The sequence below is a fragment of the Ahaetulla prasina genome, chromosome 4, assembly GCF_028640845.1.
Source record: "Ahaetulla prasina isolate Xishuangbanna chromosome 4, ASM2864084v1, whole genome shotgun sequence".
Classification (NCBI taxonomy): Eukaryota; Metazoa; Chordata; class Lepidosauria; order Squamata; family Colubridae; genus Ahaetulla; species Ahaetulla prasina.
The window spans coordinates 49,513,689-49,585,777 of NC_080542.1; the positions used below are offsets into that span (position 1 = coordinate 49,513,689).

A 72,089-nucleotide genomic window follows, 5' to 3' on the forward strand; every position below is an offset into this window, starting at 1 on the left:
CTTTTCAAAGCTATAACTCTTTAATAATAACCTAAGACCTGGAAGGCAAGTGCAAGGGACAATATTAGGGGAGAAACTTCATTCCTGAATTACAATTACTGTTAGGGAAAGAAATAAAGTAACTATAGCTGTCTTAGCAGTCTGGCCTCTCCCTTCACACACATATCAGAATAGAGTGAATAGATACAATATGCTAATCTTAACCTTTATACATGGAAGCAGTGAACATTATTCAATATGGAAAGGACATATGTTTGCCTGCACAAGAAGCAGCAGCCTTCAAAGTGAACAATGCAGTCTTAGTCACTGCTGTGTGGGTGGGATGGAGAAGACTAAAGTTGGATTGCCTGCTTTAGAGTCTAGACTCTATTCGAAACGTTTGAGCTGCTTAAAAATACAGCAATTTCAAACATTTTGTGGTGGTGAATAAAAAATTGGTGGGGGAAGAGGCAGAAAGAGCTGTATGAAAGTTGGGAATAATGTGGAGCAATGTGAATAAGGATAAAATATTTTTAAGATCTTGGCTAGTCTGTGTAGTCCTTCGGATTACAAAAAAATCAGATAGTCTGTAGCTGAAATAAGTGAGATAAGAGAAAATCTAGGTCTTGGCTATCAATTAGTATTTGACTGGATTTGTATAACTTAAAGCTTTAGCTATTATTTGATTCATAACAAGAGGTATTTCTGTTCTGATCCACAGGTTTAACTGCTTTAAAATGTTAGAATGTGAGCAAATATTCGATTTACGACCACAATTGAGCCCAAAATTTCTGTTACTAAGCAAGACATTTGTTAAGTGAATTTTGCCCCATTTTATGACATTTCTTGCCATAGTTGTTAAGTGAATCAATGCAGTTGTTAAGTTAGTGACACAGTTGTTAAGTTAATCAGGCTTTTTCATTGACTTTCTTGTCAGGTCGCAAAAGGTGATCACTGACCTTTGGGATGCTGCAACAGTCGTTAAGTGTGAAATACGATCATAACTCACTTTTTTCAGTGCTGTTGTAATTTTGAATGGTCACTAAATGAACTGTTGTAAGACAAAGACTATCTGTACATTGTGGCTATCATCTTTATGGAATAAAACCACAGAGCCATAAAAGCCATTCTGGCACATAAGGCCCCTAATTGCATTATCGTATTTTGATGCCATCAGTGTTTGAATTGTCCAGAGGCTTTTGATTAGCCTACAGTAGGGATGTCAAACTCACATTGTCACGGTGGCATCATGTAATGTACTGGGACTTTCTCCCCCTTAGCTAAAATGGGCATGGCCAGCGCATGACACATCCAGCCTTTGGGCCAGGAGCTTGCCAGCCCTGGCCTAGAGTATAAATTTCAGTAATAGAATAGGAACCAAAATTAACTGAGAAGTATAGTGTGTGGAAAAACTGAGACTTACAGAAGTACAGTATGTATTTAAAAATACTAAAAAGGATATACAGACTCTCCTCCCCCACATCCAGCATGTCTGTAGATAAAAGAAAGAGATTCCCTCAGTGTGACTTCTGGTGATTTTAAGGCAGCTGTTTATACAGTTCTCAGACCTGTAAAGCAGAATAGAAGAATGGATAAGGAAAGGCTGCTGGCCCATAGATCAATAAAATTAGAATGTATTTCAAGGTTCACTATTTCTTCTATCTGTTGCTGTTTATAGAGAATAAATCTTTAGAATGGCAATACAGAAAATAATTAGGTTTTTAAATAAAACCTGTCTTATAAAAGTAGCTTCATATTATTGGGCTAGTTCATAATTGAGTTGCTGTTATTCTTTTAACGTTCCAGTCTTCTCCCTTTTGCATTTGATGATGATAGAAACCTATAAGTGATGGCTTTTAAAGTTTACTGAATATTGAAGCAGGAAAAGGAACAAAGTAATGTGCATTGTATGTCAATGATGTCCCACAGTGTGCAGATAAGTAAGTCTCTTTCAGATCAGATATTGTTCCAGTAATGCCAGGAGCTTGTCAGCCATACGTGGCTTCCCCAATGCCTTTTAAAAACATTTTTGGGGTTTTTTTAATCCATAGCCCTAATACCCCTTAAAGATCTCCCAATTATGTTATTAAAACTGGTTTCTCACTGTATGGCCCTTTGAGGATGCTGCAAAAGCAGTGCAGTGGTATTGTTCTCAAGTTGGGAATAGACGATAATAATCTGATGCTTGAAAATACTCCCCAAGCCTATTGTCCTCTCAATAAATGTAGGTAAGCATTCTAATAATTTGCATGACAAACTTGGAAAATGGAGACCAGCAAATTCCTTCACTAGTTGATATGGTTAACTTTCTCTAAACTTTTACAGATGTTTTACAAATGTGTGAACTACTGGCTGAGGATGTGGAAACAGTGATTCAACACATCCCCAAAATATAAAATTAAGGAACATTATGATATATCATCTCACACTTTTGGTAACACAACCAGTGCAAAGTCTCCCTTTTATTTAAAAAAGAAAATCCTCCTTAATGCATTCGCTATGATTAATTTCCAGAAATAAATGTATTCTTGGAAGGTATTGCTGAAGATCATCTTTGGGGGACATAATCGCCATTCTTAGTCCAATTCATTACAATGCACCTGTCAAAGCATCCTTTTTAAAATTTATCAGCAGGGGGTAAGGCCATGTCATTTTAGTATAATAGCAAAAATAAACGATTTTATTCTATAAAAAAAGAGAATCGCTTGTAATTTTACTCGTGTATTTCTGTCCTAATACTCCGGCAACAATTTATACCTCACTAACGAGTTACCGTTGCCTTTCCCTGACAAAGAATCTCTGCTCTTCGTCAGCCAAGGCGGATCCTTTCCTTCCCTTTTGCTGGCACTGAATGTCGGTGCGCGACTCCACTGGGGGACCAGCCACAAATCCCATTGGCTCGTTTAAATCGCGAGTCGTTTCCACCTTCTGCCCTGTCCTCCGACAGCCCCGCCCCCTCAGCTTCCTGACAGGCAGCAAAGCTTCCTGTCAAGCCAGAGACTGAAGCTGTGAGACTTGTTTCCCTCTTCTGCCCCGCCCACTTCGCACAAAGATGCGAGTAACAAAGACATTTCACGATGTCCACAGACAGACACGCTTTCCCTGCAACCCCCACCCCCGCTCGCGGCCATAGTTGTGGATTATATAGCTATCGCGAGACTTTCGGATACAGACTCTCAGCAAAGGACCAATTAGGATAGCTCTACGACAAGGGTCTCCAACCTTGGCAACTTTTAAGCCTGAAGGACTTCAACACCCAGAATTCCTCAGCTTTGCTGGCTGGGGAATTCTGGGAGTTGAAGTCCTCCAGGCTTAAAGTTACCAAGGTTTTTTTTTTTAATTTCTTTTTGTCACAACAGTATACATAAACAATTGTCATAGATAAAACAACATATCTTGAAGAAAATATATATATATATATATATGTATGTAAAAAAATATGCATCAACTATATTACTTTGATATAATGAAGAGAACAATAGGACAGGAATGGTAGGCACTTTTGTGCTCTTATGCACACCCCTTAAGGTTGGAGACCTCTGCTCTATGATGTTATCTCTTAGGGACACAGGTGAAAGTTTGTGCACTGGAAAAACAGTTTTCGGCTTTAAAATCTACACCAAAAAGAACTAGTATACTTAACATTTCAATTAACTATACTAGCTAACATTAACCAACTAGTATAGTTAATATACTAGTATATTAAGTATACTAGTTAACATTTTAGCTCTTAAAATCCTAATAGCACGACTACCAATAATTTGCCTTTATTACTAAGCATTCTCCAAGGTGTCCAGTACACATAAATTTGTTTGTTGTAGTAATTTTAAGATCAAAGTAGATATTTTTTAAGGAATCTGTCACCAGTTTGAAAAACAGGATATCCAAGTTTGTTATTTAAAAATACCTGTTTCATCTATACTTTTCCACTTTCAATAAATATTTTATAAATAATAATTTTAATAAGGTATTTTCTGATCTATACCAGCTTAGATTACAGAAATGGAGTTATTTACAAAATAGAACTTTTCTCCAGTTAAAAAAGAAAAAAAAATCTTTCCATAGAGAAAACTATTAAAAACTAATCTCATTTGGGATAGCATAGAGAAAAAAATACCTCTGAACACAGGTACCATGTGCTATATATTCCTGGTTGTTCTAATAATTAAAAGGGATTCAGATGAGCAACGACAACCAAAAGACACTGTTCAGCGATTGAGCCTTTCCTGTAAACTATTGAATTAACTAATTAGTGAACTGCAGGATAAAACTTCGGAGAAAAATCCCATTATTCTGAATGCTGGAACTACTTGAAATTGCAGTCTCTAGTGGTTCATAATTACATGGGCACATATAAATTTAAAAATATGATTTCAAATATTCTCACTAGCTCCTCCTTGATAGGTAGTGAATACCCTATGTGAGCTGCTGGCCTTTGCCTAACTCTTGCACACAACTGCAGTCTAATTGTTCTGCAATTACCGGAAAGTAACGCTATTAAATCAGCAAGCGATAAAGTGGAGATAATCTTATAAGAAACAAAGCATTAAAGGCAAAAGTGTAGGATAGAGCAGGGGTCTCCAACCTTGGCAACTTGAAGACTTCAAATGGACTTCAACTCCCAGAATTCCTCAGCCGTCTTTGCTTTGCTTTGCTGGCTGAAGGAGTCTGGGAGTTGAAGTCCACAAATCTTCAAGTTGCCAAGGTTGGAGACCCCTGGGATAGAGCAGTGTTTGTTTATTTTATTTATTTATTTTTATTTATTTTTATTTAATATGCATAAACTTCGACCCCCTGAACTAGACTGAAACTATGAAGCTGAAATCGCAGGGAAATACTCCCACATGCCTTGTGAAACCTAGAGCCCAGGGCCACAGACCTTTCCTCCCCTCCTTTTTTTGTTTTGCCTAAAGTGCCCGAAAGGCTGAATGCCCTGTCGGGTCTTCGAAAGGGGCCAATAAAATCATCGCCCTCACATATCTGGAGCGGCGACTCGAAACACGGTGTACACCTTTAAGAGACGCTCTTTTTTTTAACCACTTCCGTCCTGCGCCCCCGGCAGTCGCACAATCAACATAACAAGTTCCGGTGCTTGAATCGACGCCCCCCCCCCACCCCACCCCCACCCCACCCGGGTAAGTCCTTCCTCCCACCTTGTGAAGTGCCCCCGAAAACATATTTGAATCTCGGGAGGGTTTGAGTCTCGGCCGATATGATCTCGTGGTATTTTGGCGTTCTACATTCGGCTGGGGAGGTGGGATTAGGTAGAAAGCCCACCAATCCAAAACAAAGAGCTGTGGTGTTTCCCTTTCGCCTCCACGCCCTCCTGGAGAAAAAGGAGCCAATCCCGATGGAGTAGGGAAGGGCGAGAGGGTGAAACCTAATGAGAGGGGCGTGGCCTGGCTTGAGATTTAATTTGCTTGCTTACTTGAAAGGTGAACTGCTGCTGCTGCTGCTGCTGTTGCAGCAGAGGTTTAGTAGCCCCAATATCGGGATCGCCGGTGCTGAAGGTGAGTTTTTTTGGCGCATCGTTTTGGCGACGTGGAAAGGCTTCATCGTCCTTTCTGTAGACTGCTCCGTTAGTCTGTGTTCGGATGCTTATGAGTGTAGGATATGGGGGCGGGGGGCGGAGGGACCCAAAGTTGGGGGATCACTCCTAGTTTTTGCTGCTTGGTTCTGCGGGAGACAAAATGGGGGGGGGATCTGATGGGGCTCTACCTTTCTATGCTCGCGTTCGTTCAGCGTCGCCTTTCTTTGCCCCCCTCTCTTCCCCCATGGTTGATGGGAGGCAGGAATAATCCATTGTCATCTCTTTGCGGGATATCCTTAGAGCCAGGATTTGGCTCTTGCGGATGTCGACATAGCCATCCTGCGTGTACTGGCCAGAGGCCAATAATACTAAGAGCCCTCTTCTAAGCTGTTAACTCCTCCTTGAATCACCAGATTGCCGAAAATAACCTATTAAAACAATCCTCGTGAGGTGTTAAGTGTGTGAAGGGAACCGCCAAGTCCGAGTCTTCTATCCAATGGGATTTCCTCCCTAGTGCTTTTCAAAGATGCTTTTCCTACTGGAAATAATCAAGCAGCTTGTTGGGTTTGATTAAGATGATGTCAAGCAATTGGTTGGGTTGAATGGCTCTGGGTGTGAGATGCACATGGACATAGCTGGACAGATTCAGACTTTACAGCATTTGGAAATGATGTGGTTCTTTGATATACAGCACTATTTGCAGTTGCTACATTCACAGGTTTTTCTGATGTTGACCCTAGATCAGGGATGTCCAAACTTGGCCCCTTGTAGAGTGGTGGACTTCAACTCCCAGAATTTTCCAGCCAGCAACTTGCTCATATTTATAGCTCATGCTGGCTTGGGAATTCTGGGAGTTGAAGTCCAGCACGCTTCAAGGAGCCAAGTTTGGACACCCCTGCCCTAGATGAACAGGCAGCTTGCCGTCTCCCTGACTTTTCCATTCAACAAAACATGATGGAAAAGGGTTCGAGCAGAGAGGTGATTAGAAAAAGAAAAAAACCCTTGTAAGGCATTTCATAAGAGGGGAAATTAGCACTCCTCAACAGCCCCCAGGGATTTTAGGGCAATAAATGGAGTTTCTGGATTGTCAAATGAATTTCTGCCTTGTTTTTCTTTACAATCACTTGATGCCTGCTGAGAATTGTGTGTCTGGTTAGGAAGGAACAATTGATTTAATTGTCCCAGAGCACAAATTTCTCTCTCCATTTCTCACTGGAGCTATCTTGCAGAAGTAAACTTTAGTGCTTCAGGTAGTCAAACTATGTTTCATACCAGATGGCTGCTGGAAGAGTCTGGGTTTGGAACAGGTTCCTGTCATACCTTTCATTTTCAGGATGGAGTTGAGAACTGCATAAATGAAGAACGGAAATTCATTGCTCAAGTTCATCTGATTTTCAGTGAATCTGTAATGGAATGTGTGGATGACTTTGGGGAAGAGATGCCGCCTAGGAAAGAATTGGACAAGAGGGGCAGGAGACCCAGTGATTTTCTGGGGTTACTGTACTTTCAAACTTGCAAGTTTCTGTTAATGTAGCCTTATAGTACAATAGATTTATTTCATCTAATCATGTTTCCTGAAGGACTGACAAAATCTGATCTTCCTCACTTTCCTTTTCCCAGCCTTGCTCAAGTCTTACGCAACATGCTGTTAAGTACTGTAATTTCTTTTCTTGCAATAATTGTTTTTCAGGACAAGATCTCAGACCTTTTATTTGTAACCACAAGCTGTATGTATAAAAAACCTGAGGGCTGCCTGGGTTCACAAGTTGTTACATTTCATTTGGCAAATTCAGATTCTTCTCTGGGCCTCTTTAATACCTTGAGAGACAAAAAGGCTTACCTCTGAACCACTACAGCTCTGAGATTGAGGGAGTGAGAAAAGGAAGTTTTCTTATTGTTGGAACAAAATGGTTACTCAATTTGTGTGGGTTATCAGAGGAAGATAATTCACAGAGGGCTGTGAATTTTGTGTGCATATGTGGTTGAGATTGGAGAATGTGTATAGTATTGTTTGAGGAACTGTGCGTAATCATCTAAAATTTCTAAATGGTCTGTATGAAAATGAGGGGAGTACATGCTTTTAGCAGTTTTCAACCCCTTAAAGGTAAAGGTTCCCCTCGCACATATGTGCTAGTCGTTGCCAACTCTAGGGGGCGGTGCTCATCTCCGTTTCAAAGCCGAAGAGCCAGCGCTGTCCGAAGATGTCTCCATGGTCATGTGGCCAGCATGACTCAACGCCAAAGGCGCACGGAACACTTTTACCTTCACACAAAGGTGGTCCCTATTTTTCTACTTGCATTTTTTACATGCTTTCGAACTGCTAGGTTGGCAGAAACTGGGACAAGTAACAGGAGCTCACCCCATTACACGGCAGCACCAGGGATTCAAACCGCTGAACTGCCGACCTTTCGATCGACAAGCTCAGTGTCCTAGCCCCTTGAGCCACCGTGTCCCTTTTTCAACCCGTACTTGAGGTCAATTTATCTTTTGGTCAAATGATTCTCCACTGAAGAGGTACTTGCTTTGGGACGGGAGCTTGTGGGAAGTGTTGTGAACATAGGACCTGGGATAATTATATGCATATCCATTTCAATTAACTTGGAATTCATTCATGACTATCAAATGGTGCAAGAGAATGAAAATAAAAAGAAAGAACTGGTAACCAATAATCAGTTTCACCATTCTCATAAGCAGATGTTTCTGAATTGTCGCCTTGTGCCTGCACAAGCATTCTCCTTGTTTCAATTTCCTGCGTCATTCTGATAATGGTATTATGTAGCTGGTGACTACTCTGTGGGGCAACTCATAAGCAGTAATATATTATGAAGCGTATAATAAATATGTGAATAATACAACTTGACTTGCTTAACTAGTGATAAAGACAAGTTGGATTGGGTTGAATCATTTTTTCCAGATCAGAATATACAATGAGATCTGGTGTATATATTAACCTGTGAATATTGTTGTTGTTTTTTTTTGCAAACAGCTAAATAGCTAAAATTTGTCAGCTTCTGTAGCAGAGGTTTAAATGGGCCTTTTCTAAGTGATGTCTGCATCAGTTGAAAATGCTTAGATGTATAACTTGTAAAGAGAGTAATTTTATAGTTGTAATAATCATAATCAAGAACTTTTTATTGACAATTGATAAGTAAACTAGCTTCAGTTAAATCACAGGGGAATAGAAAAACTTCGACTTTGTGGTCTTGGATATGTCTCACTCTGGGATGTCAGAAATGAGATGTTATTCAAGTATTAAACCTAGGTAGCTAGGATATCAGTTGGTATGATTTCTTTCCCAAGATAAACATTATTATCTATTCATTTAAAATTCTGGACATAAATGGCACCATGAAGCATTTTGATTTATTAATCTTCATAAAATACAAGAAGTTCTGGGTGTAATAATAATAATTACTGGGGCTTGTGTACTTTTCCAATCAGCAGGATCCTGGAATACATATATAAGGCTTTGTACGGAAAGTCAGTGGTGGGATTAAGATACCCCAATCTTCCCCAATCTCACATCTTTAGTTGTCATCTATATATTACAGCACTCTTGTGCTGGAAGAGGATAATTAGAATTATGATAAGACGGGAACATACGATTGGACGTGGCTAGGTATGGTTTCTTCTAGCAAGGTGTTGAATCAGTTATGAAATTTCATGGGGTATTTATCCATTTCTAGGGAGATATGGTTGAGGGGGGGCAACAGTGTACATAGACGTGCGTGTATATGTATATATACACTCACATACACACAGATGATACACACAGATGCAATGCTTTGAATCTAAATTCTAAAAATACTTTGGAGCATTTGTATGCACCAGAATACCACTGTTTTGGAAAGAATTGAAAATGTTATATAATATTAAAAATTGAGCTCTCATAAATTATATTAAATGATCAAATGAGTGGCTGTTTTCTTCTAAATATTTTATTTGTTTGACTCATTACATGAATAATGTAATGCTGAAACATTTTCTCTGAAAGAAAAAAAAAACCCTAATAAAACATTGACCTTAGTGGCAATATATCTCCTGCTATCAGGTTTTCCTAGGCTTTACAACAAAAGATTATCCACGTGATTTTACCCTCCTGCTTTTTATGATTGTCACATGAGGTCCTTTTAGCTGATCTTCCTTGCTGAGTCACTAAATAGCTTATATGTCAGAATTTGCGCTATAAAGGTCATCAGCAGCTCTTAATTTATGAGGAGGGGCTTGGTGAGACTCTTCCTTGGGGACTGAGTATTTGATAGCAATGTGGGGCTCTGAAGCACCTCATTTCTTTATTATTCTCCTATTTAGGTTCATGGCTAGGATGTGGGTGCACTTCGTAGTTTTCCTGGTATTGAGCAGGACAGCCTCTTCTTTGCAATGCCCTGATGGGCAGAAATGTGAAGGATCTTCAACATGTTGCAAGCTCTCTGAAGGAGATAAGTATACCTGCTGCGATCAGCCTCAGGTAGGAGTTTTTGTTATTTTACTCTTCTGCTAAGGATGTGGCAGAAAATGGTTTCCTAAAAAGATAGAAGCATTTCCATTAGCAAAGCTTGTGTTGATTACATGAATAAAACAACATAAGGAAAAATGCCAATAGAAGAGAGCTTATGTAGGTCAAAGATATATATGCTCTTTCTGAGAACACCAAGGACTTCATTAAAAAAAAAAGTCTGAATATTGCTGTTTTAGTAACTAGTTTTGTTACAGGGCATCCAGCTTCTCTGGAGTTGTTGACACTTCCCAAAAGAATATTTTTATATTAGACTTTGCAACTTGCATAGTATCTTGGGGGATGGGAACAAAGTTGCCTGTCGTGTTAATTGCCTCATCTTTTTCATTTACAGTTCACAGGAGCATCCCTCCGCATGTTGCCCCCAGAGAGCAGGAACGAGATATCTAGTGTTGTCTGTCCTGATGCTAGCACATGTCCGGTGACACACTCCTGCCAGCTCAGCCTGAATTCCACCTTTGCCTGCTGTCCTTGGAAGGAGGTGAGCTTTGGACCTGAAAATAAGATAAGTCCTGGCAAGGATCAGAACACCTTTTTTAACAGAGCAAGTTTAACTGATTTGCCCCATATCTCCTGAATTATCTGCATGCCAACCCTACTTTGCTCTGTACTTAACTGAAATGTAACAGATTAAATGAACAGCTTTTAACTTCCAGTGGCCTTCCAATGTAGAAGATTATAATTTCTATTCTTTATAGTCATTGTATCCAGTGATCCAGCTATCTGGGAATGTTGGATTTAAAGTTCCTAACATCTGGAGGTTCATTAGATCAGAGAAGCTAAGATAACTATTCTAATACAAGGATATCTAAGGATCTTGGGTTCCTCAGATATCATTCAGTCACTGCTCCTTGTATCTAAATTGTATCAGGGAGGATAGGCAATAATGATACATTATCATTTCTAGAGGACAATATATTTCCCATATCTTTCCTTTTTGGATTTGGTTCCTAGATGGAGGGTAAGTAGAAATGAGAAACTGGGGGGTTGAAATGTTTTAGAATTGTATAGATAATGGATGGCTTTTATTTAACTTCCCAGAATTCCCATGGCATATGGCCATATTAGTTGAAATTCTGGGAACTATAGTTCCAACACATTTAGAAGGTACCAGGCATGGAGAGAAAGAAATGTGTTGACTAAGAAAACCAATGGGAAGAGAAAGAGGACTGTAGTTCTAGAATCTGAAGGCATACTACTTGCAATCTTAGTAAAAAAGCAAACAGAAATTATAACTGAAGGCAGAGAGAGAAAAAACTTCTGCGCACACGTGCAGTGGCTTCATTTACTTCCCTATCCTTAGTACCGCAAACCAAAATAGCACACATATCCTTTGTCCAGCTAATTCACATATCTTCCAGCTAGTTCACAGTCATATTTGGTAATTGGCACATCTGTTTGAGAAGTTAAACTTTAAACTTGTAACACTCCAGTTTCCAGTGAGATCTTACGCTGTATTTGCTGTTCTGAATACTTTGGGGCCTTTATATCTCTTTTATCTCACCTCCAGGCCATCTCTTGTACTGATGGACACCGTTGCTGCCCCCTCAGCACCCACTGCAGCACCGATGGAAGAGTCTGCATAGAAAATGAAGGTATTTGGAGACAAGGTGGGACAAATTGGAGTCACAGGAACAGTAAAAATATTTCAGCAACAAAAATAATCTCTCCCAGTTAATTCAAGGAACTCAGTGCTTTTTTAGAGGGATATATTTGTTTCACCAGGTTAAACAAATAATATAGGCTAAATCTGCTTTTTTTTTAACAGAAAGATTTAGAATAAGTTATTTTACCAATTGGGACTGAAGTACACAGAGACTCCTAAGCTATGTTGCAACCACCACCACCCAAAGCCTTAAGAGATGCGATCTCCAGAGTTGTTGCTAGTTATAATAATAAATATGATCAATGGATGAATGATTAAACCGAATGATGTTTGCAGAATAATCCTACTAAGTAGATTTAATTTTAATATACTGGTAAATTGTTAGATTTAAGACCTAGTTTACCCGGTATATTGGCTCTTCATGTGTTTATTCCGCCAGGAAGTTTATTTTAAGCTGGTTTTGATTCAAAAACAATCTCGTCTTACACAGGAACTCCGTGGCATAGACAAATCAAGTGCCAGCTTCTGCCATAGGCAGAAGAGAGAAAGACTTTACATTTCAAGGCCTTCAAACTTAAGATGTCACTTCTAAGTTTTACTTATTTTGCATTGCAGATTCAATCTCTGCTGTCGTAGTCAGGGCTGTTCAATGCCCAGATAGTGAATGGGAATGTCCAGATGGCTGCACCTGTTGCTTAATGGCTGATGAATCCTGGGGATGTTGTCCGATGCCAGAGGTATGGGAACTTAAATATGGGCAAATGAATGTATTTTCATGCAAAGAGGTAAAAACTGGTTCTTTGATTTTTTTTTTTTAAATGAAGATGTCACTGAATTACACTCTCCTGTCCATCAGTCCAGAGATTCTTTGGGGTCAGAAAGTCTTTGTGGAGCAAGCAACTCTATATGACTTGATTATCCAGAATTACATTTAGTAGAATCTTGTGAAGGCTAAACTTAAGTTGCATTTGAGTCTTTTTGGCCTACAAACCGACAAGGCTGAAAGTGGAAGGTAATCAGTGATCGAATTCCGGTAACATGAATTTTTGGTGCTTTCCTAGGACTGGGGATAGGGAGAATCGTGGTGTTCCTTTCAAAGTCATTCTAGTTCTATTTTTACTGTTCCTCCTGTCAAGCATGTGCCCTCAAACAAAACATTCCAGTCACCTCTTACCATTGATTTACTGTAGGTTGACCTCCCACATCCCCATCTCCCAAGATCCATGGTCCCTCAAAACTTTTGCACTTGTGAGAAATGGAATTATTCCTGTAAAGAATATGGCCTAAGTAATTCCATATTGCACTACTCCTATGACCTGAGTTAACCTGAGTTGTTTTAGCAGTGTAAGACATTTAACAATGCCGGTTGGCGGCCCCCAGGGGGAGAGCCTTCCTTGTGGCGGCACCTGCCCTTTGGAATGTGCTGCCTCCGGGGTTGCGCCAACTCCCCAACCTCCGGACCTTCAAACGTGAACTTAAGACCTTATTATTTCACCATGTGGGACTGGCCTAAGCGAAATTTTTTAAATGAAAATTTTAATGGGTTTTATGTCGGTCTATGACCGTTTTAGTTTGATTCGGCCGTTTGTAATTTGGTTTTTTAATTTTGCTTTTAAATTTGTGTTTGTATTTTGTGTTGATTTTAATATGGCTGTAAACCGCCCTGAGTCCTCCGGGAGAAGGGCAGTATAAAAATTAAATTATAAATAAAATAAATAAATAAACAAAGGGAGGTATGTATGAAGCCTGTTCTGAGGAAACAAGCCATAACATGATTGTATCCTTTAAGTTGAGGCAGGCTGACCCAAGCAAAATCATGTTCCATTTAATTGTTTCTGTAAAAGTCATAAGGGAAGTATAATCTCTGGGGGACTTTCCAGAGGAACAAGATGCTGTTGAATGAGCCAAAAATATTATGTAATGTATGAAAAACAATGATAAGTGGGAGTGTTTTAATAGTCTTGTTGATTGTTTGAAAATGTATTTAAACCATATATTCGGAGCTGTCAGATGTTCTCTCCCTTGCGGAGAACCCTTTTGCAAAAGTTTTTTTGATATATCTTTTAAAAATAAAACTGCTTTTACTTGTTCATGGCCTCCGTTTTCTTTTTATGAGGTTTACCTTTTTTTATAAATCTCACAATTGGCGCCCAATGTGGCACTATAAACATCTCATAAAACACTTATTCTGAAGTTTTCACAATTCTGCACTGGCTTTCCTAAAATATAAGAAAGTGTTGGCCAACATTTAGGTTCTTCAATTTACTGAAATGTCACCAATATTTTAAAACATTTCTCTGTTGCATAGTTCATTTGGGGTTTTAATAGGCACTGAATCACATTCTTGCATCACAGTTTCTGCTCAACCGGAGTCCTGAGCAGCTTGTCTCAGAGTCCAACCGAAGGAAATCTTTTCATATAGTTATGCAACTGCAGAGACTAGATGCATTTTAAAAAAAATATGATCTCTACCAGCCTTCCCATTACATTACCAAGTAGGGACAACTCTAAAACAACACAGAATATCAAATAAAATGGTATGTAACAATATTCGTTTTTTTCCCAGGAAAGTGACTTCTATACCTAGGCTGCCACATTACAGGCTTCATCTTGTTTCTTAGAAAAGTCCAGATTTTTTAAAAAAATAACTTAGTTTAATAAATCTGTTGTTGGTCCATAAGTTCATATTTGCTTAAAACAATCACAAAGCAAGTTGCAGTATGAAATCCTTGAGGCAAACAAGTACTCTTCATATTCAGTATTCCATTCCACGTACAGTAAATGTCTGGGTTTTGCGTTAATATTCCAGTTTGCTGTTTTGATTAATAAAACTTTTAAAAGGTGTGTTGGTACAAAGCTATTCATTGAGCACTATAGGAAAAGATAATGGTGGGGAATGATGGTGCACTCATCCCCTTCTTTTCCCCAGGCATCCTGCTGTGCAGACAAGATTCACTGCTGTCCCCATGGCACAACCTGTGATCTAGTTGAGACACAATGCCTTGGAACTTTTGGGGAACAGCCTCTTTCAAAGAAGTTTCCAGCAAAGAAACGGACCCCGGTGTTAAGTATGGAGTAAAGAAATAGAACTAGGCTTATTGTAACTTTTCTGTTGTTCCATAATGAGATTTTCACTTTAATCCAGCAGTCCCCAGCCTTTCTGGTACCAGGAATTGGTTTTGGAAGAAAAAATGACTTTCACAGATCGCTAAGGAAAGAATGGTTTCATGTGCATTCTAGAATCCTGCACATGCACACATGAAGCTTCACTTGCTCACTCACCACTTGCACAGCCCAGTTCCTAACATACCATGGACCAGCACCGGGACCGGTCTGCACCCAGGAGTTAGGGACCCCTGCTTTAATCCATTATAATTGCTAGGTTGAGTAGCCTGGGTGATGCTTTCTCTTCAGCATCCTATGCTCACCAAAGGTGATAGCAATCCATTGCACTGCCCATCTTTCCCACAGAGGTTTTTTATTTCACCTTTTGAGAAGTTAATCTTTGCTCATCTTGCAGATTTGACTGAAAAAAACATCTGTCCTGGTAATCACTCTTCCTGTCCAGATGCAGCCACTTGCTGCCTGCTCCCAACTGGTGAATATGGTTGTTGCCCTTTACAAAACGTAAGTACAAGGTAGGATTACCCAGTAAGCAACTGGTCTAGTTTTAGAAGGAGCTTCCTTTGTGGTGTCTATTGACATTTGCTGGGGTGGGGTGGGGTGGGGTTGGGTTGGGTTAAAAAAAGGCAAGATGATAGATGTTAAATTAAGTGCAATCCCAACCTCTTTTGTATGTGTGCTTGTATCACAGTGCCATCTCTGGTGACATGCAATTATGCCAGGCTGCAGCACTAGAATAGATTTTGGCCAAAGGAGCAAATGTCAGCAGATATCAATCAGGATATCTGTCCCTACTCATGGTGGGAGTGAGAGATATTGGGGAATTCCACACCGTACTGCATCACTGGACTTTTCTTTGAGAAAACTGGAATGGCCTCTAGTTAATTTTGCTGGATGCCAATTGCCTTCCAAAGAGTTTCCTTAGTATTGGGATTTGGGAAGGTATGAAATTGATCAGAGGGTAGTCCTTTAGTCAAGCAATATTTGATAGCATGACTTCATTAAAGATTTTATGGCTTGTTTATTTTCCCACATCTTTTGCTGGTATCTTAAATGAATTACTACTGTGTTTCCCTGAAACTAGGACCTGTCCGGATAATGAGCCCAATTGGGCTTTTGAGTGCATGGGCTAAAATCCACCTCCCAATAAGCCCCCCCAATACTTAGACGAATGCGTAGCTGCCACGCAAATAACATGATGTGAGGAGGTGAGGCCAGAGGGGGGGCAAGAGAGGGAATATGCCCATGTGCCCCTGCCATCCATGCGGAATGGCCTTGTGGAGACCGCTTCCGCGAACCCTAGGTTGCGTGCCCCTTCTCTTAGAGGTGGCCGCAAAAAGAGCAGCTACAAAAAAACTCTTGCCAGCCTTTGCACTGTTGACTTGGGACTGGGAGGAGGGAGACTGGCGCTGGAGCTCCGAACAAGCTGCAGGCTGTCTGCGCAGCCATGAAGCGGGATCGGCATGGCCGGTTCTTGCCCACAGCATTGCCAGCAAGGATCAAGTCAGAACCGCTGCCGCCCAAAATCAGCAGGCCAGATTTGGTGAGCCGGACGCATCGCTGCCACTCGGGAGAAGAAGAGAGAGAGGAGGCCCTGTGAGAGAGCCTAGATAAAATAAGGCTCTCTAAAATAAGGCCTAGACCATATTTCGGGATCAAATAAAATAAGACCCTGTCTTATTTTCGGGGAAACACAGTATAGTGTGCCATGAATTACTTGTTTTCATGGCTATTGGGATGAGTTGTGTTGCTCCATTAGAATTACTTTTAATTGGTGATCTGGTTTCCTCTTTTGGTTCTAACTGCATATTTGGTTCTACTTTGCATATTGCATTTTATGTTCATATTTTGATTGTTTCAAATTATTTGCTACAATGGTTTGCAATATTTTTAGGCATTAGGACCCCAAGCAATTACATTTAGGGGTCATTTTAAATGGCCAACATTTTTAAGTTTTTTGTAGTCTTCTCCACCCCACCCCTTGTTCTTATATGAAAATAATTAATTACATATAATTTTGAAATTATTTATTCTTACTTGCTGCAATTCTATAGACTCCACTTGAGCTATTAAGATTAGCCTGGCTCCTTCAGTCTAAGATGCAGACTCCAGATAAACTTGTTTACCACAAAGAGACCTAAGTTATTAGCCTAGTAATTAAATAAGCCACACTGTCCTTTACGGAAGAATGATCATGGGGTGCTCTGCTCAGATGGGAGCCAGTGGCAGCAGGTCTTCAGCTTTTTCCCCCCTTGTCTAAACTTGGTAGGTGCAGACAGTTACTTATTGTATCTGATGTTTGTGCTCTCAGCTTTTCCTTTTGTTTTCTCACTAGGCTGTGTGCTGCAGTGACCACCTTCACTGTTGTCCACAGGGCACCCAGTGTGACCTGAAGCATTCCATATGCACCATAATGCCCGAGGGATTATGGCCCATCACCCACCTCACTGCAGGCCTCCAGACAGGTGAGATGATTAAGTGCTGTGACAGGTCACTGGCCGAAAGGAAGCGTCCTATGTAAAATAAGGGTGCCAGAAGAAGCTTCAAGAGGTTAGAAAGGAGAGCCAATTTTTAAAAGAAGATTGAATGCTAGCCTCTTGGAAAGAAAAGGCATGAGCTTTTGGGAATAAGGAGAAAGGCAGCCTAAGGCACTGAGAAGAAGGATAGCATTTGTTTTTTTCTTTGGTTAAAATAAAAATATTTCCCATATGTTTTGGATGCTGGATTAATTTCTATTTTATTTTATTTTTTAAAAAATAATTTTTATTAAGCTTTTCACCCTTAAAAACAAAATAAAGAAAAAACACACACACAAAAAAACCCACATTAAAAATACATAACAAAAATAGTGTTACATATTTTACAGCTTGTCGTATATGTTTTGGATGCTGAATTAATTGCTATCATTGGTTGGGTAGTAAGTAGGGATTTTTGCCAGTTCAGTGCTCAAAGCAGCTGCTTTATTTCACTGTATGGAAGGGCCCTTGTGGCCCATTTGGGAAGGCACTGAAGGAAACAAGATGCTGAACTAGATGGCTGGTGGATCTAATTTAGGAAGCAGTTTTTTATGGCATGATTCTTCCTCCACAGGTCCAGAAAACTGTAAAATATGGCATGAGGGGCAAAATCTAGTTTTCTGAGAAAATATGTAGCTGTATGCTTTCTTCAAAGGGATGCTGTGGCTTAGTGGGTAAGACGCTGAGCTTGTCGATCGAAAGGTCAGCAGTTCAGCGGTTCGAATCCCTAGTGCCGCGTAATGGGGTGAGCTCCCATTACTTGTCCCAGCTTCTGCCAACCTACCAGTTTGAAAGCACGTAAAAAATGCAAGTAGAAAAATAGGGACCAGCTTTGGTGGGAAGGTAACAGCTTTCTGTGTGCTTTTGGCATTGAGTCATGCCAGCCACATGACCATGGAGATGTCTTCGGACAGCGCTGACTCTTCGGTTTTGAAACGGAGATGAGCACCATCCCCTAGAGTTGGGAACGACTAGCATGTATGTGCGAGGGGAACCTTTACCTTTACCTATGCTTTCTTCCAAAGGAAGTTAGTAGCTTTAAAGATTGCAAAAGTTTCCTGTTCTGAGCAGTGCCTATAGAAATACTGGAAACCAGAAGCATTGCTCACTAAGACATAATGTGCAAGAGACTAGGATGCCTATGACTTGCCCAATTTCTTGTTTCTGGTCTATACTTCCTAACAGAAGAAGAATAATTTTTGCATTAACATTAAAGAAATCAAAGTAAGCACATTAGAGACACTTTATAGTACTTTGTTTCACATTCTGTAGAAATCATGTTAACTGAGAAACTCATTGCTATAAACGAATTATGAGTGCTGTTGTTGTTAAGACTTCACCTCTCATTTTCTTTTCCCAAATTGAGCACTTGGGGCAGTTCCCCCCAATAGGTTCCAGGAGTAATCTTAATTGTTGGTGGCATTCCTTCTCCTTTCCATATGCGTATATTCTAGATTTTGTGGAGGAATTGCTGGGCTATCATTCACAGAACCCAAAGCCAGCATCTTGATCGAAAATTTTGGAAGTTACAATATAGCCAGTCTAGAAGGTACCAACTTGGGGAAAGCAGGTCTATCAGTTGCTTAAGAGAGGAGAAAGCGTGGAGAAGGTTTTGTATTCTTCTTTGAACATAACAACTTCTCTCTCATGTTGCAGCTCACGATATACAATGTGATGCAAAATTTACATGCCCAGATGGAAATACTTGCTGCAAGACAACCTCAGGTTCCTGGGGGTGCTGCCCACTGGAGGAGGTAAGAAGAACTATGTTTGTCAGAAAACATGGTTAATTAACCTCAAAGCTTGTGGGGGGCATACTTGGGGGGGTGGTAGGGAGAGATTTTTGGTCTTAGAAGAACCGAGCATATACTCTGCAGATTGGCAATATCAGCTTCTATCCTGGTATTTGCTATTTGAAAGTTCAGCAGAGACTTCAAAAAGAATGTATCAATTGGAATTGCCACAACTGGCCAGATGGGTATTCAGTGAAGAAAAAACAACAACAACCCACAGCCTCCTACCTCCTTTTGGGGCAAAGAATTCCATGATGGTCTGATAGTGTTTTGTGTCTTTCCCAGGCCATCTGCTGCCCAGATCATACCCATTGTTGTCCAAAAGGTTACCAGTGCAACTTGTCAGAAGGCACCTGCCTAAAAGATGGCCAAAGCATTCCTTTGGTGCCAAAAATAGACACAAGCTCCACAACAGTTTCACAAATAGATACATGCTCTACAGCATCTTCCGTAGGTCGAATGGTCCAGTGTGGTCCCTACACAGCTTGTCACGATGGCCAGACTTGTTGTCGCCTTACAACAGGTGCTTGGGGATGCTGCCTGTTGACACAGGTGAGAAGAGATCTAAGCTTATTTAATGCTATTGTGGTGAACAGAGGAAATGTGAAATTGCTTTGTTTCCTGTCAGGAGCTTCCTAGTATTTGCATAGTTATGTAAATAGATGCAAGAAAGGAAAGGGTGGAATTGAGTCTAGTCTATGAGTGAGGAGCAAAAGGGAACTAATCTCGGTAAGTGCTGGTTCCCAGGTTCTGCTCATTCAGTCCACCTCTCATTTCTCATTTAGATTGCTCATAGATTCCTGGGACCCTTTGAGGTGTAATTGTAATTCCTTCTTAAATTATATGCACCTCAGTTGCTAGGCTTTCCAGGATGTTCCTATGTTAAAAGTTTGAGGGGGAGGGTCTTGGAAACGAGAAAGGGGTTTATTTTTGTTTACTCACACATTCTGTATTTTTTTTTTATTTGCATTTATATCCCGCCCTTCTCCAAAGACTCAGGGCGGCTTACACTATGTCAGGCAATAGTCTTCATCCATTTTGTATACTATATACAAAGTCAACTTATTGCCCCCCAACAATCTGGGTCCTCATTTTACCTACCTTATAAAGGATGGAAGGCTGAGTCAACCTTGGGCCTGGTGGGACTTGAACCTGCAATTGTATTGTTTGTTTCTGCAGAACTGCAGCAGAGTTGTTGACTCCAATACTGTCCAGTTATGGTTTTACAATTGCTTACCTGAGAGGCCTAGGTCTATTAAAAAGCCAGGCAATTTTTTCATAGCTGAGAGCAACATTTTTTAAAACTGAGCATTTTGGGAATCAAAGGTTTCTGAAGTTGTGCAGTAAAACCAGCAGTCCTTTCTTTGTGGTTTGAGATCTGGAGCCAGAAATGGAACTAATACAAAAGCAAATTCACCTATTTTAGCCCTTTAAAAAAAAAATCTTAACACTGGCAATTTGATGTGGCACTTTATAGGAGGCCAAATCAGCAGTTTCACATGGGCTGCAGGTTCTTCAATCTTTGTTTCATAGGAAAGACTCTAGGAAAAAAATGGTCTGTCTTAACTTGCACTTTTCCATATTCTTCAGCTTCTTGTAATTGGAGAGCAAGAAATGGGGTATCATCAGTTTGAGCCTCCAATCAGAAGTGGTTTTCAGATGAACTTGAGGGTCTTTGGTTTCTCTACTTTAGGGTAGGAATTCCTTCTGGTCCAATAGGCCACTGATGACTTTCAGCCCTTGATGTGACCTTCCTCTCTCCTGCCAGGCCACTTGCTGCCAGGATCAGATTCATTGCTGCCCCAGTGGTTATACCTATAATTCATCAGGCACTTGCCTAAAAGATGGAGATCGTATACCTTGGGTGGAGAAGACAACAGCGATTGTTGACAACTTCCCTTCAAGCAGGGATGTGAAGTGTGATGATCGGTTTAGCTGTGCAGATGGACAAACATGCTGCATGCGTTTAGGAGCCTGGGCATGCTGTCCCCTCTTTCAGGTAAATTGAGGATTTTAAGGCAGGGTAGGAAATTTTCCTTCTTGGATAAATAGTTGATTTAGTCAATCATCCATGGAGTCTCATAGGAAGAATATATTTGCATACCTTTGGGGCATTTGGGACATCTGACAACAGTCATTCTATTGGAAGATGTACCATGAGTGGCTGAAATGAAAGCCTTTTATTGGTGCATTAGTCAATGAACTCAACCTTCCCCAACCTGATACCCTCCATGGGTTTTGCAAGGTGACTTCCATCCCCCACTCCTAAAGCCATTGGAGCTTTCTGATGGATTTTGACAGTTGATCTCAGAAGCCCAGGTTTCTCTCCAGTCTCCCATGCTGTCCATGTGAACTCACAACTCATGTGATTTCCATGTGGCAATGATGGAAATCATGTTCCAAATATGATATAAGAAAGAACTTTTACCATGAGAATGTTGTATGTGTAGGAAGGCGGGCACATTTAACAGCCATAGTTGGCAACTCTGTCGCTAAGGAATGCATTTGCTAAGTGAAACATCACATGACCTTGAAAGGTGCACAGTGTTACTTACCATCTATTCATTAAGCAAGTCACCACGGATCATTATGCAAGACCCTGCATGTTTGTGATGTGCAATTTTACTGCCAGCTTCTCCATTGGCTCTGCTTGTCAGAAGTCTGTTGTGCAGTGCACAAGTAGCAATCACGTGACTGTGTGGGATGCAACGGTGGTAAATGTGAGGACTAGCCAAAAAGTTGCTTTTTCAGTGCTGTCATAACTTCAAACAGTTGTTAAGTGAGATCTACCTGTAGTATTTTTCTTTCATAGAACAATTTCAACAGTGGTGTTTGGCTTTTTGGATCACCATAGATATTTCTTTCCCATAGGCAGTTTGTTGCAAAGACCAAGCACACTGTTGTCCTCACGGTTACACCTGTGACATAAAACACAGTTTCTGCATCAAAAGTGGGGGCCCTTCCCAGGGGATCTTGGTGACTCCCATTCTGGCAAGGCAGGAGTCAGTGGTGAAATGTGATAACTTCAGCAGCTGCAAAGATAAGGAGACCTGCTGCAAAATGGCCTCTGGCAACTGGGGTTGTTGTCCTTTTCCAAAAGTAAGTAGGCTTCAGAAAGCTTGGCGAGGAAGCCTTGATGTGAAAAGGCATGATTAATGCAAGACACAGTCTTGTGATGATCAGTTAAAAAGATAAATATGGAAGATTGATTCTACTACTATATATGCTGGCAGAAGTCAATCTTTCCAGCCCTGGGTGGTCACACACATTTGTAGGATCTCCCAATAAATTTTAGTAGGGTTGCTGGGAGGCAGGAGACTACAACACCACCCTTTCTCACAGCAGCGATGCTGCTGCCTTTAGTAGCAACTGCCCTCCACCAATACCAGTCTGTTCTCCATAGCTCATCTGTGCAATGCAAAAGTGAAGAAGTCTGCCAAGCAGTTTTTCAGAGTGCAAAAACTGTAGCCAAGAAATAAAAGATGCCCATCTTTCTCTGAGAAGAGTTGTGTTGTGCTAGCTGGGAATAATGGGATTTCTTGGCCATCACATACAAAATCCATTAATTTGGGGAAAGCTGGAAGAGTCAGCTGGATAAGAATCAGGGTAGCTATTATAAATCTTCTCTAAATTTATCTCAGCTTCTAAAAAAAGCTGAAAACAAAGTAAAGTATCTGCTAATGCAGGCATTGATGCTGTTCCTTTCACAAATCTTATGCCCTATTGTTCTGTGCTCACTACACGTTAGTCTGTATGGTGCTCGGCATGCAGGCTAAATCCACTTATCTTCCAATAAAACAGACCGTGTGCATAGATCTGGATGCTTTATTGAAAGAACAGGATATGGTGAAACTGGGGAAAACAGGAATACATACAATGAGAACCAAATACAAGATAGACAGTATTGAGTTACTGCTGAACATAACAATAAATACAAGTATTCTGAATCTCATCAGCGATGATCTGTGTATGGAATATGAGTTTGTCCTTGGCTTCTGTCTCCTCCAAAGGCTAAAGGAAAATGGAGTTTGGCTCCCCTATGTGCACTTGTTTTGAGAGTGCAGGCTGATGGATAAAGGGGTTGGATCAGCTTTAAATAATATAAAAAGTTCATATGTTAGGGCATGACATCTGTCCTTTTTCCTTTGCAGATATTTAGCTAATCCGTTATGGCAGTTTAAAAATGCAGGAAAATATTTTTGTAAAGACTACATTAAAAATTTGAATCTTTGTTGAGAGTGACCTCTGAAACCAAGGCCAACTCACCAGATTAGGGCTAACACTGTTTCTTTAAACAAGCCTTTAAAAAAATGCATTATTACTGAGCAATCTCATGCAAGCTCTTTTCATGGCACCTTTGGATTATGCTTAGCTTGGCTTTTTTTCCCCAACTGTCTTTCCTGCAAGTGGTCTGCAGCTCAGACCACTTGCATTGCTGCCCCAGTGGCTCTATTTTCGACCCAGCCACAGGCAGCTGTGAAGAATCAAAACAATCTCTGCCTTGGGCTCCCAAACTGCTTGCCAAGATATTGCAAAAGGATGGCATTGTCTGCAATGGCAGTGCCAGCTGCTGCCAGAGCCTTTCTGGTGCTTGGAGCTGTTGCCAGCTGCCCAGTGTGAGTGCAAGCAAAATTTCCCACTTCTTTCCTGTTCAGGTGCCATCTTATATGTAGAAATGATACCATGCCTGTTCCCACAAAAACCTACATGATCATAGCATCTGTTAATCAGGGCAAACTGTTGTTATCATCCCACTTTATAAAATACATAAGGCATCGAACATACTGAATTCTCCTGCCTTTTGTTTTCTCCACAACCTGTGAGGTGGGTTAGGCTGAGAGAGAATGATGGCCCTGTCATCCAATCAGCATTGGACTCATAAGTTTCCTAAGTTCTAGGCCAGCATCTTAACATTACCACACCAGCAAGAACAAAGGAAGAAGCAGAGCCTTGACAAGAAAGAGAACAAAGGGTTGTTGACACAATTGGAATTGGGTTTCTGCAGATTACACTCATATCTACTGCCTAGGGTGGGTCCATAAAGAGGGACATTGCGGGAGGTGGTTTCTAAAAAAGCCAAAATGGTAGCCATAAGTAAAAAAGGGATGGGCTTTTAGTCATGTGGTCATAGCCACTATCTTGGCTTTTTTTAAAATCTCAAAACAAAGCTAGCTGTGCCCTTCCTATTTTTCTAGGCACAGAGGGGTATGAGATGTTGAAATTTCAATCCTTTGCTGGATCTTTACAGGCTTGAAAGTTAATGAAAAGAATTTCCAGTATTTGCATTGGGCTGCCCAACAAGAGCTTCCATACTTACTTGCCATTAATTTAATCTCCTACAGTCCTAAAGGTGCTCTTTCACATTCCTGTTATGGCTTTATTAGCAGAACAAGCACTATATCTGGTAATTCACAGAGAGTCTCCTTGAGAGAAATGTCATCTATGAACCATTCAGAACTTTCGGCTGTTCTGTTTTTTTCCTATCTAATTCATATCTTAATTCAGACATTTAAAATTTAACAAGGAAATAGGAAAAAGAAGGAATAAAGGGGTGTTTCTGTCTTTTGGACAAAGGTTTCTTTGAAGCGAAATAGAGCCAGGATAAAATTAGTTTTATTTAGTTCCCTTACAATGGTCCACCATAAGGTGTATTTTTATTTCAAACCAAGCAGTACCTCCTCTCTTGCTTTCTACAGGCCGTTTGCTGTGAGGATCACCAACATTGCTGCCCCTCTGGCTATACCTGCAATGTGACAGCCCAGTCTTGTGAGAAACAGCACTGGCCAGGCCTTGTTGATGCTGCAGGGGGCCTGCCAACTTCACCGCATACTGCTATCTCCAGTCAAGATGTCTTGTGCGGTGAACAGCACTACTGCCACGTGGGCCAGACCTGCTGCAAGGCCAGGAGCGGTGGCTGGGCCTGCTGCCCATATGAAAAGGTTAGTGCCAAGACCTTAACCTTAAACACTCAGAGTCATTTGGACCCATTTTTCAAAGAAAATGCCAGGAGCCACAAAACCTGGGTGGGCATGGCTCACTCAACATCACTCACTCCCACCCAGTCACATGACCCCGCCATGCCTACCCAGGTTTTGTGGCTCCCGGTGGGGAAACAGGTATCTCTCTGTGTGTTCTGTCTCCTTCCTCACCTTGGAGTAACGAGCTGGCCTTCAGCCAGTGGATTCACGGCTCTTATCAGTCCTGGCAGAGAAATCACAACTGCTTGCCAAAGTTCAAACAAATGATTCGCAGAGTAAGACTTCAGCTCTCTTTCAAACGGTTCAGCTAATCTTTTGCTTCCCGTGGAGTGCGAGCAGTTCCAAAGCTCCTTATATATCCTGTGGGGTGGGGCTCCTGCCCCACCCTTCCCTTTGATGACGCTGCCTCTCTAATCTTCTGAAGCGCGGGTTAATCCAAGCTTGATTATTATCTGCCGTGTCTGAAGGCATAGCCTGAGGAAGGGAGGAATCAGGGGATGATGGCCTCATTATGTCCTCCGACTGGTCTGGTTCTGGCTCCTGGAGCTGGGCCAAAGGCATCAGTGCTCCCAAGGTAAGCCTTACCGGCCCTTCCCCCTCACTCTCTGAGTCACTTTTGGGCATGGGGCCAGGTTCAGGGGCTGGAGTCACAACAGTGTCTTTCTCTCTCTCTCGTGTTTCTCTCTTCTCCCTTTCTATCTCTCTCAGTTTTCTCTCTTCTCCCTTTCTATCTCTCTCAGTTTTCTCTCTTTCTCCCTCTCTCTCAGCTTTCTCCTTTCTCTCTGTCTCTCTTGTGTTTCTGTGTGTTCCCTGTTGAACCATTTCCAAAAACAGGTGAGGGTTGGGTTTTTTTTTTATGTTGTTCGTTCTTCTTTGGTTGCTTTTTACCATATGATTTAAATCAAGACTCATTTCTGGTTCCCAGATAAATGCTCTTTCGTCCCCCTGTTGTGGCTCATTCTCGGCTGAATCCACCACTGTCTGGCCCCTTGCTCTCCCCTCCCAGTCACTCCTCACCTGCCCTAAGCAGCTCTCCACCCTGAGAAACTGGCTCAGCCTGGCTGCGGCCGATGCTCCACGTCGTAATGGGCTCCAGGAAGAGGAGGGAATGCTGTCTCCCCCATTGTGAAGCGCACTAAATTTAACTGTGCTGCAAGAGCAGCAGGCAGGCTATGGAAGTGATTAGAGCAGTGGCATTGGCTGCAGCTGAGCTGAGTCAGTGTCTCAGGGCAAACAGCAAGTCATGCGTCTCCCTGAGCAACCGAGGTGTGTGCAGCACCAAAAAGGGCCTGAAGAAGCACCCACGAGACAAGGCAAGTATAGGGATGCTTCACTCCTGCTCTAGAATATGGAGTGTCTCTCTATCCCCCACCATCACCCTTGCCTTCTCAGGGCAGGGGAGGGAAAGGGTAGCCAGTGGTAGGTTCAGCCAACAGGGAGCTACAGCAGGGGGATGAAAGAGCAGCATGTGGCTCTGGAACCGCGAGTTGCCAACAACCGGCCCAGACTTACAGATTCAGTCACTGTGAATGGTTCAAAGGAGGCCATGGGTGGGTGGACAGACACCACAGGTCTCTTCAAATCAGTAAAGTAATGTACAGTATGTTGTTCCTCTGCATAGTAAGATGACCAATATTTTACAAACTATTGTTTTTGTCATTGTACAAAAAATAAAGGCAGCGTTGCTGGGAATAAAGACTATCAAATTGCACCATAAATTTTCTATGCAGTTTTGAGTTCCTCAGAATTTTCTCACGTGCATTGATAAAACCAATAAGTCAAGTGAAATTAGGTATGATTATATCATTATATTCAGATTCAAGATGTACAGCACTTTATTTTTTCAAAATGTGCATACTTTTAAGTTTGGTAAGGCCAGATAGACTCATAAAAATTACGATTTTTCCAGAAGCTGAAGAACCTACTATTGCTGTGATATAATGTAAGCCCCTGCATTACACATAAATTGTAGATTCATGATTTAAGGCTATTTCTGTCTTTAATTACTAAATATTTTTCCAGATCATCCTTCCTCAACTTATTTATTGAGAACCATGCAAGGATTTTGAGCAGTTTTCTCGTTTCTTCATTAAGGATTGCTGTCCTTCATTACCTCCTCTTCTATTTCATAGGGAACCTGCTGTCATGACAGGCGCCACTGCTGTCCTTCTGGCTTCCGTTGTTCCCTGTTTGGATTTCATTGCTACAAAAAGAAGCCTCTTCGTTGGGACACTGGCACCATCTCCCCACATTCTATTAAAGCCCATGTCCTGCTCTGAAGTGCCTTTTTGGGTGGATTTGCTTAAGGCCTTGAGTTAGAGTGAGCTGTTTCAGGAAGAGTGGTATAAGGTGAATGAACCAGGCCAAATTGCTATTCAGATCCTAAAGGATGCCTTCTAGTCTACACTTGTCACCACTATGGGCCAAATAGGCCATCTTCACTTGTATTAAGTCAACCCCTTTACTTCTACATTTTTTCCCCTTTCCATCCATGATTCACTGCCCTGTCCAAAGTCATGAGGGCTGTAACCTGGAATCTGAAAAAGCTGCCATCCTGAGCTTCTTCTCTGAAGGTTTCATGGGCGCAGCGATTTTCTTTGCCTCAGTCATTCCTTAACCTTGAAAGAGAGGAGAGTTTCAATGCACTTTCCAAAAAGGAAAAAAAAAATATTAAGATTGGCAGATGATTTTGCCACATTGCCTCTTCCAGCCTTGTCCCACCTCACCCTATCCTCTTCCCACTGGCCCTAGTGTATTGCTCTGGATGGCATCACCTGATTTCTGAAGAGCAAAAGTGTGTCTTTTTCTGATAGTGTTTGCAAAATACAGAGATGCTAATTGTCCAAATGATCCACTGCAGGTGTCTTGAGTCATTATTGTTTAAAGAAGAGCTGCTGCCCAGCCCACCCTTTCATGAGGTATAATAGCAATTTCTTCTTAAGATCTGACTTTATTTATATATAGCCCCCCCCCCTTTTTAGAAAGGCTTAGCACTTCTGCAAGGAGATGCAAGCTTGCTTCTGAGACAAGTAATTGACATTTTTGTTTTGTTTCAGATGATACATGGATTTTGGCACCTGAGCAGTTGGTAGGGAAGATGGTTGTCTTTTATTATCTTGGTGGTCTTTTATTATCTCGGTGTGTTCTGTCCTGTGATTTCCCCCATGCAGAATGAGCACATTGATGCTGCTTCCCCCCCCACCCCCCATTTTTTAAAATAGATCTTCAACTTCCAAGTGACAGGTGTTTTCTGTTACCAGACCTTGATTCTATGGTTGTATGGAAAAATCAAATAAAATTTTATCAAAGTAATGTTGCAATTTTATATTCTTAATTAATTCTACTTGTTAACAAATTTACAGAAATTTACATGAGAGGATTTTCACATGGTTTCTCAATCATGAATTAGGTTAATGGAAAGTTTTTAAATATTTTGGTTTTTTTCACTTGACTTTGGGAGAAGGGGAAAGCATTCCTTCTTTTTACACAATACCTTTTGGGATCTAGGTTTTGTCCTTCCTTATAAAGGTATTTTATAAAATGTTGACTCCCCCTCCCCCTTGGAGTGCAAAGGGCAGGTTGCAACAATGCAAAAGTAGTATATCCTAAAAGTACATCAAAGGAGATTGTATATTTGATCATCAATAGGGCCAAAATGCATTGGATCTATTGTTGCAGCCATTCCAATAATTTGAAGACACAAACATTCTATTGTACTTTTCATTTGTACAATGCATTATTAGAGAGTTTGGGGAATTTGTTAAGAAGTGAACGAAATAAAGGCAAACCTAACACCCATATGGGTTGAGTTACTTCCTAACACTCATTCTACCTGAGGCTGATGTCTAAAAACAGTACCTTGTTTCCCCCAAAATAAGACTGATAATAAGCCCAATCAGGCTTTTGAGCACATAGCAATAAGACCATATTTCAGGGTTCAAAAAAATATAAGACAGGGTCTTATTTTTGGGAAAACATTTTCCCATTGCTTCAGCTTCAAAGCTACTTATCTGTAACTAAAAGGCTTTCCAAAAGCATGAAAACCTTGATTTTATTATTTGGACAAGGGGTGTGTGTGTGAACTGGCATGTGACTCAATCCACCCACTTTGCTTGTCTAAAAAGGATCTGAGATAAGTAAAATTCTACTAGCTGATATTTTATCCAAGCAAAAGGAAGAATTAACATCTACATGTCCCAAAACCCTGTATGTATGCCACCCATCTTTCAGTGCAAGAAGAAACATGCATACACATGAAATTATGGGTGAAACTATTAGATTTCTTGTATCTAACACAGGCTGCATTTTATTCAAGACAAACTTCAGAATAAAACTCATGAACTAATTTCTCCTTTTATAGCACCATCCGAACATTTGACTATTAACTTTGTTACTTGATTAAATTGAATCTGCACTACTATTAATCGTTTCATAGTTCCCATCACCAATCTCTTTCCACTTATGACTGTATGACTATAACTTGTTGCTGGCAATCCTTATGATTTATATTGATATATTGACCATCAATTGTGTTGTAAATGTCGTACCTTGATGAACGTATCTTTTCTTTTATGTACACTGAGAGCATCTGCACCAAGACAAATTCCTTGTGTGTCCAATCACACTTGGCCAATAAAATTCTATTCTAAATTCTAAAAAAAATTCTAAATTCAATTCAGTAGATGAAAAAAGGTTCCAGAAAATATTTACCAATACTTGATAAATTTTTTCAGCTTCCCACTGTTTTATATTGAACTCGTCCTTGAAAAGGTGAATATTTCTTGCTGGCATTCATAAATGCACAGTATTTCTACATCTGCATCCAAACTATCTTTGATAAAAATTGCAAAATTTGGTACAGTACTTTTCTGGTGTGGGGGTCCTAGAATGGCAAATCAATGCTATTGTTGTGTCTTGTCCGCTCTCACCGCAGCCGGGGTCTGCTTATCTGCTCCCGAACACGGAGGAATGTATGCCTCCCGGCCCCAGTTCTGGCTCCATACCCAGACAAGTTGCAGAGGAGGGGGCACCTCCCGGTCCCAGCCCTGGCTCCATGCCCAAGCAGGCTGCAGAGGAGGGGGCATCCCCCGGCCCCAGCCCTGGCTCCATGCCCAGGCAAACGGAGCAGCTAGACCCCTCCCCCTCCTCCACAGCATGTGAGCCTGAGGAAAGTTTACTTCCAACAACAGCTGATTGGAATGACCCTCGCATCAGAAGATTGGATAGGCGGAGGCAACAGAAGGAAGGGAGGGGCAGGCCTTAATGAGTGCTGAGTCATGGAGCCACACCCCATGGCCTATATAAAGGATCTGCTTTCTGGCAGTCTCTGAGTCAGGCAAAGTCAAACTTATCTTGCTGAAGTCACTTACTGGTCTCCTGCCTGCTCTGAGGACTTTGCTAGGACTTTGGGCAGAGCTGCAGAGGCAAGCCTGATTCGGATTTCCCTGACCCGGCCGTCAGCGGAGGAGTGGGACACGACAGCTATATGCCTAAAACAACCTTTTTATAAACCTACTCATCCATGAAAGATTCTCTTTTAGGGAAACTAGCTATTACGCTACTTCTAGAAGAAGCCAGATGCTTTCAAAGTATTGGCCCAACTATTCATTATTTTTACAATCAGTATTGTAAATTGTAGAGAAAAGTATTGTAGAGAAAAGTATTGTAGAGAAAAGACAGCAAACATTGCTTTTTTAAAAATGATGCTGAAATTCTCCAAAACAATCAGAATCAGATGCTCTTCAAATGTATTGGATTACAAATCCTATCGGTTACATTCAGCATGATTAATGATAAGGATTATGGGAATATCGTTTTAGGGAAGTACCAGTTTATCTAGCCTTACCTTTCTAAGCCTTGGGGTTATTGTAAACACAGGTTTTCCATTTCTGATTCGTATATTGTAAACTGAGACTTGCTTCAAGAAAGATAATTATATATTTTTAGAATTAAAAAAAGTGAAAATGTCAAAACTTCTCAAAAGGCCTCTAAATTCTAGAAAAAAGTACAAAATAGTTTCACATCAGTGCAGCTTCTTGTCAGAGTTCAGGGAGGAGAAAATGGATCAGTTCTACAATTCTAATAAACCTTTATTAATAAATCTAATTAATCAATGTACAAATATTTAGTTTTCGCTGTGCTTACTGCCCTTGCCAATAAGATGTCACTGCATTCTATAATTATAAACAAGTTGAATATTAAATCTTTGTTTTTTAGTAAAACAAAAATTAAGCATGCATCTAGACCCCGAATTTGGAGTGATAAGAAAAGCAGTTTGGGAGAAATTTATATCACTTAATTAGAATAACTTCTGCTAAATACCAACACTGAAATAATCTTAAAACAACATTTCTTTAATTTTTGGGATACAGATTTTTCAATAGGATGATTGCTCTTATTCAAAAATTCTCAATTCAATTTTTCAAGTTTTAGGCAGAGCAGCATGTTGGTATGCATTTGTATCTAGGTCTTTTAAAATATTGCACAAAAAACTTGGGATTCTGCTAAATGAGACGGGCTTTGTGTGTGGTGGATGGAATAGTCAGGCAGATGTGTCCTGTATAATTTGAAATCACACAAAAAAGATGCCTCTGTCCAATTTTGGAATAACCCGTTCTTCCTCACATTGCCTATCCTGCTTGTTAAGTATCCCCAACCAGTATCTATTTCAAGCAGCTCCATTTGCTACCAAAAATGGGTTGAATGCATCTAAATTTGGACACAACCCCACTTTCCACTTAAATAGCTATTAGATTTCTGATAGGTTCTGCAAATCCAGTTTATTCAGTGACTGTATCTCAGCAGTAGGAAAAATGGCAAGCACTTGGGATAGTGTAATTGCTACCCATTGCTTTTAATTCAGACTTTACTATATCTTGAATGAAGAAAAATACACAAAGCCATTTTCTAATGATCATGTATTGCATTAAATCCAAACTGTATTACTTACCAAATTTTGCAAATGTTGTCAGCTCAGCACCATAATAGATAAAACCACAGCAATTCAAATACATTGAATCTATGAACCAAAAAATGGAAAAATTCCAAAAGCTGATAACTAATTGTTTTGTCTTCTTATTAGGAAAGAAGTAAGATTTCCAGATTCCTGTATGGAGCTGAAACTCCTTCAAAGGATCTATATATTTAATTAGAACAGCTGCAGTTTCACAAGACTAGAATATACATTCCTAAATAGCTTCCTGCTGCTTTTTGCAAGCAATACATTAATAACAGGACAGGAATTTAAAAGACCATGGAGGAAGACTGACCTTGGACACTGCTAAAATAAATGGATTTCTTAAAGTACAAATTTTTCCATCACTTCAAATTCACAATCCCTCGCTCCTCACAATAAAGAACTTCCTGAAGAACCATGTACATCACATGCCTTTAAAGTAACATTTCCCACTTCAAAACAAAGGCAAGTATTTTTAATTCTGTTTATATTTCTTTAAATCAAGATGTTTTTTCCCCACCATTTGAATACTGGTTCAAGTTTCAAGAAAGCAGGCCTTTCTTTGTCTCAACAATAATTTAATAGTTAACTTGTCTAACTTTTTTCTAAATTGTTTGCCAGATCAAGAATTGATGAAGACATCCCTAAAGCAGGGATAGGCAAGCTAGATTTTTGGACTATATAACCACATATATAACTATAACCAACGTACATTAGTAATATGGGGACTGCAGTATAAATTATCTAGAGTATACCCAATTGCTTTCCCTACTTTGCAATATCAAATATATGTTTTAAATTAACTATCAGGTATATGAAGTTTTATTTTCACAATGGTTTTAATTTTTTTATTCAGAAAACATTGTCAATTCCAGGCACTTTTTTCTCAGAAGACTCATAAACTGAACGCAAGGTTATGTGCTAGAAGCAGCCAGTCTGAAATTCATTTTTTTCGTTCACTCATATTCAAGGATATTCACTACAGGAAAAAAAATATCTGACTACATTTGAAGACATATTTCACTAACCTAGTGTTTAATTTATTTGGCTGGGACGAGAATGCAGAAGGGGCACGACCGTCATCCAGAATTATCTGTTCCATAATTCAAACCTCTATGAAATTCAAAGTAAATCAGCCATCTCTATGAAATGTGAGGAGAAAAATGCTTTAGAAAAATGTTGAAAATTCCTATTTGATTCCTTTTAATATAAAATGTATAACTGAGATATCCAATATACAAATACAAAAATGTGCATAATAAAAGGTACCATAATACTGTACATACAGTGTAAACAGTTTTAACAAAAATAATTAAAAAAATCCCTGGGACTTCTGCAGATCTGGAAGAATACATGAATACATGTTTGTGAGCGTAACTACTTTTCTCTTCTGTTCTTTTGCACAGTACCATTTAGCAGCACGAAATATCTCTGAACTTTAGCAAGGCCAATTATTTTTTACTGGAAATTATTTCGCACCCAATTTGCTAGATATAATATGCTACAAGAAAAAGGTAGCATTCCCTGTCAAGTGAACAGCATCAAATCCAAACAGAAGTCTTCCCATCCCCTGATTTACTACTGCCGCTGCTTTTGTTTGAGCTGCCTCTGGGCTTCTTCTCCTTGGAACAGGATGGATTATTCTGATTATTATATGCATGGATGGCAAGATCTAAGCGTTCCTGAGCTACTTTGATTTCTCGCTGGATGTTCTCCAGTTCAGTGGGAATGTTCTCTTCATTGCTGCCATATTGTTGTTCTTGGGCAATGTTGGCTTTATTTTGCTTATGTGCTATTTTGGCATTAGACAACTCTGTGTACTGTATTTGGTCAGGTTTCATGGCAATATTGTACCCTGGAGGAGCTGATGGGGTATTCCAAATAAAAGGATAATGATAGGTTCCTGAATCTTCTAGCTCCTTCCGCTTGTTATTCAGTGTGTCCCGAATGGTGCCAAATCCCAAGTGAAGCATTTCCCAGATATTCAGAAGTAAACACAGACCACTCACACCATACATGATGAGCAGGAATATGGTTTTTTCTGTGGGCCTTGAAATGAAACAGTCAATAGTATGGGGACACGGATTTCTGCTACAAAGGAACGTTGGACTGACTTCAAATCCATAGAGTAAGTACTGGCCTATCAGGAAGCCAATTTCAAACATAGTCCTACTCAGCAGTTGAAAGATGTAAATCTTCATAAGCCCATCTTCTCGGATTCGCCTCCGACCGTCATGCTTTATTTTTGTGAGGGATGGATTTTGCTTGTTCTCTCGTTCACTCTCTACCTCAATCTCTGGATACATCATTGGATCTTCTTCATTATCGTCTTCTGCTTCTTCTAAACCTCGGTGTTGTTTCCAACGCATTAGAAGAGGTTTGCTTCGTAACTTCCGTTCCATTCCGCCATGTTCCACTAGCCGAGCTATTTTGTGAGCAGCATAGCCTAAGTACATTACTGAGGGAGTAGAGACTAGGATGATTTGAAATACCCAAAACCTCACATGAGAGAGGGGTGCAAAAGCATCATAGCACACATTTTCACAACCTGGCTGTTCTGTATTGCAAACGAATTTGCTTTGTTCATCATAATAAATGGATTCCCCTCCCACAGCAGTGAGAACAATGCGGAATACGATCAGCACAGTCAGCCAGATCTTCCCCACAAATGTGGAATGATTGTGGATCTCCTCAAGTAGACGGGTCAAGAAACTCCAACTCATTGTGGTCAAAGATGTTTACCTAAGAACAACAAGGGAAGGGAACAAAGGAGGTTTTAAATATATTCTTTTCAACAAAGGAAAAATATGCCAGCATTGAACATGAACAATACATGATTTTACAATTTTCTAAATATTGCTTCTATTGCATCCTGAAATAAATGAGAAAAAAATTCTAAAAATGATTTCATTAATATTTATTAACATTTTATATTATGATTTATTTCTACTTTTGTTAATTCGAACTTGCCCAAGCCAGAACTTATTTATTATAAATGTTCCATCCTATCAAAAGCCCCAAATTCAATCATGTGATTCTGGAGCGGGATGATAGCTATCAAAACTTCAAACCCAGGTTGCAAGTACCCTTTCTGGGATCCATTGTAAATTCAAGCAGTTGCTAAGTGACTGGTCATAAGTTGAGGACTATCTGTAATATCCAGTTTCCAACGAAGGCCAGACAGTCTAACAGAAAATTTTAAAATATGTTTCCACTGTTCAATGTTATACTTTGCCTGAATTTTCCTGAAGAAAATACACATTCTAAAGTTCTATGTAAAGTTTGTATTTTAACTGAAGAATACTTTATTTCATTTTCGCTATCTAATTCAGGCTTCCTAAATTTTTTGCCATCACGTCTCCTTTCAGTATAATTTTAATGTACACACTTCCCTTAAAAATCCAAACATAAAATAAATACAAATGAACAATGAAAAGAATAGTTAAACTTGGAGGAAAAGGGATTTATTATAAGAATATGCAACTTAAAAGGTTCTTCACATGTCCTCTGGCTGAATCTTCCCAAGGGAGGCAACTCACAGTCTGAGAAACCTTGATCTAAATGATGCATTTCCTGAAGAAAGCACACATTCTAATTGAACTGCATTGTAACTGTTTAAATGCATGCTCGCCTTCAGGAACTACATTGTTAATTTAAACAATTCTCCATTATATCTGAAGTATGACATTGCACTTTCATCCCATTTCCTTAACCTGAATATGAAACTTAAATGAGAACAATGCAGGGCTGGAATTTTCTTTGAGCTATGGCAAAAGAATGAAATCTATTTAAAATCAACATAAAATAAGCAGATATGTATCTGTCATATAAAGAGCAGTAAGAAAATAAGCAAGAATGTCAGTTATCTGTGGAACTAGCAAATCGAGGGACTTAAATATTGTTTGATTATCAAATCACACAAGGTAACATCAGTTACTCTCAGACTTTTAATATAGATAGATTTCCTATTAGGAAAGGAAGAAGGAAGGGAGTAAGTCCAACAGCAGCAAACTTTAAAACTTATGTTTTTAAAAGTCAGTTACTGTAGATTCATTCAATCTCTGTGCATATACACTTGCTGTCCCGCTAGGTGGAATCACCTAGTTGATCTTAATTAAAAAAACAAACCAACACTTGGCCCAGAGTCCTAATTTTATTTGGTGATCTCCTGTCCAAATATTAATTAGGATAGGAGATCAAATAATGTTAGCACTCTGAGCTATACTGGAAAAATCATCCTGGAGATGGCATGACATTGTCAAGAAAACTACATGAGCGCAGCCACAAAGTTATTGGAGTGCAATTCTACACTAAAAGTTATTCTTGGGTCTAATGGCGTTCCTTGCTGTATGTGAAAATAATTGGTGAAAGATGAGATAGGAGTTCAGATTTTACTAGATTTTTTACTAGTAAAGATTTACTTGAAATTTCCCTGAAAGTAATGCGTATTGGATTCTCCTTTTTCTAAGGATTATTAAAATTTAGTAGTCCAAAATTGTTCTATTCAGATATAATCTGGAGGTTATACTGAATCCAATGGAATGTCCAAGTAGACTGAGTAGGATTGTATTTGTATGCATTAACGTCACCAAGCAATTTCAGCAAGGTTTCAGATTTGTGGAATATCTCATTTAGCTGTCTGTTAAATCATAAAATCCATCACTGTTTAATTTTAACAGACAAAGATGAAATTCAACAACATCTGGAAAATAATGAATTTCTCAATTTACTTTCTTTAAAAGCAGCTGGGCCTAAAATGGATGACAGCTAAAGCACTTATTTTTTTGCTCAATAAAATATACACACTTACTTATTTGTATGTTTATGAACTCAATGGAATTGCTAAATAAAGGGGATGACAAATTCTCTTCTCACAAATACGTAAAAAGTTTTAATTTTATTATTTATTTATTTATTTATTATTTACATTTCTATACCGCCCTTCTCCGAAGACTCAGGGCGGTTTACAGCCAAGTTAAAAAGACATATACAAAAATTAAAACACAATATTTGAAATTTAAAAATCTGAAACCATAAGGCCGAATATTAAAATACAAGAAATAAAACCACTCAATTAAAAATTACTCTTAGGCCAACCCTGCTCGTTGAAACAAAAAAGTCTTGAGCTCGCGCTTAAAGGCCCGGAGGTCGGGAAGAAGGCAGTTTGTTCCATAGGGTAGGTGCCCCAACAGAGAAGGCTCTTCCCCTGGGGGCCGCCAGCCGACATTGTTTAGCTGACGGCACCCCGAGGAGACCCTCCCTGTGGGAGCGCACAGGTCGATGGGAGGCTATTGGCGGCAGTAGGCGGTCCCGTAAGTAACCTGGTCCTATGCCATGGAGCGCTTTAAAGGTGATCACCAACACCTTGAATTGCACGCGGAAGACCACTCCATAATACACTGCATTTCCACATTTTGCTTCAAGGTCCACTAATAGGCTGAATTACCTGTAAAATGTTGTTGCTTTAATTATGTACATTTAGTGAGATAATTACAATTGTACTATAGTATAGCCATTACATTTAAAAAAAAACTATTTTAAAGATTGTTTAACAATAATGGAGAATTTCACTCCGACATGCTAATTCACTACAATTATTTATCATACATCATATGACAAGCTAAACTAGACATGATGAAAAACACATGACTGCATTTTTTTGTTTCCTCTTTTTTCATTTTTTTCTTTAAATAATATTTCTGTAGCAGAGAATCAGTGTGATTAAAACAGAATAGCAAGATAAATATATATCAGTGATACATCACTGTACTAAGCAATAACTACCCATATATGATGGAAGCATGGACAATGTCTTTCTCAAGGATATTTTCATCTTGAAAATAGAAGGGAGTAGAAAGTACAATAAAAAATAGATTTTCCTATGCCCCTTAATCCTTATGGTTTATACTATCCATAGACCTTGTAAGAAACAAAGAGAGTGTTAAATGCAACAAGATGTCTAGCTTGACTCTATTGCTCTGGTTATTTTATTTCATTCCATTTTATGTTTATTTTGGGGCTGCTATCACCTAGCAAATCTTTTACATGAATAATTTTTTAATGAGTGGAAATAGGTTCTTCCAGAAAGGAAATAGAATGAAGACTAGGATCTAGTATCTATGGCTTTGATTGCACTTACTGATGACCTGTAGTAAGCTGGAGTAGGGGTGATGAATCCATACTGGTACTATTTGATCTCTCAGCAAAACATTGAAGATACCCAGTTGTACATCTCTATCCCCAGCCAACTAAGTGAGGTTAACATTCTATTCTAATATCCAGAGATTGTGAGGAACTGGATGGGGAAGAACAGGTTATGGCTCCGCCCTGCCAAGACTGCATAGTAATGGGTTTTAAATCTTCTAGATCTGGGAGTTGGAGTGTGTCAGTCTTTGGCCCAGGATGAGATAACAGTGCCTTGTTCAAACTTGGTATACAATCTGAGTGATTCTCCTGGATTCACAGTTCCTGCTCAAAAGAAAAATGGCAGCTGTGGCCAGGGGAACTTTGCCCAACAGCCTCATGTGTGCCAGTTGTGACCACTCCTGGATTCTGCTCATGGTCATGCACCCCTTAGTAATCTAATTCAAACTATTTATTCAAACTACTGCCACATATTGTCCATGTGGCTGCCTGTGAAGAACATCTGGAAGTTTCAGTTGGTCCAAAATGCAGCAGCTCAGATAGTTATATCCTCAATTATACCCAGGTGTACCACTACACTGCAAGCTGCATTGGCTCCCACAGGCTTCTGGGTGTGATTTAAGGTGCTAGCTATCATTAAAACTCCAGATGGCAAGGACTGGGTTACTTTTGGAACCAATCTCTCCCACAGTCTCTGTCTGCCAAATGCTCGATTTTCTCTGTTAAACTCTACCACCTTATGGGACCTGAACCACCTTCTTAGCAGTGGCCCCTGTACTCTGGAATGCTTCCTCCCATCCTTGATATAGGATAAACTCCAACTCTGCTCACCTTTGGGAAAAGGTTGTTATAACCAGGCTTCTTCTCCAGACATTTGGGTCAGGTTGAATTCCTTTTTGGTTGTTTTTATTGTTCTGCTTGGCCAGCATATTTTATTTTATATTTATTCAATATTTTATGTAAATTGGGTTTTTCCTTGATTTATTATTTCTTGTTGGTATATGCCACCCACAGTCACACTGAGTTGGGCAGTCTTATAAATCTAGTAAATAAATAAATGGATTTTCTGTGGTGTGAAAAAAATATAGAAGTCACATTAGAAATGACACTACATAGATGCTGTATATAAAAAAAGAAATCATTCCATAACCATGTTTGGAAGTACCTTGCCTTCAGAATGGAGCAATTCACATGTATCTTTCAAGAAAGCCCAGATAATTTCTAGGTCAAGTTTCAATATTTTTAAATCAAAATGATGATTTTGAATAAGACTTGCTATTCAAAAACAAGAGTTGCTGATTAATAATTTTTCTTAAAAATTTAAATTACTTGGGTCCTTATATTTGTAGTTACAACCCAACTTCCAAATCAGTTATGAAATACTTACAGGAGAGAAAAATAAAAGTTTTGAAATACATTTACATTCCCAGACTTGACTGCTATTGACAATCTGTGGGGAGATGGGGATCCACACAAAAGAACAAAAGGAAGCAAGTGACAAACTGGGCATTGCAACATTAACACTACCGCTTTTATATGTGCACAGACATCCCATGCAAAAACACAAGAAGTGGAGTTTGTGTCAGGAAGTCACATTGCTGGCTAAACACTGTTGGCTGAGCATTGCAGGCTGAGATATAGAAAGATTTCTACATGTAAAACATGCAAGGAGACTTAGGAATAATTTTGAGCTAGAAGAGTTCTACAAGGAAAAGTTGAGAAAAAAATCCAAAAGCAAAAATAGAAAGTCTCTTAGATAGTTGTAGAAAATATTCAGAAATGTTCTACTTTTGCCAGTGGAACCATTACAAAGTAGGGACTGAAATATGTCCATTTTTTTTATACCCTCTCTTGACTGTTTTCTTATTTTGAATTATAAAAAATTATACAAAAATGGTTAAGTATGCATCCAAATTTTCCAAGAACTCAATGCCACAACTTTTGCAGTCAGCTCTGTAACATATAACCTCCAAGGTTATTTTTCTAGTCATTTTACTTCCTTTTCCAAATAAAAGGGTTATTCAGTTCTTGCAATCTTTGTCTCATGTGACATGTTATAAAGAAAAGTTGCATTTTAAAAAAAGCTCTGGATTTAAAAGTGACTGGTTTTCAGTTCTCAACAGGAGTTTTGTTTTCCCAGCCTGCTTTGGTATTTTAACAAGCCATGGCTTATTTCTCCCAGACCTACCTTGAGGCAAATCCAGGTACTGGAACATAAGGAAAATAAAAAGGGAGAAGAGAAGCAGTTAACACATTCATAAGCAATTTTCTTTTCTTTCCTCTTTCCATAAATCTATCCATATAGTTAGAAAACAAAAATGTGTATTAGGAATTCAAGATGATTTAATTATTTTTAATGATTTAATGATTTTTTAATGATTTTATGATTTGTAGAACAAATACTAAAAAGAGGGCTTTTTTTGGAGGGGATGCCTCTTCCGCCATTCCGTTTTTTACATTGCAGAAAGCAAATAGTAATTTAGCCAATCTGTTCCTCAAAAATAAACTAATAAATAAACTATTTTTTTCTTCAAATTTATCAAATTAATTTCTGGACACTGAAAAGGCTGATTTTATTAAACACATTTAAAAATACTGGCTTCCCCCCCTTGTTTGTTCATTGGGTTGCTACTTGACATTTTCATTTGTGGCTAGACTTATTACAAAAGAATTGTAGGAAGAATGTGTTGGATATGTTCACCACCTTAAGTTATTTGTAAAAATAATAAGTTTATTTATATGAACAAACAGATAGGCAGACTGTTAGACAGACAGACACAACTTCAGGACATATGTTTAAATTTCCCATCAAGCCTTTGAGAAAAGATTACTAGTAATATATATTCTCCATATATTTTTAGTAGCTAAGGCCCCTAGAACATGCTTCTGATCTACCATATTTTCCAACTATCTCACTGAATCTTTATTCCAACAGTTTTATTTTTCTGGAAGTATGTAATGATTATTTTCCTGGATGGGTACATTTGGAAAACAAATTTATAAGTCCTTTGAAAATGTAAGGGTCTGGGACAGGGTGTATTCAACTGGGTGTTAGGGTCCGCGTGTATTAAATTGAGATCTTCATTTCCAACCTTGAAAGCTGCTAGGTAGTTATTAATAGATAAGCAGTTGTGATTTGATCCACTTCATATCAAAATACTATTGATACTATGATGCATTCCCAATCTGAAAAGAACAATGCTAATCATGTCATAAACTTTAAAGAATTTCTTCAGTCCATGCTAAATTATGCTGAAAACTTACAGAACAGCTTTTGTTAACTTGCTTCCGAGAAGAACAAACTACTGAAAAATAAATGAGGAAAGTACAAATGAAGTATAATGACCGCAGACCTACTAAAAATCTGATGGCTTGGGTTAGACAATAAATATTAGATTTGAGAGTATTGCTTGCCTGCTGAATTTGAATTACAGCCGAAGAATTCCAACTATGCTCGGAGCTATGAAGAAGAGCCATATTATTAAACAAAGCAGCATGTTTTCACCTAGGATTAAATGGACATGACAGCAGCAGAGACAACATACAGAATGAAACATATCCTGCAGGAAGTCATGTACCAAGGGCTCTAAATGCATCCAGGCTACTCTGAAAATCTGGTTCAGCAGCTGACCACTCTCCCTGACATGCCTAGCCTTGCAACTATGCAGAAAATATTTAATCATTAGCATGTCTGTTGATACCCACTATTACATCATTTGAGGTATTTAGTAATCTAAAAAGAAAACAAATAAAACTTCAGTTTCCTTCAAGCCATGTATGGGTAGCATTATTGTAGCCTGTCTGCCCTTTGGGAGTTTTATGCATTTCATGTGAAATAGCCATACATGGCTAATTCAGTTTTATGGGATATCCACATAAAAGCAGCAGCAGCACGTTTACTTCCTTGTTTCACTCACCTTTTCTCAGATTGCAGCTTGGAAAACCAAATATAGTAACACAATCTTCAAAAGTGTGGGTGAATGTTAGAACTCTCTATCTCCCCAAATGTGGTTTTGTATTTCAGGGTTATGCTGAACATCTACATCTATCCCCATTTGGTATACTGAAAATTATTTCCTGACTAGAGGCATTATATTGTCTTATGTATTTTTGATATGTGAAAACTAAGTGTCTTTTATACACAAAAGCACTAAATGAAAGATAATTAATGAAAGATAATTAATCTCTCAGGGGTTGCCACAAAGAAGAGGGAGTCAAATTATTCTCCAAAGCACCTGAGGGTAGAACAAGAAGCAATGGGCGGAAACTGATCAAGGAGAGAAGCAACTTAGAACTAAGGAGAAATTTCCTGACAGTTAGAACAATCAATAAGTGGAACAACTTGCCTGCAGAAGTTGTGAATGCTCCAACACTGGAAATTTTTAAGAAATGGTGTAGGGTTTCCTACCTGGGCAGAGGATTGGACTAGAAGACCTTCAAGGTCCCTTCCAATTCTGTTGTTGTTGTTGTTGTTGTTATGTATTTTCTCCCAACATTTGAAAAGTATTTTTACTTAAAAACTTCCCATTAAGAAACATGCCAAATACAGACAGTCTTCAAATTGTGGCGGTAATTGAGATCAGAATTTCCTTTACTAAGGGATGTGGTCGTAATGTGCAACATCACATTGCTACATCCTTAGCCAACAGCAGTCCCAGCACTCCCTGTCACTGCGGTTAACCGAATTCCACCAGTCATTAGATGAGGACCCATCCCAAACCAGGCCACTTTCAGCTTAATCCTTTCCACTCCAAAGTCTCAGTAAGGTAAGAGTAGGGGTACTTTCTTATCTTTAGCTTTTTGATCACCTTGAACTCCGCCAGCCTTGCCATCCTGCACTCCACTCACCCAATCAGCCCTGGCAGTGTGAGAGGAATACAGGGCAACTCTCTGACAGGATCAGTATAGATTGCAGGCTGGCAAAGCCAACAGGACCAACAAGGTGACTGTAGTGATTTTCCACAGACTGGTTGGCCCAGTGAGGAGACAAGGTAGCACTCCTTGGTGGCCATTGCTCAGGACTTGAGTTGCAGGCCTAGGGATGATGGCAGCTGGCTAGGCCATGAGCTTCATCCCCAGTACTGATGCTGCAGTATACCACTGTACAGGGTGGCTAAAAGGGCAGAGAAAGGCGACAGTTGAAGCATCCCTGTGGTTTTATGTGTGGGTGGGCTGCCATATTACTGAATTTTGATCACATGACTCCAGAGGGCACTGCAACGACTGTAATTTTGGGGAGTAACATTCATTTGGCACCACATACCTTTGAATGATTGCTGAATGAATGGTTGTATGTAACTCAAAAGACAACCTATGCACATCATAGCTAGAACAGGATAACTGGTTGTTGTTTTTTAAAAGCCATAATGTAAATTAAGAGAGTTTTAAAGAATGGATTTGTTCAAACAATATTACTCATTCTCCTCAGAGATGCATAGTATATTATACATATCAAGAAAAATACAGTGTAAAATATGTGCACAGAAATAGAAACTTCTCCAGGGAGTAGGAAATAAATTATCTTTTAATCAGTGAAAGACTTCAAAAACACTTCCCAGAAAAATGGGGTATACTTATTCATGGAAGCATTTGCCTTGTCTGAACCAACCTCATCCGTTGGTATGTCTGCCTTGCACATCAGCAAGTAGAAAGTTAAATGATACAGTAAGGTTCAAGACTGTCAGAGAAGGAATACCTCCTAATTTGGTCATCTTTTAACTCCAATTGAGTCAGTTTGGTGTAGGGGTTAAGACATGAGGTTAGAAACCGGGATAGTGGGAGTTCTAGTCCTGCCTTGGACACAAAGCCTATTGGTTGAGCTTAGGCCAAACACTTTCTTTCAGCCCTAGGAAGGCAAACGTCTTCTGAAAAAAAAAATCCAATCACCAGTATTTGAGTAGTAGGGTGATGGTTATTCTTTTACAAAAGAAAATTCCCTGGGCTTAAAACTACATTGCACATAGCTGGATCAATGCATCAGTATCCTTTCAATGAAGAGGGAAATATCTTTTTATCTGTGATGGAAATGAGGTAAAGATAAACTTGCTTCCACAGTAAAACTGTTCTTTTGACACAAGGCAAATCATTTAGGGGATAATGAAAAGAGAGAAATCGTAGTGGTCAAGCTGAATATACATGCTGAATTAAAGCCCTCAAGCTTAGTATTACAGGAGATGTTGTTACTGGTTATTGCAGAATGTATCCCTAATGTACCATGTAAGGACTATGAAGAGCCTAGACAAGAGAAAGCTGTTGACAATTTGAGAAGCTTGAAGGAAAAAAGAACGCATGGCAATGTAAGGGTTTAAAAGATTTCCATGGACTACAATCACTGAACATCAGCAGTCTGTAATTCCTGAAAGATTATGCCATAATAAAAGTGTGTGTGTGTGTGTGTGTGTGTGTGTGTGTGTGTGTGTGTGTCTGGCATGACTAAACACCAAAGGCGCATGGAACGCTGTTACCTTCCCACCAAAGGTGGTCCCTTTTTTTCTACTTGCATTTTTAACATGCTTTTGAACTGCTAGGTTGGCAGAAGCTGGGACAAGTAACGGGAGCTCACCCCGTTACACAGCAGCACTAGGGATTTGAACCGCCGAACTGCTGACCTTTCAATCGACAAGCTCAACGTCCTAGCCCCTGAGCCACCATACACTATCAAAATATCTGAGCAAAAAGAAAAAAAAAACCAAGCAGAAAAAGCAGTAGGCAAATGGGAAGAACCAAAAAGACTGAACTTTGCTTTCCAGAGAGCAGCAAAGAAGTACAATGAAGTTTATTGGGATGAATAATATAAACAGCTTGAAGTGGACTACACCAGGAATGCATTTATGCAAGTCAAAAATATCCAAACGCTATTTACAGGTGGTCCTAGACTTAAGACCACAAGTGAACCCAAAATTGATGTTGTTAAGTGAGACTTTTGATAAGTGCATTTTGCCCTATTCTACAACTTGCCACAATTGTTACATGAATCATTGCAATTGTTAAGTTAGTAACACAGTTGTTAAGTGAATTTGGATTCCCCCATTGACTTTGCTTATCAGAAAGTTGCAAAAGAGGATCAAATGACCTTGAGACACTGCAACCCATCATAAATATGAACCAGTTGCCAAGCATCCGAATTTTGATCACATGACTATGGGGATATAGTGTGTATATAAGTGTGAAAAATGATCATTGAGCCACTTTTTTCAGTGCTTCGAACAGTCACTAAACGAACTGTTGTAAGTTAAGGACTATCTGTATTGCTCATAAAGGCATCATTAAAAACAAGCAAGGGGAAGAACTGTCCATCAAAAACAAAATGGAAAGAATATCAAAACATCATGTACATATTCTTCATCTATTACATGACAGCTTTTGATAGCGTTGATCATAAGAAGTTACGGAGACCCCTACAAGATCTGAAGCTACCAGCATATCTGGCTAGGTTGGTGCAATCACTGTACACAAATTAGGAAGACATTTTGTGAAGACCCTATGAAGACACTGATTTGTTTAAAATAGAAAAAGAAGCATGTCAATGTTGCATTCTCTCACCTTTCTTATTCAACCTTTATATCAAAGTGATCATGAGGAAGCTAGAGCTTGAAGAATCAAAAATCAGGATAAATATAGGAAGAAGAGACATGAATATGCTGATGATACAACTCTCCTCTCAGAAACTAAAGAAGGCCTGGAATAGAAAATTAAAGGAGAAAATGAGAATTTTGGTCTTGTTCTAAATGTCAAAAAGACCAAGCTCATGACCACTGCAAGGAAGGCAACCTCAAAATAGACACTAATATTGAAGAGTTAGAATGTGTGGAAAAGTTCACTTTCCTAAAATCACAGATCACTCAAAGCAGTGAATGTAGCCCAGAAATAAAACGTCAGTTTGCAGTGGATCACAGAGCAATGATAAACATGAGCCAAAAATGGAAATACAAAGACATCAGCCTAGCAACCAAATATAGACTCTATTGTGTTCCCCGTATTTCCTATGGTTTCCTATGCTTGTGAAAGTTGGACCTTAAAAAAGCAAGCCAGGAAGAAAATTGACTCATTTGAACTGTGTGCTAGAGAAGGATCCTGCGTATTCCTTAGACAACGAAGGTAACTAACAAGCAAGTACTGGAGCACATAACACCGGATATATCACTAAAAGGCATGATCACAAAACTGCATCTCATTTATTTTGGCCATGTCCTATGAGGGAATTCACTGGAGAAAGCAAATATGTTTAGAAGAATTAGTGATAAAAGTAAATCAGGCCGCCAAAGTACATTGGTACAAAAGTACAAGAAGTGTTGCAAGATTGAAAGATGTGGAGAGACTTGGCCCATAGAATTGCCAAGAGTCAGACATGATTGAATGGAAAACATCACATTCTTCATTCTCCCCTAAAGCAATGTAGTTTGAAAATATAACATTCACATTTTCAACATGTAAAGTACGAAAAGAAATGACTCTCACTAGAGTTCCATCTTTTAAGGAAGGTAAACAAACTAACAATCTATTATGGAAAAGAGGAGATAAACTGAATCCTGCTTGATCCTAAGAACATATCACTAAGCCCTAATAACAAAATTGGTCCTTGCAAGGATTAGAGTATCAGTTTAAATAACAACCAAAAAAACAAAACACCCTGAAGTTTGCTTTTGGAAATTAAAAACATGAAATCACTTTAGAATGTGCTAGTCGATTCAAGTTCAATGCCCATATATTGAAACAACAGAATATAATATGCATAAAGAAACTGATTTCTGCTTCTATGAAGAAAAAAGAATAAAATCAGACCCAATCACTTATGATATATGCCACATTCCTAATGAAAATGTGGTATGAGTGAGCTCATCCATCATCACGGACTGAGATATCATCAGAATGCTGACGATACCCAGCTGTACATGTCTACCCCGGTGGATTAGCAATGCCATGAACATATTTTCCCTGTGCCTAGAGGTTGGAAACTATGAGGATCTGGTTAGGGCACAACAGGCTTCAGTTGAACCCTGGCAAGCTCAAGTTGCTTTGATTTTTGGGGTTCAGCAATTCAAACCTAGCCATATTTGGTGTTAGACAGACCCAGTGTACAATTTAAGGGTTCTTTTAGATTCACAACGGCTGCTCAAGAAATAGGTGACAGTTGTGCCTAGGAGGGCCTTTACACAGGTTTATGTGGTGCACCAACTAAAGCCATTCCTAGATGATGCAGGCTGTTCAATCACTCATGCTCTACACACCTCCAGATTGAACTACTGCAATGCCCTCTATATGGGGCTTCCTGGAAGCTTCAGTTGCTATAGAATGTAGCAGTGGGCGCAGTTACGTGAGCTCCTTGGACAAAGGAGTATTGGCTGCCAGTCTGCTTCCAGGTCGAATCCAAGATGCTGGTTTTAATCTTTAAAGCCCTTCGTGACATGGATTCAGGCTATTTGAGCAACTGCCTTTCCCTGTTTACATCAGTCCATCCTAGCAGATCTTAGAGAAGGTATGTTGCAAATACTTTTGGCTGAGGATCTATATTTGATAGGTCCTCGAAGATGTTCCTTCTCTGCTGTGGTGCTTGCCTTAAGGAATAATCTTCTCTCCAAAATTAGATTGGCATCATCCCTTTTGATATTCCAAAAGCTCCTCAAATTCTAGTTTTGCTGCTAGGCCTGGGGCCCTCACAGAATCACAGATTTCTCAAGTTGAGGGGGCCATTATTATTTTCTTCAACTATGTGATTTCCAGTTTTTAAGGGTATTTATTACTATGGTGTTTTATATTTGTATTTGCCATTTTTGTATTTTTTATCTATTGTTATGTCCAGCCAGCGTTGCCTGGAGTGAGATTGATGGCTACATAAAATTGAGAAAGAGAGAGAAATAAATTTTGTTTATATATTTTTGTGTTCTCATATTGGAACAATCTTTATGTAACAATTCTACTGATAGCCACAGGTTCTGAATTCTATGTAAGGAAGTTAAGAGGGCAGATAATCCGTCATATGCTATGCATAAATCAAGCCTGTTCCCCCAGAATTATTATAGCATGCATTGTTGGTAGAAAGCAGAAGTCACTATTCAATTAACACTTCCAAACTGCTTTTTTTTTTTTTTTTGGCCTTCTTCCTCAAAATAGGCTTGAACCACTCTGCATTCCTCACACAAAACCACTTTGTCTTCCATGGCTTCTCTCTTGCCAGCCAGAGAATAAAAGCATAGCACTGCAGAAGTAGCACCTAAATCCTTCAGGCTTCTCTATCTGTGCAAACAGCAAGAAAAGCAGACTACCAGCTTTCTGGCAGATTCATTAAAACTTTCAGACACTAGAAGCTTTTGTCTCTTTCTTTCTTTTTCTTTCTTTCTTTTTCTTTCTTTCTTTTTCTCTTTCTTTTTTTTCCTTCTTTCTTTCCTTCTTTCCTTCTTCCTTCCTTCCCTCCCTTTCATTTCATACTTGTTAACTGCCCATCTCCCTCGGATTTACAAGGCTCTGTGAGTTGGAAGACCTATCTGCAGAAATATTTTATTTTAAAAAAGTGGTTCCATATAGTTCAAATAAGCAGGTTTTTAAACTAAAAGGCATATCTTAAGAATCCAGTTCTCACCCTTGAAAAGGTAATCTTTCTGCATTTAAAAATCTTCAGCACATTTTACTCCCAATCCTATAACTTTTTGAGTTCTTTATTAACTCAAACCAATGCTTTGTTATCAAATTGTTTAAACATATTTAAACATATTTAAATCTGTCAGCTAAAGTGGAGTAGGTTATCAATATTGCATGTATGACCTGTCCACTGGCTGATATGGATATGAGCAACAAACCACGAGTAAAGGTTTATATATTGGGTTGCATTTTCCTTATGTCAGTATTTTGAAGCATCTGTTTGGATATAAGCAAATAAAACATTTTGCTGCCTTATGACTCCATAGGGAAATGTCTCTTGGATTAACTCACCTGATTCAAATTTAAACTTGCAAGCATACACAAAGCTCCACCCCCATTTTATTTATAGCTCAGGAAGAAGCCCCAATTCATAATACAAGTTCAATCTACAACCCATTTAATTAATTCTATTGTTAATTCACATGTCTGATAGGCAAGAACGTGAACATTTTCTATTCGATAAATTGGGAATATATAAAGAAATCTTCCTTCTTTCCTTCCTATCTGAAAGGATCTGAAAACAGATATCAAAGCAATGTGAATGACTGGCGCACATTCAGAAGTCAGACTTCAGAATAGGTCTTCAGAATAGGTCTTCAGAATATTTTTTTTACTTTTTTAAAAAACTTTTTATTAGAGAAACAATAAACTTGCAATCTACCATATTAATTCCAGGACTCCTATGCCTTTTTTTTCTCTATAGACATTACTGGAAAATCAACAGTAGTCAAGGACTCCAAAAATATTTAAAATTTTCTGTTAACAGTCGAGCCTCAATCATGATCACAAACGTATGTTTTAAGCCATTTGAAAACCTGTTCTTTAAAAAGTTTAATATTAAGTTCTATTATGTCATTAGATCTTGGTAAAGCAGAAGCCTCAATCACAGGCCTTTGAAGTTCAAGTCTGGATTTTAAAATAAATCATGAAAAAATTGAAGTGTCAAAGCATAACTATGTTTCAGATCATAGCAAAATTACATTGATGAGTAGTATTTTGATTATTGACAGGTTTTTAAACTTTGCAAAAGTAGGAAAAAGACACTATCACATCACAGTTGAGCCATCATTATGGAAATTCAATACATAATTTTTATTCATGGCTGGGAAGAAAAGGGTGGTTTTTAAAAAGGAAGTTATATACTGAAATAATGAGCCATTCATAGGACAAGGGTAACAACTACCACAAGCTAGTCTTTTGTGACGCATATGAAAAGACAGAGCATCTCAATTCTATTTGATGTCTCCAGCCTGCATGGGGGAGGCAGGGCATAGGGCAATGACAACATTAGCACCATTTATAAAGCATTTTTGTTCTTTCCCCCCAAGATTATGAGCAATATTCTTAGAATGTACGAGGGCTTTTTGTTCAAATGTATTCATATCCTTTATTTCCATGCAACAGCCCTATGATTCAACATGAATATACTGAAAATGTAGATCAGAGATTCAGGCTAATCAAGCAGCAATTACCTTATGATCATTTGTGAAATCGTGGTGGCGGAAAGTCTTAAACCAAACAGAATTCAAGATTCACAAAACTCCTTGAAACCAGCATGGTCTTGAAGGACAGAGAGAAGATCTGTCCTTCAAGTGTGGTATAATTTATCCATCCATACACAGCATTACTGGCTGAGGAAAGTAGATTTTATTGCGAGGGCAGGGAAGAGGAAGGTTTGACATGGGCTCGCCGTTTTCACAGTAGCTCTGAATTTCTTTTAAAAATATGCACTTTCTTCTTTACCCTCTTATTGCCCAACCTATTCACACCCAGAGGCAATACTAAGTATTCTGAGAATTTACTTCTGACACATAGGATTCAGCAACAGACAAATCTCAAACCGTTTTCTTTGCTGGTTTAGATCAACAACACATTAAAATTAGTGCTAACCAGCTGGTCATAGGAAACACAAGCAAAGCACAATGGTGGTTTCCATTCTTGGTTGTTAAGTCCTTGTATATCTGCTGTGGGAATAGTTTTCACTGCTACTTATCTCTATCAGATCTATTCTCCATACCTATTTTGTAAGATTTATGTGCAAGTCCAGTAATTTCTATATACCATTGTATTTTGCACGGCCAATGGCTTCTGACAGTTACTATCCCTCAAGATTCAAATGCTATTTTTATAGACATGTGTAAATACAAGCTATAAGGAATTCTTTCTACAGCAATTAAAGATACATCATGTGTTCAACAGTTCTTTCATATTTTTAACAGTATATTTCTCTGATAGCATTGTAAGAATTTGTGGAATGAAATAGCCACCCACAATAATGATTATGTTATTGGGCCCAACCATGTGGGCATTACGTATCTAATACTATTTCCTTTGCTGTAGGCCAAGTTCCCTGCCCAAAATGATTTTATTTGCTTTTATTGAACTAAAAAAAGACTAGAATGCTGCAAACCAAAACTGCAGCCTCAGCTTTATCTGTATTTACAATGCATCTGAGCTCTACAAAGATCCCACAGGCATTCTTAGAAAAGGATGAGTGGCTGCAACATAGTGCTTTATTAGAAGAAAGGCCCATTTCCCCTCCTCTTCCTACCAGGCAAGATAAATTGGGGCAATGTAGAAGTATCTGGGGAGCTAAGGGATACGATGGAATATTTTGAGTGGTAAATACAGTTATTTTACATATATGCATTTCTTTTTGCATACTAATTGGTTATTTGTTTAGGAGTGAAACACTTCATGGCAATCATTACATATTCTCCAAGTTCCAAATGTGTTCAGTAACCCCCAAAATTTGAAAAACATTGATTCATAATGAGTTGACATAATTATGACAGTGTGTATCTGAGTAAAATAGGAAGGGAGATTAATGAGCTATAGGGCTCTTCGGCAATCCGTATTCAAAGAAGGTGATTTGGAATCCATGGGGCTGCTCACATAACATCTGTCAACGCTCCTTAAAGAACCTGTCATTCTTCTTGAGCTTTCACATATTCCTCTCATGAAAAACATTTGAGTTAAGGAAGTGTGACAAGTGCCTTGTAGTGAACTGCTTTTCCCCCTATGAATCCTGGCTGCTGCACAATTCTTATAAGCACTTTTCCTCCCATACAATACTTTAATTCAGGGACATTATAAGAGGTCAAATATCTTGACTTTCTTAATTTATCTTACAAACTAAGCCTAGACATAGTCCATTTATTTAATTTCAATTCCAGATTTAACACTTATGCAAAAATAAAAATTCATTACTTGGTAAAATTAAACATTTTCAAAATACCAGCTATAGAAAGCAGGATTATGGTATAGCCATATCTGTAAAGTGATCTAACATCACTAAGGATTCTTTCAAATCCATTACTAATCCCAGAACATTTACTATACTATCAGAAAAGTGATTCTAAATTTAAATTCCTCCTCTTTATGGTTTAAGTAGGAAAAAAATCTCCCTCCTTTATTATATCCTGAATAAAGTCAAGACAACTCTATTTTAAAGTTGCATTGTCCAAAGGAAAAACTGAGTCATTTATCTGGAAAATTAATAATTATAAATGTATAGTAATACATTTGCCAGATGACATTCAACAGGTAACAAATTCAGAAGCTTAAAAACATTTTAGAGGTGTTCTTAATAACAGGGCAGTTGACTTATAAAAGCAAAATAAAATGCAAAATTCTGCAAATAAGGAAACAGTATGAATCAGCAGCAAAAACACATAGTTGTACAACTAGAAGACTATCAGTGCTTTACTTTTGTGCTAATGAATGTATTCACAAACTATTTCATATTATGTATGGAATAGTTATCTATCTACAGTATTTAATATACCGAAATTCAATTGGGCCCCAAATCTATCTAGAATGTAAGACAAACAATGGGTTCAAACACATCTTAGACAATCATGCCTTACGCCCAATATTTTTAAATATCTTCATAAACGATTTAGATGAAGAGATAGAAAGTGAACTCATCAAATTTGCAGACAACACCAAACTGGAGGCAATAGCCAACACTCCAGAAGAGAGGCTCAAGATACAGAAGGATCTCGGCAAACTTGAATACTGGACTCTATTTAATAAAATGAAATTCAATGGTGAGAAAAATAAGGTTTTATACAAAGGCAAGAAAAACCAAATGCATAGATATTCAATGGGCAATACCTGGCTCAATAGTAGAAACTGTGAGAGGGATCTAGGACTCCTAGTGGACAACCATTTAAACATAAGCCAGCAGTGCGCTGCAGCCAGCACATAAAGCTAGCACAGTCCTAGGCTACATTAATAGAAGAATAGAATCAAGATCCTGTGAAGTATTAGTACTCCTTTATAAGGCCATGGTAAAACCACACTTGGAATGTTGCGTTCAGTTTTGGTCATTATCTAAAAAAGACGCTAAGATTCTAGAAAGACTGCAGAGAAAAGTACGAAGATGATTAGGGGAACTGGAGGCTAAAATATATGATGAATGATTGCACGAATCGGCTATGCCTAGTCTAATGAAAAGAAGGACTAAGATAACATGATAACAGTGTTCCAATACTTGAGGAACTTCCACAAAGAGGGAATTAATCTATTCTCCAAAACAGCTGATGGCAAGACAAGAAACAATGGATGGAAACTAATCAGGGAGAACCAACCTAAAAATAAGGAGAAATTTCTTGATAGTTAGAACAATTAATTAGTGAAACAATTTGCCTGCAGAAGTTATGAGTGCTCCATCACTGGAGGTTTTCAAGAGACTGGCAGCTATTTCTCTGAGATGGTATATTGTCTCCTGGCTGGGCAGTGGGTTGTACTAGAGGACCTCCAAGGTCCTTATTGTTTTGTTACATCTCACCAAATTATAATGTTGTTTCATTTTCACTTACCATAATTATGGGAATTCAGTAACTGCAGTTCATAATTCATAATCAGTGTACTTTCTAAACCAATAAACCATTATTTTTTAAATAAACCATGGTCCAATAAACCATGTTTTAGGTCAGTGATGGTGAACCTTTTCAGCACCAAGAGCCCAAAACAGAGCGCATGCACCTGGTCTTCAGGTTCCTAGTGCTTCGGCACATGCAAAGATCACCTGGTGTTTGGGTTTCTGCCGTTCCGGCACGCATGAAGACCAGCTGGCCGGCAGGCATGTGCGCACCAGAAACCTGAAGACCAGGTGGCTGGCACGCGTGCCTACAGAAAGTGTGTTTCATAGGTTTGCCATCACAGTTTTAGGTTAATGTGTGAATCCACTGCACAATAATTTAAACCAGAAAGTGTGCCCCCAAAGGTTTGGTCTGTAACTTGTAGCATGGATTAATTGGTATAGTAGCAAGGAGTCCCAGGAACAACCTCTTAATACCCTTTAACAAAGAGCATCTGCCTTAGGCGACAGACATTGACTTATGCTTTAGGAAAAAAAATTTTTTTAACATAGCCAAGGCCAGGGTGATTTTTGACCTTGTATGATATATATTGTTTTATATTATTATTTCCCAATTTGAATGGGTGGTATTTACCTTACTATGTGATGGTTGTTTTTGAGGTTTGTACTGCAATCCTTGGATTTGTTGGCAATTGAAGCAGCTAATTAAACCTTAAACAAATAAGGACTTGCACACAGCTAACATACATTTAGACATTCATTTGTGAAAGCCTGGGTTAGGGAAACACCTTAATTTTTAGATATTGTTCTAAACATTAAATACATTTCTTGAACCCTAAAATCCAAGGCACAGCTCATCACTGGTTGCTTTAAAGGTATTCCCTGTGGTTCTTAAGATTCCCAAAAAATGATGTGAAATTTGCTATTAGAGTGCACTTTTCCTCCAATTCTTCCTTTCTTGACAGATAACTGTGATTTTTCCTTTCATTCAGAATTACAAGCAAACTTCAAAAATCTGTTTTAAAAAAACCAAGGAAGCAATAAGATTAACAGCACATCTGTGTAAGAGTTAGGGAAACAAAGAAATCTTTTGGAAAAAAGTCCAGCTTTGGTTTCAATTGAAGTCTGAATCCTAAGCTTATAAGCTAGCAATACAAAACATTGATAATTTAATGGATATTAGTGCTTCTTTTTTTCCAAACACTTTGACTGTAAAAATAGTATCTTTTTTTAAAAAATAACTTCTTAAAACAACAACTTACATGCCCAGTGAAATGTTTTGAAAAAATTAAGACATAAAAAAGGTCTTTAGTCCATTATGTCCAACAATTTTGGTGGCATACAACTCATTGTGATAAATAAATAATAAATAAATCCAGAGAATTAAAATGGTAAAATAAATTTATTTTTTTCTAAGATTTAATTTGTCACTTTTTTGAATATCCAAAAATCAGGAATAATGTTCTGCTGTAATAGTCATCTATGTTCAATAACTGCTGTTTCTTCAATTATTGATATGCCTTCCACAAAAACTTCGATTCAATAAACATTTTTCGAGCAGTGAATTTAAATCATAAAAGTTAACTGTACAATTTTGCACTATTTCAAAAGACAAGAAACTAAAGATGTGCAAACCAATATATTCCTCAAATTAACATATAACATATATTTTAATGTTATTTTAAAAGAAAGCAGAATTTCAAGCAAGTTGCTTGAAAGATTTACATTGCACCTAATTATTTTTTTCCTTTAAAGAAACAGATCCACACTGTATAAATACTTACAGTCAGCAGCTACTTACAGTCTCCAGCAGTTTCCAGAAGGGTAAGAAAAGAAACTCAGCCCCAAGAAGTCATCAAGAAATATGTGATAAAAAATGACCCACAAAACAAGATGTTGAACATAAGGATGTTGCCCAAGGAAAACATTCTTGAGAAGGCCAAATGCTTTCTGGGCTCATTAAAATACAAGTTTTGACAGCCACCGAGATACGTTCTAAGCCGGCTATTGTTTGAGACAACACAGCACAGCCCTTTTCTCCTCCCCTTATTACAGTGCATGAACATTATATGCATCTCAACCATTCGCCAGGGGGACATTAAGTTCTGTTTTCACAGTGGTTTTTGAGTAATAACAATGTGAATGTGCAGTCCAATCACTTTGCAGATGTAGACTTGCACCCTCCTAAAACCTACAGGTCAAACTGATTATTTCATTAAAATAGTTTGGGTCATATAACATTTTGTTCATATTTTTCCCCTTCCATTCTTCTCTACAATTGAAGGAAATATCTCCTTTAACTGTCAAAGACTGGAAAATCACAATGGTAGTCATTAAGAAATTCCACTGAAATAGTGTCTGTAATCTTAAGCATTTTTGTTAAGAAATTTCACTGAATGAAGTGAGAATTATTTCTAATCAGGTCAGATAAAAGTCAAAATTAAGCATCTTTGTTTTAACCACAAAACTTTTTAAAAACATTTTACAAAATTAATGTACAATACAGTGAAATAATTATGAATATAATGTCTATTTAATAATACAGAGGTAGGTTAACAGAACTGACACTTGATCTCCTCTGTAAAATTCAAACAAGATGTTTCATACAAATGAAAAACTAATCATCATTCTCTTAATGGCTATGATTCCCTCAAACAGTAAATAACTACAACTGAATTGAACTGACACTGATTCATCTTTAAATGACTTTACAAGTATGTATTTCTTTGCTAAAGATTTACAAAACTTACTAATTCAGGAACAGAACAATTCTGTTTCCCCTCTGTCCATGCTGATGCTCCTCAGATCATGCAGTTCCAGGGACAGTGCAGCAGTTTCTGGAATAAACTCTCCAATCCAACAGGCTGTGCATATGTTTTTTGGGACACAGAGTGTGTGTCCCAAACACAGTACACTGACCTAAGACACAGCTCCCTGACCAAAACACAATTCAATTTACGTCAGGAAACTGCAGAACTATGTCTTGAAATAGCATGATGGGAAGGGGGAGGGAGAGGGAGAACAGTTCCAGAGTTCTTCAGAACATTTCATTTGCAAATCTGTAAATTTTACAATTCCTATTTGGTACTAAAAACTGTGAAATGATTCAATTTTTAAATTAAAATTGTAAATTAATTGCAGTATTATGGCATACACTTTTTAAAATTAAATCTATATCTTTTTCTGAGTGCTGACGAATTTCTTCTGATCTTATATTGAATAAGAAGGCCTTTTTATAGAAAAATATTCCAGACTAGTGAATAAACCATTATTTAAACCATTAAAATAAATCTTTCTTAGTGGTTTAAACCATGACTTACAATTATTTGTCAGTCAGTGCAATACATTGGTTAGATGTAGAAGTAGGAATACCCAATCAACTGTGAACCATGGAAACTCACTGGCTAACTTTGAGAGTTATTATTTCTCAGCTAATCTACCCACCAGGTTGTTGCTGCAAGAAAAAGTGGTAAAAAGGCTAGATATGCAACTTTGAGTTCCTAAGAACAAAATATGAAGACATAAATCTAATAAATAAATTAATAATAATCAAATCTAGATTGGCATGATATGCTAATCACTGAGCTTAGCACTTGATAAAAGTAGTTACCAATTTGCACTTATTCTGGGTTACAGGTTATAGTTTACTTTACCATGGAGATTCATGTGGCTAATCACTCTCTCTCACCTCAACCAACTGCACAAGACTGCTATAGTGGGGAAAAATATGAGGCTGGTACATTGTCATGTGCATTCACCTTGAACAACAAAAGGATACATATCTTAAAGGCAAATAATTATAGCAGAAAACCAGATCACTTTGAAAATACAATATCTATTAATTAAAAATAAATCCTGTTTATATTTTCAGAATCATCTACAAGATGGGTGTGTCAAAATTTGAAAATGGCAGATGGAGTATTATACATATATTGACTCTGCATGCATGATCGAAAAAAGTAGGCTTGCAATGATGCTGTTTGCCATCTTGCCAATGTTAACTAATCCTAATATTGACCAATATTCTGTAAATGCCAAGAGGCTGCTACTTTATTATTGAATCCCATGTTTGCACTGATCTGAAAATATGTATGAAAAAGGCACTATTTCTCTATGGACAATTATAAAGAAAAATGCCAGTTTCACAAAGTTTTTGTACAAATTTCAATATAACCTTAAGATTTTAAACAGAGGACATATATAAAAGGACAACTGAAATGGCCAAACACTACAGAAATGTATAAAATAAAAATGTTACATGATGATGGAAAGAGGGCTATCAAAATACTTTTGTACTCTATTTTATAATGCAAGAAAATGGAAGCTAAAAGATCAGAAATTTAAGACTGAGTAAAGAACGAACTTCTTCACACAATATGTAACTAAACTATGGAATCCAGTATCAACAGATATAACAAACGGTTATCAACTTAAGAAAAGAAGCCATATTCAAGAAGGATAAAACCGTAAGTATTGGAAATACTGTATTAAAAACATTATTTAGCATACCAATTGCAGGGAATAAAACTCTTATATCCTACTTTGGGGGTTCCCAGAAGCATTCTTTGGCCATTGTAAAACATGTTCATTGACACAAAACTCTTAACTTTTTTTTTGAGTATATTATTCTACAAAGTGGCATGTATACAAGAGTGGTAGTAATAATTACATTAATCATCATAATTAGCATCATTGGGATAATGTATGTTACCATCTGCACCTATATAAAGCAAGACTGCCCTTGGTTTTATTCAGAAAAGGCTGGTTCATCATACAAGATACTGCTTAATTTGCCTCTCCAAACGCAGCAGAAATACCAACAAAGAATGCACTATCTGGAAACTAAAAAATAGCCTGCACAAGTTAAAGCTTATAAATAGATTCCCAACTGAATTAGGAATAAACTCATAGCTGGGTAAACTTGTTTATAAAAGTTTATAGATAAAATCAGATTTCTACATTTAGAAGCAGCATAACTCACTTTTGTTACTAAAGCTATAACGGTGCAAGGGCTAATGAAAGAAATTAGTGAGCTGGCTGGACTAATGATCTGGCTCCATATAAGCCAGTTGCTTGCAGAAAAAAGGTGGCCAAAACTTAAAAACCTGGATCTGATTCAACAGGATTCATCTCTTCTCTACTTCTCCACTTTCTTTCCACTTAAAATACACTCTGTTCGGATCGCCAAGAATCACCCGCCTTTATATCTTCTATTCTTCCTCGTGGGTAGAAACTTCATCCCACTCTTCTCTTCTCCCTCCCACCACAGCAACACCCCCTTCTAAGTTGTCCTTATCTGTTCTCGATTTTGTTTTATTTGTACCATTTACTGTTCTATAGTAAACATTATTGCATCAGTATTATCATGTACTGGGGCACTTGTCGCAGGCCCAGAGGCAGAATATAACCCAGATAGCAACAAGCCCTTTTCCTACTTCTGCCCTTCTTTGATTTTAACAACTGAACCTCGCTTGTTGTTGTTTTAACGTTTTGGCTACTTAAGTAATATTTCCTTCCAAGCATCGCCTCCGGCCCATTACATTTTCTTTAATCTGATAACGAAAGATTCTATGGAACGAAGTTCTGTTATCCCGCCTTTTGCCTCTGCTTCGCCATTTCCCGGCCTTTCCGTAAGTACTTTAAAATGAGCGGGTCCCCCTCGCCACCCCTCAATGAAACTTCAAAATATCTCTCAACTGTTTCTGTTCACCTTCAAGAACGAAAACAAGACGTCTCCGCCCTCCCCCTCAGGCGTCAAACTTTGTGGTACCCATTCTTTAAATCTCCCCATCCCCCAAAGACCCCAGTTGGAATCTCTAGCCTCCCCTATTTCCCACGTGGCGTCCCGTCCCGTCCCCCCCCCCAAACCTATCTTCTCGCCGTCTCTCCCGCTTCCCCTCTACTCTTTGCTTCTGGACTCACCCGCCTGTCTCAGGCCATGTCATCGTGCGCGGATGGTGGACTCCTCTCCGGATCCTGAGAGAACGAACCGGCCACCCCTACAAGGCCCCGCTTTTTGAAACTTTTCTAGTGCTCTAGACACAACGAGCAGGTCCGGATACGATCTCCCAGGCGTCCTTTCCTCCCTCCCTCCCCCGTCTCCATTCCCAATGAAAATCAACGAAAAAACATCTGAATCTCTTTGCAAAAAAACCCCTAACAAGCACAAAAGTGAGGTGATAGTTTGGTTCCTCTTGATGCACTTAACAATACGAAATGCTATTCAGCCTTGTTTGCAGAACTGTTTATTTGGGGGAGATTTGCAAAGATTGCAGAAATAATAAATAATGCAAAGTGCAATTGGTAATTGATAATTTTTGTCATTTTTATTTTTGCAAACACACATCCAGAAAATCTTTGCATTTGTGTAATCTCAATAAATGTCTTCTGATATTCAGCAGTCTGTCACACTGGAAAATTTTCACTCCTTTTCTCATAACATCATCTCCTGAGGCTGCCCAATCAGTCACAGTATCCTCCACTCCTCCGTCCAGTTTGTCAGTGTTGTTTTGTTAATGAAGCATTCAAAGCCCAAGCCAATCTTTTCCTTTCCAAACCTATAGGCAAATCAATGCCTCCACTTTCAGAGATTTGCCACAGCATGGTGATTGGCTATTTATATAGATTAATTTTGAGATAGCTTGCCTCAACCTTCTCCCATATGATGTCTAGATTTTCCAGCTAATTCATCTTTGTTAACAATACGTATTTATCAGGTTTGTATTTTGATAGCTGAAGCAAAGCCAGTATGTACTTCTCACAGTCCCCACATCATTTTGTTTCCTTGTATCAGCCTAAAGGCATATTGACATCATGCTAAGTTAAAATATGTTTTTAGTGGGCATGTTGGCTTGACTTATTATAAAAATCCAGCCATTGTGGTTTGTAAATCATTAATTGTGACTTAGGTCATTGTATGCAGCAATTGCTACTTAGGCAACAAAGTATAATGAATTAATCATAGCTTAGTGCATTTGTGAATTCAGCCATATCTTTACCATACCTCTATTTTTATAGGACTGCATGTGTCCCTTAAAATGTCTTAGATTCTATACTATTGACTCAAAGATGCTGGTCAGAACCAATCCTTCCATTCCCCGCCCCCCATTAACATACAGCCAGAACTGGTGAAGCTTCTTGGATTATAAGCAAAATGTCTTCTTCCTCTTCAAGGGAAAAAAATATGCCTTTTGAAAAAGCACCTTTGAGACAACCATGACCTGGATGGCTGAGAATGTCCATAAAGAATCTCCATAGTATTAGTAATTTACATCCTATCCAGATGGCTATTGCTGTACCGTTTCAGATACTGCACTTCACACAAAAGGAAACTGAGCAAAGTGTCATCAACAATTTGGGAAGAGACATCCAGAATGGAACTGTTTAAGAAATTATATGGGCATTTCTTCTCCCACTGAAATGACTTCAAAATTATTAACAGTTTTTCGCTTATTTCCCAAAGAGTCTCTTGGAAATGAGTGCTGCCTAAATAAGACTGAACTGTTGCAAATGATTTTTTATTTTGGTGTTATTGTCTTATATTTTTAGTGATGATTGTTTTAGGATAATGTTTTTATGTGTTATAGTTTGCACTGCAATCCACCACAAACATACCATGCCAAGCCATGCCATGCCATACCATACATACACATACAGTACATATATATTGAGGGAGGTACCTTTGTGTTGATTTCTGCTAGTGCTGGAACTAGTCCTGCCAACAAAATCTTCTTGGCAAGATTTTGGAAGTGGTTTGCCACTTAATACATTTTTCTATACCAAAGTAAAAGGACAAACAGGTTCAAAACTGGCACCAGTTTGAGTATGGAGTGATTGCTAGAGAACTGAACTCTGGGGCAAGCCTCAGGTCCAAACTTAGACACTGCCATTAAATTTTGTGTGGCTTTGAGGCAGTTACTTTCTTTTACCTCACCTACCTCAAAAGGATAAAATTGTTCTGAGTATTAGCCAAGTTGTCTTGGGTTTTTGGAAAAAGAGAGAATTGAAATTATATAAGTTTGCAAAAGCAGCTTTTTGAGTATGCCAGATTATTAATAACTAGCCATTCTTTGCAGTAAAATGCAGCTAATTTTTCACTTGTTTGCTTTGTGCATAATATGAAGGAAAACTGAAAGGAGCCTTTAATCAAAGTAGTGTGGGAATAAGTGACTTGGGTAGAAATAAATTGCAGATTTTGCTGAGCCTGAGTGCAAATTAAAACCTGCATTCTATACATCCTTAGAAGCACATTAATTGACTGATAGGTTTCAAAACTCAGCGCTGAGCCCTGACATAAATCAAACTCTGCTCACAATTTCTAAGACACGGAATAACTAAGCCGTCTATTAACTGCACTACGGCCATCCCCCTGGCAGCAATGATCAGAGAAACTGAAACAGAATTTTTCTTTTTTACCCCTTTCTCCTTCAGCAGGCTGTCCCCCAAGAAGTCTATATTTAGCGCAGCTGCCCAGTTTGTGCCAAATGCTCTGGGCAGCTCTCAGATATGATGCTCTGCTTTGCTCAAGCAAGCCAGCCTGTCTCATCAGGGATCACTCATAACTACAAAGTGGCCAAAGGGCTGGCCCAAAGTCACCAGCTGCTAGCCAAAATTAAGACTTAAACCATGGGTGGATAGCTGGGGCAGAGAGGGCAAAGAGTGTAGCTTTTCATGAAATGCACTCTGCACATAATGACTTCACTTTCAACTTTCAACATGCTGTAGGGAATCCTAGGTTTGAAAATAGGTCTTTGAAACCTTAAATATTGAGCGGGGAGCCAAAAGAGCTGAAATACCAAGGCTCCATGATTGGATTCATGCATGACAGAAAACCAGGCTTCTTCCATTAAGCCACTTCCAAACTGTGTGAACTTCAAATCCCTAAATCCCTAAAACAAATGAGTCGCAGCCACAAAAAGTGACACCGGACCCAGGATAACACACAACGCCACCACCAATCATCCTCACCAGATTCAAACCCAAACCCATCCCACAGACGAAACACAACCACCATCCAGAAGCCAGATCATGCTGGCACCACTGGCTGCTGCGCCCCCCTCTGATCCCCACACAAAACAAGCTGACACACACCAGGAACACATGACAAGACCTCGGACTGGGAGCCAAACCAAAACCCGGGATACTGCATCACAGGCATCTGCTCAGGACATCACATCACAGAACTCCAGAGGCCACAACACCAAAGCTCAGGATGTTACAACACAACCTACCACCCAGGATGTTACAGCACAAGACTCAGGAGGTCACATTCCCAGAACTCAGGACATTTCCAGGAAGCCCATTACCACTACAGGAGGTCACATTCCCAGAACTCAGGATGTTTCCACATAGCCCATTAACCAGGTCATTACAACACAAAAGACTAATAGGCACATAACTAGGACCACACCCACACAGGATGGTACAAAACAGCCGACTAATCTGCAAACACCCACTCCATCTACCAGTCAAGATGCAACCACACAGCCAACCAACCCGCTTACAGCAACACTCCCCATCTCCCCAACAGAGATGGCAGCTCCAACCACGCTTTGTTCGCACAAGCACGAAGCTGAAAGCACCAGCCTGAAGATGATGAGTGAGACCTCAACAAAACGTCACCAAGATACTCCAGGCTTCAGCTTCGTGCTTCTGGGAGCAATGTGTGATCGCAGCTGTTTCTTCCTTTTAACTGCTAGAGGGGGTTTGAACTGATTGGGTGGGAGCTTGGCTGTGCTCTGATTGGATGGGGGTTTTTCTGTGCTCTGATTGGCTGGGGGTGTGTCCTGTGTTGGTGGGGGCTTGGTTGTGCTCAGTCTAATCTGTGCTGCAGAATAACCAAAGACCTATATATATATATATATATATATATATATATATATATATATATATATATATATATATATATATATATATATATATGTATATATATATATATATATATATATATATATATATTTGTTTTCTGAGGTTTTCACGGGTGTTTGTATGTAGGTCTTTGGTTGTTCGGGTTTTCTCCCGTGTAAAATTGGAAGTGTCTTGGCGACGTTTCGACGAAGTCTCATTCGTCATCTTCAGGCTTCAGCTTCGTGCTTCTGGGAGCAATGTGTGATCGCAGCTGTTTCTTCCTTTTAACTGCTAGTGGGGGTTTGAACTGATTGGGTGGGTGTTGCTGTTGGTCTGCAACAATTATTTGTTGTCCTAGGTTCCCTGTTAATGTTGTCCTGGGTTCCCGCAGGAACGGGTCTCAGCCCTCGCTGAGACAATTTAGTGGGTCCTCGCAAGGACGAAAGAAGCCAAATAAAAGACACCACACCAGGAGTTCTTCAAAATGAGATAGCACGAAGAAAGGGTTGTAAAAAGAGATCCCCCTTAGATCGCAACAGTCTCTTTTATTATGCAGTTTTAGCAGGGAGGGGTAACTACAGCAATGAGGGAATTAGCATATAGAAACTTAGCTATACCAATCAGCAAGCGTTTAGAGTATACGTATTAGCAAAATACCACGTGTTTTTCAGGAAATCATGCGTTTTACCTGAATAGAAACTCAACTCAGGAATGTAAAACTAACTCAGGCAAAGGTAGGGGCCCAAATCAGGGAGAGCAAAACTATGCATCTAACTCAGAGAATGTTTAGCGGAATAGAAACTTAATTCAGGGAAACACTATTAATCATGTCTGTCATGTAGCACTGAAAAAAGTCAAGTCAAGTTCTCCCGGCTGTGAGGCCTAAGAAAACCTGAACCAATGATATATCCATATGTCCTCTGTTTTTATTTTTTAAGATGGGTAAATGATATATCCATATGTCCTCTGTTTTTATTTTTTAAGATGGGTAATATTCTTCTAAAGCTATGACATCCCCAGTGGATCCCCCCTCCGGGAGACCCCGCAGGGAGTCAGTACACTTTTTCAAAGGAATGGTTCCCGATTCAGAGTCTTCATCAGCCTCAGAGGCTAATTCTAAAAGAGGTTGTTTATATTCATTTTCAACAGTGTTCCTTAGCAAGAGGACATCATCTCCAATACTGTTTAGTCTTTGTTTCAAAAATGCTAGAACTCTCCCCATGACACATGGGCCAATTGTACATGCAAGGAGCAACAAAATCAGAGGACCAACTAGGGCAGAGAGGAGGGTGGTCAACCAGGGAGAGAGATTAAACATTCCCTGATACCACGTGTGGGATTGAGAACGCTCTTTCTCTCTATCTTTCAATCGGGTATTTAATTCTGCCATAGAGTCAAGCACAACACCAGAACTTTCAGTGTAAAAACAACATTCTTCTTTCAAAGCTACACACAGACCGCCCTGTTTTAAGAATAGCAAGTCCAAACCCCTTCTATTTTGTAACACAACTTCGGAGAGAGAGGTCAGGGAATTTTGGAGGGCAACCATAGATTGCTCAATGCGTTTGAGATCAGCATCTATTTCAATACTGAGCCTGCGGATGTTTTTGTCAGCCACAACCATTCCTGCGATTCCAGTTGCAGCACCAGTGGCTAGTAGTAACCACCTCCCGTTTAGTTCGTGGAAGGTATTGGGGTGTTTCCATGCGAGAAAAGAACTCATTATTGGAAAAAACAGACATTTTAGGGAGAAGATAAACCTGAATGCAAAAAGCGTGTTTTGTGTGTAAAATGTCTCCACTGACACACGCAGTAGCACCCGTAGAGCAGGCCCAAATAGAGCCATTGGAAGGAATAAAAAACTGACCGTTTAAACGTTTGGAAAGATCTGCAGTTGATAGAGTAGTGTGTATTATAGTCCACCCTCCAGTGTCAAGTCCTAGCCTTTCTTTGGACAAGTATATTGTGCAGGAAGTATAGGCATCTGAGGAGGCATTGATACAATAGTGAGAAAAGTTAGAGGGTACATACCCAAGGCAACAACCTTGACCTTCAATTGAGGATACCGTTATAGAAGAGTTAGACCACCTGCAACCAGTATCTGAGGTGCTATTGGTAAAAGGTAGGGCGGAACCTATGGCCTCATAAAAAGGGGGTTGAGAAGACAGACACAGCCAACATCTACTATCATTGTTAGGAAAAGTACGGGCTGCTACAAGGGCATCATGCGCAGAGGAGACCAAGGACACCAACGGATTGTTGCTTTTAATCAAGGGCTGTAAAAAGGGCGAGTTGACTTGTTTGTTTGGGCCCACAGGTGGGGATGTTTCTAAGGACATGGTAAGACGAATTATGAATATATTTCCTGGATGTCTGTCGACCTTCCCCCCCATCTTTTCCCTTTAATCGGAAGATTCCTTCCATGAGATGTAAAAGTAACAGTCATAGGATTGAGGCGAACGCCGCAGCAGGCCCAATTGGAGCAGGATTTAAATTGTTATCAGGGCCTAGTACAGCTTTGATATAGTCAGTAGTATAGGGAGCAGTCCACCAAATCTTTCCGGTTGACACACATTGCCAGGACTTGCAATACCAATCAGAGATGGTCCCACATTCATCTAGGTGGGAGAGATCAGTAAGATGTCCTGGGCAGATATACAGGCCTGGACCAATTGACCAGACGTCCCGAGGGGAAGGATTACATTTTGTTTTATGTTTAAATCCATGGGCGCCGACCAGCATTTCAGCAAAGTCAAAGTAGAGTGCAGGAAACCAAGGCCACAGAGTTCGATTAGAGATGGAATGAAGGACGCCTCCTTGGAAGTCCAAAATAGTCCAAGTATAATTTGCGGGACGATGCAGGTTCTGCTGTGCTCCGGATAAGGAGCGCTGCAAACGAAGAGCTGCAGGGGTAGAAACGTGGGAAGAGGGCAAGAAGCGAGATACGCCAGGGGAAAAATGAGTAGCAGAGAGAAGGGAAATTTTCATGTCAAAAGATCTTTCTTGCTTTGGGAAAAACAGGGAGCATGCATAAGTGCTGTAGTCTTCAGCTGAGATGTTAAAAATTAACAGAGAAGTGGAACAGGGAGAAGATATAATGTAAGTATTGTTAGAGGGATGGATTGGATATCCATTCTTTAGCCATGTCCACTGAGCTGGATGCAGCAAGGGATGGCGTTGTCTGCAAACAAGTTCCGCACGACCCCCAAGAGGGGTTAGTATTCTACAATGAGGAACTCTTATATAAGCACTTAAACGTTCAAGGAAAGTACATTTAGGAAGAGAGGAAGAGGCATTAGGGACAGAAGAGGCAAGAGAGATCAGTGATAGGATCAGAAGGATCTTCATCTTTCTTTTTTGGTTGATTGAGATGACAGGGGCGAACACAGCGAGCTGGAACCCACAGGACTCGATCAGGCAGTTGAACTGCAGCGTAACCTTTTCCCCAGGTAATCAATTGAGCTGGACCTTTCCAAGCTGGATCCGGAAGATGCCTATAATATACCAGAGGACGAGAAGAGGGGAGGGGAGGAGTGGAAAACTGTCTCGAGGCGGCAGTGGAGGCAGGAGATCCGGTTAGATTAAGAAAATTCAATGAATACAAGCAAACATTTAATACATTTTGCAACGCCGGGAGTGTCGGGGGGCTGATGCCTTTTGACCCCAAGTGTCTGTCCAAGGCCTGTTTAAGAGTCAAATTCGCTCTCTCTATAATGGCCTGGCCCTGGCTATTGAAAGGAATGCCGAATTTATGGATTATTGACCAGCGATGGCAAAATTGTGCAAAGGCAGAGCTCGTATAGGCTGGTCCATTGTCAGTTTTTAGAGTTTTTGGACATCCCAACGTTACGAAAGTCCGAATAACTTGTTTTGCGGTTTCACCCCTTTGCAAGGTTGCCATGATGAAACCTGAATATGTATAAAGGATGGATATTGAGTTACATCCATTTGCCATAGTTGACAGGGCACTGTTCCTCTGGGGTTGACCCCCATCGGAAGAGAGTTACCTTGGCGGCTGCAAGTAGGGCATTGATGTATGATCAGATGCCTCAGCAGCCGTGAAGCCAAATTGTTTCATGAGCGCCTTTTTGTTTTGATGAAAATAGGAGTGACTGTCCCAAGGAGAGACAGGAGAAAGTGTCAAAAGAGGAGGCAGAGGCCGCAGCGTCTGCTACATTGTTCCCTTCCTGGAGAAAACCAGGAAAAGGTTGATAGCTACGTATATGTGTAACAAAATAGGGATGTGTACGTTTGTAAATGAGAGACTGTAAAGTTGTGAAAAGAGAAGTGAGATTAGAATCAAGAGAAGGGGACAAGTAAGATTGAAAAATAGTTTTTACTATTTGAGTAACATACTATGTGGAAGACAGAGAAAATGACAATCAATCAATAAAAACCCAACTCCCACCCTTTTTATTCATGTGTGGAAGTTGGTCACTAACAAAATCCATGCTATCAAAAACTTCCAAAAACAAACCACATTCTTAGCAAAATCACCTTCTGTCTTACTTTACACATACTTTTCTAACTTCCTAAAAGTTTCTCAGCACTAGTAACTCTCTCTTCACATTCTGTAACCTTCTAACTTATCACATCCTATAACTTTCTAACTCATCTCTGAAATAGTTCCTAAAACAGGGCACATATTGTGCTGCTAAAAAAGAAAAAGAAACAATACAAACAGCAAATAAGGGGCACACTGAGTCAGATTCAAAAAAGAAAAACATGGCGGAAGCTTTGGGTGAGTCTGTTTATGTGGAAAACCTGAGTGCATTTTCCAAAAAACAGATTTACGCTTAAAAAAAAAAATGCATCCATACATAAGAAGATAGCCATGTGTCTGAAATGCTGTAGGGTTTCCTGCCTGGGCAGGGGGTTGGACTAGAAGACCTCCAAGGGTCCCTTCCAACTCTTATTATGTATGTTAACAGCTGCAAAAATACAAAGCTAAAGGAAACAGTTTGAGTCAGCTCAGTGCTTTGAAAACATTTATAAAGGTATAGGTTTAATCAGGCAGGTTAAACCTCAAAAAGTTCCAGAAAAGATAAAAAATTAAAAGCAAAATCAAAATTGTATGCATGATTAAAAATTAAAATCAAAATTGTTTTCATGGTGAAAAAGAAAATATATCTGCATAGTTTTTACATAGCTCTTTGCAAAAGCAATGCTTCCAGAGAGCCTAATTGTCCCTCCCTTCTCAGACAAGAAAGAAGAGAGAGAAGAAAAAAAAATGGAGTGGGGGTGAATGGTTCTCCCCCGTAGCCCGCCCTTTTCCCTGGCACTACAAGGAACAAGGGGGGGGTAGTTAAGATAAGCCAGAGGGCAGAAAAAAAAAGTTAAAAGTAACTCACTGGAAAGACACTCTCATGCATATGAAGAGAAAAAAAAATCCAAAAGTAACTCACTTGCTTGCAAAAGGAAAGAAAAATGTTTTATTTCTTTTCCAAAAGTACCTGGCTGCTTGCATACGGAATTTATGCAGACAGATACACACACACACACACACACACACATGCAGAGACAATTTCTCACACATGCATACATTTCTTGCAAATCCAAAAGACAACACAGAAATTTCACACCTTCTCAATGAGTTTTGCACATACACACATTCCATGCAAATCAAGCATCACAATTATCTCTACAATTCTTATGCAGGTCTGAAAATGATCACATACATACATACACAAGCACACACATCATCAAACAACATTTAAAGACCTGGGGAACTTGTCTGAGAAAACTCAGCAGTTTAAATCATGACTGTGATTGTGGATCCTTTTAAGTCATTTTTGATAAGGCAGAGGTCTTGACAAACTGTTTAAGTGACGTCTGCAAGTAAAATGAGGCATTCAAAGATCATGTGCCAGATGTACAGAATTTTTACAGGGGCTCTTGGACTTTCATGGAAAAAAGTTCCCAATGTTTCCCATGTAGTCGCTGTGAGCAAATTCTTTTCCAGATTGTTTCCAGATATAGAGAAGCAATTAAACCAAATCAGTTGCTGGTTTCCCATGGGGGAAAGAGAGGGGTGCTCTGGGGGAAGGGAGGCAGGCAGGGGAAAGGAGGCAGTTTTCAAAGCAGGGATGGAAGAAACAGGTATAGGTTTAACTTCTGGTTCAATATGCTTTGAGAGTTGAAAGCAAGGGGCTGAAGGGATAGCAAGCACAGAGTTAATTTCTAGCTCAATATGCTTTGAAGGTTCAGAGTGGGGGGAAAGGGAGGAGGAGGGAAAGGAATGAGCAGACATAGGAGCTAAAGGAACGGAGAGTGAATGCCTGCCGTAGGAAGTAACAGCTTCTTTTAAATTTTTAAGCACCCGTACATTGATGTTTTCATGTATCGGCTGTCCTCCTCCTGCTGGATTGAGGTTTAAAGGGTAAGCCGATATCGGGGGTTCAGTTCTTAGAGAAAGAGAAGAAAGGGCGACCAAGGCAGAAAGAGTGCCTGCAGCTATGTCTGTATCCTCCGGCGGAGGGGGAGACGCTGCAGAAGGAGAAAGAGCTGTGTCTGCAGGGGGAGCAGAGGCAGCTACAGAGACAGAAGGAGACTCATAGGCATGAACATAGGACAGAAAAGAGGTAAGAGATTTCTTAGAAAGAGGATAGACAGTGGTGCCATTAACTTTTTGCAAACAATTAGCCTTCTTCACCAGAGAGTAAAGCTCATTCCTATGCCATGATGAGACTTTCGAGTTCGAGGAGCCCATTACTTACGTGTGCACATGTCGCGTCCCGACGGGTAAGCAATGAGGGTGAAGGTGACGCACCGCTAGACAACGATCGCGCCTCTGGACAACACAACAGGATAGGACGAGCCCCCAGATGTTGCTGTTGGTCTGCAACAATTATTTGTTGTCCTAGGTTCCCTGTTAATGTTGTCCTGGGTTCCCGCAGGAACGGGTCTCAGCCCTCGCTGAGACAATTTAGTGGGTCCTCGCAAGGACGAAAGAAGCCAAATAAAAGACACCACACCAGGAGTTCTTCAAAATGAGATAGCACGAAGAAAGGGTTGTAAAAAGAGATCCCCCTTAGATCGCAACAGTCTCTTTTATTATGCAGTTTTAGCAGGGAGGGGTAACTACAGCAATGAGGGAATTAGCATATAGAAACTTAGCTATACCAATCAGCAAGCGTTTAGAGTATACGTATTAGCAAAATACCACGTGTTTTTCAGGAAATCATGCGTTTTACCTGAATAGAAACTCAACTCAGGAATGTAAAACTAACTCAGGCAAAGGTAGGGGCCCAAATCAGGGAGAGCAAAACTATGCATCTAACTCAGAGAATGTTTAGCGGAATAGAAACTTAATTCAGGGAAACACTATTAATCATGTCTGTCATGTAGCACTGAAAAAAGTCAAGTCAAGTTCTCCCGGCTGTGAGGCCTAAGAAAACCTGAACCAATGATATATCCATATGTCCTCTGTTTTTATTTTTTAAGATGGGTAAATGATATATCCATAGGTGGGAGTTTGCCTGTGCTCTGATTGGCTGGGGGGTTTTTTGTGCTCTGATTGGCTGGGGGTGTGTCCTGTTTGGGTGGGAGCTTGGTTGTGCTCAGTTTAGTCTGTGTTGCAGAGGGACTTGAGCTGGTGAGCTGCATAGCTGTTGTTTGGCTTTGTGGTCATGCTACATCTTCATAGTGGGTGTCAGTCTGCTGCATGTATGGATTGGAGGGGTTTGAAATGGCTAATGTTGCAGCTGCGGTCTGGCTTCTGGTCCTTGGTCGTGCTTCATGATCAGTGTGGGTTTGGGTCTGCTTTCTGGGTGGATGTGCAGTGGTGACATCCTGTGTGGACCTCGTGAGTGTGGGTCTGGTGTCATTCCTCGTGTTAGGGACTCGTTTGTCAATAAGGGCAGGTTTCCAAATGGCTGGTAGGCGGGAGGTATCATCTCGTTTGTTCATGCTGTGTGGGCGTTTTTCTATCTCAATGGCTTCTCTGATTATTCTGTTGTTAAAATGTTCAGTTTTGGCGATAGTTCTGGTCTTTTAAAGTCAATATCATGTCCTGTGACTTTAAAGTGTTGGACCAGGGAAGAAGTTGGTTCCTCTTTTTTGACTGAGTTCTTGTGTTCTTCAATGCGTGCACTTATTCTTCTGTTGGTTTGTCCAATGTATGTGGAGGGGCAGGTGGTGCATGGGATTTCATATACTCCTTGATTTTCTAACTCAATTTTGTCTTTGGGGTTTCTTAGGATGGTGGATATTTTTCGGTTTGTGCAGAATGCTGTCTTGATGTTGTGTTTGTGGAGGATCTTGCTGATTCTGTCTGTGGTGCCTTTTATATATGGGAGGAGGGCTGTGCCGTTTTCTTGTTCTCTGTCTTGGATTTTGGTGGGGGGTTCTTTTTGGATTAGCTTGGTAACCTTATTTCTTTGGAATCCATTGGATGTTAGTACATTAGTGAGAGTGTCTAGTTCGGTTTTTAGGTGTTGTTCGTCAGCTAAGCATTTTGTTCTGGAGATGAGTGTGGGAGGAGGGCTATGCCGTTTTCTTGTTCTCTGTCTTGGGTTTTAGTGGGGGGGGGTTTGGATTAGTTTGGTAATCTTATTTCTCTGGAATCCATTTGGATGTTAGTACGTTTGTGAGAGTGTGTAGTTCGGTTTTTAGGTGTTGTTCGTCAGCTAAGCGTTTTGT

The 72,089-nt window shown here is 39.3% G+C and overlaps 2 protein-coding genes across 12 annotated transcripts; one reads left to right on the forward strand and one right to left on the reverse strand.

The window, feature by feature from the left end:
- The first annotated feature begins 5,341 nt into the window (after positions 1-5,341).
- GRN (granulin precursor) lies at positions 5,342-33,324 on the forward strand. Of its 6 annotated transcripts, none has more exons than XR_009154933.1 (15): positions 5,342-5,489; positions 9,821-9,977; positions 10,360-10,506; positions 11,536-11,635; positions 12,247-12,368; positions 14,561-14,699; positions 15,152-15,258; positions 17,090-17,219; positions 18,927-19,024; positions 19,349-19,615; positions 20,832-21,062; positions 21,935-22,162; positions 24,760-25,002; positions 27,174-27,390; positions 32,123-33,324. XR_009154933.1 is itself a non-coding variant. In XM_058181263.1 (14 exons), the coding sequence occupies exons 2-14, from the start codon at positions 9,825-9,827 to the stop codon at positions 32,186-32,188; spliced, it is 2,031 nt and encodes a 676-aa protein (XP_058037246.1). In that variant the 5' UTR covers positions 5,342-5,489; positions 9,821-9,824; the 3' UTR covers positions 32,189-33,324. The 6 variants fall into 6 exon arrangements, 4 of the variants coding, with proteins under 4 accessions (XP_058037246.1, XP_058037244.1, XP_058037245.1 ...); XR_009154934.1 differs by lacking the exon at positions 32,123-33,324 and adding an exon at positions 28,098-28,353; XM_058181263.1 differs by lacking the exon at positions 27,174-27,390.
- Positions 33,246-59,662, reverse strand: GJC1 (gap junction protein gamma 1). Of its 6 annotated transcripts, XM_058181268.1 has the most exons (4): positions 59,526-59,566; positions 57,292-57,361; positions 56,354-56,537; positions 33,246-34,738 (listed from the first exon to the last, which is right to left on the reverse strand). In XM_058181268.1, exon 4 carries the CDS (start codon positions 34,717-34,719, stop codon positions 33,538-33,540), a length of 1,182 nt encoding a protein of 393 aa, XP_058037251.1. In that variant the 5' UTR covers positions 34,720-34,738; positions 56,354-56,537; positions 57,292-57,361; positions 59,526-59,566; the 3' UTR covers positions 33,246-33,537. The 6 variants fall into 6 exon arrangements, with proteins under 6 accessions (XP_058037251.1, XP_058037253.1, XP_058037250.1 ...); XM_058181270.1 differs by lacking the exon at positions 57,292-57,361 and having other exon boundaries at positions 59,526-59,643; XM_058181267.1 differs by lacking the exons at positions 56,354-56,537; positions 57,292-57,361 and having other exon boundaries at positions 59,526-59,662.
- Between the last annotated feature and the right edge of the window lie 12,427 nt (positions 59,663-72,089).

Coding starts and splice junctions, on each gene's coding strand:
- GRN (XM_058181261.1), top strand. CDS start 9,825: ATGGCTAGGATGTGGGTGCACTTCGTAGTTTTCCTGGTATTGAGCAGG. Junction 11,636..12,246: donor TGAAGGTATTTGGAGACAAG/GTGGGACAAATT, acceptor TTTGCATTGCAG/ATTCAATCTCTGCTGTCGTA. Junction 25,003..27,173: donor CCTGCTGCCCATATGAAAAG/GTTAGTGCCAAG, acceptor TCTATTTCATAG/GGAACCTGCTGTCATGACAG.
- GJC1 (XM_058181267.1), bottom strand. CDS start 34,719: ATGAGTTGGAGTTTCTTGACCCGTCTACTTGAGGAGATCCACAATCAT.